At 38.0% G+C, this 60677-nt stretch overlaps 1 protein-coding gene across 3 annotated transcripts; it reads left to right on the top strand.

The window, feature by feature from the left end:
* The first annotated feature begins 5596 nt into the window (after positions 1-5596).
* RPGR (retinitis pigmentosa GTPase regulator) lies at positions 5597-52479 on the top strand. Of its 3 annotated transcripts, XM_054081613.1 has the most exons (14): positions 5597-5747; positions 8397-8522; positions 14985-15077; positions 17617-17679; positions 19271-19429; positions 20927-21076; positions 29512-29670; positions 40382-40537; positions 41073-41197; positions 42335-42517; positions 43407-43572; positions 44730-44833; positions 46653-46718; positions 47734-52472. In XM_054081613.1, exons 1-14 carry the CDS (start codon positions 5690-5692, stop codon positions 50332-50334), a joined length of 4209 nt encoding a protein of 1402 aa, XP_053937588.1. In that variant the 5' UTR covers positions 5597-5689; the 3' UTR covers positions 50335-52472. The 3 variants fall into 3 exon arrangements, with proteins under 3 accessions (XP_053937588.1, XP_053937597.1, XP_053937608.1); XM_054081622.1 differs by lacking the exon at positions 17617-17679; XM_054081633.1 differs by lacking the exons at positions 17617-17679; positions 19271-19429 and having other exon boundaries at positions 47734-52479.
* Positions 52480-60677: the final 8198 nt, after the last annotated feature.

Genomic DNA, 60677 nt, shown 5'->3' with positions numbered 1-60677 from the left:
GCAATTTTGTGTTTGTTAAATATTTGTACTGGAGCACGTGTCAGTAGAAAAAAAGGCCAAAGCAGATTTGTCAGGAAGCAGCACAAGCCGGATGGCTCCCATGGGGAAAGGACCAGGGCCATGGTGGCTCCCCAGTCCTAGCACAGCTTGCGCAGGGACCCATGGTGCCGTGCTATGCCAAACTGAGAGTCCTGAGACTGTGGGTGCAGGGCTGGCAGGGCCATCAAGGCTTATTCGTGCCCTCAGGGCCCTGACAAGAATGAAGAAGGGCTACATTAAAAAATGTGTATTTTCCTCAGGGTTTTCTTGGACCAAATTTTCAGTTGTGCTATGGTAGCATTAAACCACCTTCGGTGAGGCCCAGAAACTTAAATATTGCAGCCTGCACACCTCCTTACATTAAATTGCTTGCTGTATAATCTGATGTCCGTCAATCGCTAAATACTAAAATGATTTCATTTAAATTTCTTCCTTCAAATACAACTGTCAGATAAAATTTTATGCCACTTGCACTGTAGGTGGTTTTGAAATATGAACATTACTTTCCCATTTCCTCCTCTGTGTCTATAGAAGCATACTCGTGTAAATCAAGGTGATGGCATATCTGTCAGGGAAGGAGATATGGTGAAATTGCAATATGAGGATGATCTAATTAAAATACACAGGAAAAAAAAGTTTTACTTCCCCAGAAAGAGAGACTGCTGTGAAAAAGTCAGGCAGGTTGATAACTCTTGGTGGGATTTGTTCAGGATTCCTCACACCAAAGTAATCCTGGGAAAATGCAGCAGTTGCCAGGGGAAATGTCAGGCAGAAAAAGCTGACATAAATTAATTATAGAATTGTCCAACCCTTAAGATCATCAAGTCCAACTCTTAACTTAGCACTGCCAACTCCACCACTAAACCATGTTCCTAAGCAATGAACAAGAAGGGAAATGAATATATAATAAAATAAATAATAAAAATGAATAAAAATTAATAAATAAATAGGAAGGGAATGAAAGAGCCAGAAGAGCTGCCCTTCTTTGGCAAATGACTCCTATAGCCTTCAAGACCAGCTCCTGTGGACTGTGGGTTTGTCACTACTGACACCCAGGAGAAAAGACAGCGCGGAAAGGAAAGGTGGTCAAGATGCCAAGTCCCTCAGCCTCATCCTGCCAGTGTCCCTTTGTCAGATTGCCCCTGCACAGAGACTGTCTGATCAGTTTCCATGCAGACCAATTATGTTGTTAGCTCCTGTGAAGGAGCAGCAGCACCAGGCGTGGGAGGAGAGTTGGACCACTGTCAGGACTGCTGTGGGTGCAATGCATTTCTCTTACATTTGAGGTAACAGCAAGCATCTCTTAGCATGGAGCCTCGGAGCCACCCCCTTTCCCTGCTAGCTGCCCCGGGGCTGCCAGGGCTCAATATGTTACCATGTGAAAAGCTGACTCACACAACTAAACACCATAAAATGCTACAATGCTGAAATTGGGATTTAATTGGTTTGGCATATTTCTGTGCTGCAGGGCTTGGTATTGGAAATGGAGTAATAGCAGTACATGGGGTGAGAAGAGAAAATAATATATTGTAAGAAAAAAGTGGATTAAGATAAAGGAATGATATTGACATAGTCATCTAATGTGAACACAAGGGCTCTCTCTTCTCTAAGCTATTAGGAGATAGACCCTTGACACCTCCTTTCTTGAGGGGAAGCAGTAGCCAGGGTAGGGAAAGGCAAGAAAAGCATTTATACAGCAATGGCTGTGAGGTGGTACACCAAGAGTGCTCATGCTTTTTCATTTCAACCTGAAAGAAACAAGTTGGGAGACCAATGTCCTTTCACAGCTCTTCCACCCCTTTCAGCCTCCTGATCTGATGAAGAGCCAGGTCTTGGTGCCTCTCTTTTGAAGAGTGGGGTTTCAGCAGCTGGGGTACCTCAAAGAGGGAGCAGCTCCCAACCTGCTGCACCCAGCCATGCCCACAGCTGCGTCTTCCAGTATTACGTGTCTGCTTGGACAACTGAGAAAACGATGCATAACTGGCCCCCTGCCAGCATGACTTCTGCTTCATTTGCATGCTGTGGTCATCTAAACCCAGAATGAAACACCCACTCTATAAACAGTCTTTCCTATCCATCCTGCACTCAGTGATGGCCAGTGAAGACTGTCAGATCAGTGTCCAGCCACTCAAAGATCCTGCTGGCAACTCTGTCCTTTGTCCATCATCACTTGTTCAAAGACCTTCTTACCAGTCAGCCATCCTACCAGCAGAGATACATTTGTTCCTCTTCATGAGGTGGCTCCCATCTCTTCCAATAAGATGCTGATGCTCAAATAGCCACAGCCATAGAAATCAAAACCCTGCTGCAGACACCTTCTTCCCATGAATCTTTCTAATAATTTCCTAATTTATATTCTTGACAAACACAGTATCTGGTAAGTACAATTTCAAGCATCAGTTCATGGAACAATATCCAGCTTTATTTTGAACAGCTTTTTCTGTATATCCACTCTCTCCAGACTTAGGAAAAGCAGCTAGGGCAGAAAGCATTAGAGGGATATTGGGTGGTGTACTTATACAGATACCTCATCTTATGCATCAAGAATGGTATTGATTAAACTGCATAAAACGAGGCTTAAATTGGTTGTCCAGGCTGCCAGCTGTAGCCTCTGTCACAGTACATCATCCTGAAAGCAAGACCTTTTTCTTTCAGCAAGGCATGACCTTGTGTATCTGAAACACACAAGAACAGTGAGAAAATGGAAATCCATAAATGGCCATAGATTTTTCTAGGAGGAGGGAAAAGCTCCATTGGGAGTTTGGAACTGCACATTAAACCTAGTTAAAAGCTACAAGCCCCTGGACTTACTCTACTGGGGTCTGCACAACTGCCATTACTCAAGCATCCCTGGCTGGGTGGATGATTCAGTATCATTGTTGACCTTATAGCAGCTTTCCAGTACATAAAACGGGGCCTACAAGATAGCTGGGAAGGGGTTCTTTCTCGGGGAGTGCAGTGATAGGATGAGGGGTAACAGTTTTCAGCAGAAAGAGGGCAGATTTAGATTAGCTATTAGGAAGAAATTTTTTACTGAGACAGGGTGCCCAGAGAAGTCACGGATGCCCCATTCCTGGGGGTGTTCGAGACCAGGCTGGATGAGACTTTGAGCAACCTGATCTAGTGGAAGGTTTTCTTGCCTGTAGCAGGGGGTTGGAACTGAATGATCTTTAAGGTCCCATCCAGTCCAATCATTCTTTGATTCTATGATTGTGTGCACCCAATCAGAGGATGTTACAGGAACATCGTGGTGAACCACAGAGACCATCAGACAGTGGAAGTTTGTATTTTAGGACAGCAGAATCAGTGGTGGCAAAGTTTCAAAGTTAGTACTTTTTACCTGGCAGAGGCTGAGCAGCCCCTTCACATGCTCAGCAGAGAAGGCAGATCATAATATCATAGTACCATAGTATCACAGTATTATAGTATAGTTAGAGTTGGAAGGGACCTTAAGGATCATCTAGTTCCAACCCCCCTGCCATCGTCAGGGACACCCCACTAAAGCAGGCTGCCCAAGGCCCCATCCAATCTGGCCTTGAACACCTCGAGGGATGGGGCAGCCACAACCTCCCATGGCAACCTGTGCCAGTGTCTCACCACTCTCATAGCGAAGAAATTGTTCCTAATGCCCAGTCTAAATCTGCTGCTCTCTGGTTTATACCCATTCCCCCTGGTCCTATCCCCATAAGCCTTTATGAATAGCCCCTCCTCAGCTTTCCTGTAGCCCCTTCAGGTACCGGAAGGTCGCTATAAGATCTCCTCTGAGCCTTCTCTTCTCCAGGCTGAACAGGCCCAAATCTCTCAGCCTGTCTTCGTAGGGAAGGTCCTCCAGCCATTTTGGAGTTTTAGAAAGCAAGCATCCTCTGTCAGCCCTGGGCAACTCAAGGGAGTGATCTTCATCAGCCAGGTGCAGTGAAACAAGAGCTGGGGATGGGATGTATTTCCTGCTTACAAGCATATGGATAAATTTTCCCTGAAATCTTATGCATGTTCTATTACTTTTCAAGAACTATTTTTAATGTTGTTGTGAACTTCACAACAGTCAAATTTCTTCCTAATTTGGAGCTGGCTCCGTCTCTTTGTCTGACCTTTCATCTGAGACAGGGAAAGATTGCAAACAGGGGCGATTGCAGAAGACACATCTGTTCAGCACAGCTCACACAGCTCACAAGATGTTATCATCTTCAAAGAATGAACAGTATCTGGAAAAAAAACCACTGTCTGAAAGAAAACATGCTGTCAGAGAAAGACAACATGCTATCAAGGGGACATTCTGTCTAACTTCAAAAAAATACAATTACTTAGATGAATCATAGAATCATAGAATGGTTTGAGTTGGAAGGGACCTTAAAGATCATCCAATTCCACCCCTCCTGCCATGGGCAGGGACACCTCCCACCAGATCAGGCTGCCCAAGGCCCCATCCAGCCTGGCCTTGAACACCTCCAGGGATGGGGCATCCACTGCTTCCCTGGGCAACCTGTGCCAGTGCCTCACCACTCTCACAGCAAGGAAATTCCTCCTTATGTCTAGTCTAAATGTGCCCCTCTCCAGTTTATACCCATTGCCCCTCGTCCTGTCACTAAAAGCCTTTGTGAACAGTCCCTCCCCAGCTTTCATGTAGCCCCTTCAGGTACTGGAAGGTTGCTTTAAGGCCTCCTTAGAGCCTTCTCTGAAGAACCCCAACTCTCTCAGCCTGTCCACATAGGGAAGGTGCTCCAGCCCTCCGATCATCTTTGTAGCCCTCGTCTGGACCTGTTCCAACAGCTCCATATCCTTCTTATGTTGAGGATTCCAGAACTGGACACAATACTCCAGGTGGGGTCTCACAAGAGAGGAACAGAGGGGCAGAATCACTTTGCTCGCCCTGCTGGCCATGGTGCTTTTGATGCAGCCCAGGATCCGGTTGGCCTTCTGGGCTGTGAGCGCACATTGGCGGCTCATGTCGAGTTTCCCATCAATCAGCACCCCCAAGTCCTCTCTGCAGGGCTGCTCTCAAGCATGTCATCCCCCATCCTGTATTGAAATTGGGGATTGCCCTGACCCAGGCGCAGAACCTTGCACTTGGCCTTGTTGAACCTCATGAGGTTCTCACAGCCCCACTTCTCCAGCCTGTCCAGGTCTCTCTGGATGACATCCCGTCCTTCCAGTGTGGCAACTGCACCACTCAGCTTGGTGTCATCTGCAAACTTGCTGAGGGTGCACTCAATCTTGCTGTCTATATCGTTGATGAAGATATTAAACAGCACCGCTCCCAGTACAGACCCCTGAGGGACACCACTTGAAACTTAACGGTACTTTAGCTTAAATAAAAAACATTCCACCTTTTGTCATGGTAACCTTTTCTTGCATGGCTTCACTGCGGGTGATGTTCCCCTCCTTCCAGGGCGCTTTGGTGCCTGTTCAGCGGGAGGCGCGCTCAGACCGCAGCAGCCCCCGGCGGCCGCAAGGGGGCGAAGGGAACCGCGGCCCCCACCCCCAACAGCGACTCTGCCCGCCGCCAGGGCCACCGCCGACCGCGAGGGGGCGCACCCCCACCATCCCCCGCCGCCGGCATCCTTGGGGCCGTGCGTCCCCGCGGCCTCCCGCTTTATGGCCGTTGCCCGTGGCAGGGGCTCTGTTGACTTCCGGCCACCGCGCCGCACCGCGCATGGGGCGCCCCACGGCCATGGCGCAGCCCGCCGAGGAGGACGAGCTGCCGGTGCCTGGTGAGTGGTGCTGGCGCCTTGTAGACCTGCCATGGTGGGCTGGGGAGGGGACCTTCATGGCGCTCCCTGCCCGCTTTTCCCTGTTTCAGTGGCGCCGGGCGCCATCCCCCGCCTGCCCTGCCCGCCTCGCCGGGGCACCGGCGCCTCCCGGCTCCCTCCGTGCCGGTGTCCTCCGGCGTCCGGGGAGAAGTACGTAACGCTGATGTGTCCTGGGCTGCATCGAAAGAAGCGTGGCCAGCGGGCGAGGGAGGTGATTCTGCCCCTCTCTTCCTCTCTCCTGAGACCTCATCTGGAGTATTGTGTCCAGTTCTGGAATCCTCAACATAAGAAAGATATGGAGCTGTTGGAACGGGTCCAGAGGAGGGCTACAAAGATGATGAGAGCGCTGGAGCCTGTCCCGTGCAAGGACAGGCTGAGGGAGTTGGGGCTGTTCAGCCTAGAGAAGAGAAGGCTCAGAGGAGTTCTTATAGCGACCTTCCAGTACCTGAAGGGGCTACGGGAAAGCTGGAGAGGGACTGTTCAGAATGGTTTATTAGGGACTTGGGGCAATAGGTATAAACTAGAGAGGGACAGATTTAGACTAGACATAAGGAAGAATTTCTTAACCATGAGAGTGGTGAGGCACTGGCACAGGTTGCCCAGGGAAGCTGTGGCTGCCTCATCCCTGGAGTTGTTCAAGGCCAGGTTGGATGGGGCCTTGGGCAACCTGGTCTGGTGGGAGGTGTCCCTGCCCATGGCAGGGGGTTGGAACTAGATGATCTTTAAGGTCCCTTCCAACCCTAACTATTCTATGATTCTATCATTCTTCTATGTCAAAGGGGCAGCCTTAGAATGCTTACTTAGCGAAGCACACTTTTTTCACATCCATGCATGAATGGGTGTCCCACCAAGTAGGCACACACCGATACATACTTAGCATACTTTTATTTTTAACCCCACAACTGGATTGTCCCTCCCTTATTTTGCCATTGGCTGGGTACTTTAAGGTTTACAGTCTATCTCATGCTTCTAATTAGCGTATCAAGTCTCCTGCCCTTGTTCGCATCCCCTACTATATCTCCTCAGTCACCCAGTCCCCTTGTCTAGACAACTCCTTCCATGTTTTGGTTTTTTAGAACTCTTTAGGCTTGCCTCAACTGCCATATTGGTTAGCACTGGTATTACCATGTGTTATACAAGGATAGCATCGTTCTGTGTTTTAACCTTTGACTGTAGGCGTAACTTAGGTGAGGCACAAAGTATTGTGTGTCTTTGCCTCTAGTTCTTATTGGACAAAACTCAGTACCTATGTTGCAAAACCAACATTTCTTTTCCTAGCAGTTTTCAGTTGTGAAATTATTGAGATACAAAGGGTGTTTGTGAATTAAATTGTCTAGGGTTTGTATATATTCACTTAAGATGCTGTGCGTATTTTCATCTTAATGCTTCTGAAAGAAAAAGTAACTAACCAGAGAGCTTCACTTTGGCATGAGTGCCAAAGAGATTGCTGTAAGCATGTAAGAAAGCTGGGGAGGGACTTTTACAAGGGCATGCAGTGATAGAACGAGGGGAAATGGCTTTAAATTGGAGGGGAGGTGAAGATTTAGATTAGACATTAGGAAGAAATTCTTCACGATGAGGATGATGAGGGTGGCGAGGCATTGGAATAGGTTGCCCAGGGAAGTTGTGGATGGCCCCATCCCTGGAAGTGTTCAAGGCCAGGCTGCATGGAACCTTGGTCAACCTGATCTAGTGGGAGGAGTCCCTGCCCATGGCAGGGGAGTTGGAACTGGGTGATCTTTAAGGTCCCTTCCAACCCAAACCATTTTGTGATTGTGTGTGTTCAAGTATGCACCATGGCTATCTAGCTGGTTGGATGAGTTGCACCCAGAGGGTAGCTCTTGATGGCTTGATGTCCGAATGGAGATCTGTGACAAGTGGTGTCCCTCATGGGTCCATACCGGGACCAGTGCTGTTTAGTATTTTCATTGATGAAATAGACAACGAGATCAAGTGCACCCTCAGCACATTTGCAGATGACACCAAGCTGAGTGATGCAGTTGTCAAGCCAGAAGGGCGGGATGTCATCCAGAGCAACTTGGACAAGCTCGATAAGTGGGCCTGTGTGTGAGCCTCATGAGCTTCAACAAGGCCAAGTGCAAGGTCCTGTGCTTGGATTGGGGCAATCTGTATTTTCAATACAGAATGGGGGATGATGTGATTGAGAGAGAGCAGCACTGCAGAGAAGGACTTGGGGGCACTGATGTGCGCTTGCAGCCCAGAAGGCCAACCGTATCCTGGGCTGCGTGGCCAGCAGGTTGAGAGAGGTGATTCTACCACTCTCATAGTGAAGAAATTCTTCCTAATGTCCAGTCTAAATCTGCCCCTCTCCAGGGGCAATACAGTATCCTCAGAACACAGTGTATCAGCGATAATACCTATTCTATTTGGAAATTCATGAAGGCTAAGAAGAAGAAGGACTAAAATGTGAACCTGAAAATGAAGTAGCCTTGGTGAAACAGTGTAGAAGAATGCTCTTTGGCCATTTTTTTAAAAAGAGGAAAAGATGGGAAACTAAAATGTGTGACTGAATTGATAGGAAGTTACTTTAAACATGTATGAAGCAAAATCTGTTATCACTAAAACTGATGTTATCTTTTTGTGTTTTAGAATCTGGTGCTATTTTTACATTCGGAAAAAGCAAATTTGCAGAAGATGTTCCTAGCAAATTCTGGTTCAAAAACGACAAGCCTGTACATATATCATGTGGGGATGAACATACTGCTATTGTTACAGGTCAGTATTGGAGTATATGATAAAAGGTTATATACACCTTGGAAAGTTATGATTCTTACTTGAATCCTCAGGTTATGTATCAAATGATGTGGAGAAGAGAGAGGACTGTTCTGTGGTAACTGTCACATGCCTTTGAACTTAGTGTGAGGTCACTGAGGGTTTTCACAAGACATGCCCAACAACTGAATCAATAATAACAGAATCAATAATAACAGAATATAATAACTGTGAGGGAATCAATAATAACAGAATATATCGCACTGGATTTAAAGTAACCATGACTTTGTTCAGCTTGAATGTTCCCAGTATTTAGTAGACTATTAAATATAGAGGCTTGTATCATGGAAGTAAACAGTATCTGTTGAATACAGTTAACAAGTTCACTAGGAATCTGCCTGAAACAGTAGATAAAATCGGATTTCTGAAATGAAGGTTTGAATGGCTGTTAACTGTCAACTGTAAATAATCCTTGAAAGAGCAACTCAAAAAATTTCAGAAAATCGTGCTAAAATAAAAAAGTAATTGCAAAAGCATTCAAAGAAGTTCAGATGCAATACAGTGAGTGGTATTTATATTCATTTTAATATATTATTAATTTGAAATGATGGAAGCAATACTTGTTGAAGAATTTGTTCAACTTATTTTATGTGGAAGGGACTGCTCTTTTGTTGATGAGCATGTGTGTTCATCATAGGTAATAAGACTTCATTGTTATCAAATGTATATGCATATTATCAGGGCTTCTTTTATTGGAACGCTTTCACTCCTTATCAATGCCCAAATGGTCATTGCTCATTAAATAATTTCTTGAGAGTTTCTTGCTACGTCCACAGCAAAGTTGAAGATGCTGTAATGAAGAATTCCAGGCATGATGAAAGACAAGTATAGATTTTATGGACTGCAGAACATCTTGAAGTGAAATTATACAATGAATTTTTTCAAGCCTAACTTCATAGAAGATGAATTATCTGTAGTATAGTTTATGTTTTGAACAAAACTCAACACTTTTTCTTGGATTGAAACATTTTTTTTTAAATTGCCTGTTGCATAAAATTAATTGGAATATGACCTGGGGCATTGTGAAATCTTTGAAATTTTTATTTTTTTTATATATCTTTTCATATGCCCACACACAGTTTGAAATAACACCAGTATAATTCTTAGTCTAGACTAGTCAGTCTCGATTGACTCCTTGAGTCCCCTTGGCATGTACCTGTGCCAGTACTATTACCCTAATCAGCAACAACCTCCGAATTCTCATGTTACTGTAACAGTAGCCACTCAGATAAAGCTTTTGAAGAAGTCAACTTGCATAGATTTGCGTGCAGCACCATTTCTGTGCTATCTCCCAATCTCCCTGTCCTTTTAATATATGCAGGATGTTTCAAAAATGTTTCAAAGTATCTCAGTAGCTGGCTGTTGCTGTTTTAGTGTGCTGATGTGTCAGCAGGGGAACTTACATATAATCACATCTTTATTTCCTCGAAGCTTTTGAGGAGAAGGAACTGCAGAAACACGATTACAAAATTTCTTTGGTATCAAAAGGTCTTTTGGGGTATTGTAAAGTAGAGGCAAAAGCGATCCACAATGAGCAAAGGTAGAGATACTTCATGTGTTGTACAAAAACTTGAACAAAGGAAACAGAAAATCTGTGTGCCTTATTTGTTCTTCATACCTGTGGATGCCTGCATGCACCTCACATTTCTGCTGTTAGATGGAGTTGGATGATACAGTGGACAACTCTTGGTGAATGTCACTGAACTGCAGCAACATCTGGAATAAAAGCTCCATAAGTGCATGCTGAAAATGAGTTTACCGAGAAAGATACAGACCTCGTTGGAAACCGGGAGCTTCTTGAACCTGGACCTGGAAGAGCTAGAAGACAAATGTTACTGAGGAAGGAAAACTATCTCAAGGAGGTGTGTGTTAATGCATGCTTCATTTTATTTTCGGTCTTTATTTACAGGTGACAAAATTTCTCCCTTCTATTTTTTTCCATGTCCTGGAAGAGGTAGTGGGACCTATGTACGTAAGGGACAGTGGAAACATAAGGTAGATTCAAATCTAATAGAAACATATCAGGTACACTAACACGTTTCGACAATCGTAAGTAAAACAATTGCCCAAACTGATAAAATATATGCCTTGAAATTGGGTTTGGCCAGGAGAAACAGCTACTTCTAACACTGAATCTTGACTGAATGCAAGAAGAGAAAATGTACGGGAACTAATATTTAGCATTCAAACAAAATAGTCAGAAATTTTCAATTACTTCTTTCATCTATTCCAACATCAATATTCCCATATTAACTTTTAGGAAGAAAAGTATAGAATAAATATAAAATGCGCTTCTTTAGCTTTCTAGGTCAGGAGATAGTGTCCAAATTTTTATTTACATATTGTGGCTGTATGTTGGAATAGAAAGGACCAGTCATGGTTGCTTGCTGATTTTGGGTTGGCTTGCTGAGCTGTTTAGAGAAACATTTCCTCCTCTAGTTTTGGAGGTTGGGATTGAATATGTCTTTCTTTATTCATTTGTTTTCTACATCTAGCACAGCCTTCATTAAAATGCTCAAGCAGGAATTTTTTTAAGAGCTTGTCTTTTTTATTTCTTTCATGCAGTCATGAGCAGTATATCTTCCAACATCACTTCTAGTGTGTTTAATAATGTTTCTTGCCCCATTTCTGTGGGTTTTGGCCCAAGAATACTGACAGTCCACTGTCTGCATCTTTTATCGCTGCAGACTTTGGAGAGCAATTTATTCATCCTGTTGGGAGCTGGTGTGACGTGACATTACACATGTTTTTAAGAATCTCCTCCTAATACCTTTCTTATTTTTTCTACAGAACTGTTGAACTTAAGAGCTGTCTTATTGTTCATTTGCCTTGATTGGAGTATCGTAGGCAGCTTGCCCACACTTGATCAAAGACACTGATCCTGTTCACAAGGGGGGAAAATGGTGATGGTGGAAGACACATATTCTGAACTCGGAGCTCTGGAGAGAATTGGAGGTCCCAGTGCAATTCAGTAGAAGGAGAGAAAGAAGTATCAAGTGTAAAAATAGGAGTGAAAAGAGGTGCATATGGAATGACAAGATAGTATGCTCATAATTTTGAGTTTTGTAAGGCATTAAACATTCAGCGATTTAGACCAAAGAGGCCTTGGAATCTCTCCGGGTCTTTAGACACCAGATTCCTTCTATTCTTTATGCCAGCCAGCAGGCCATCAGAATTTGGCACAGTATCTTTTGCATCAGATGCATGGGGAAAATGAGAAAGATAGTACACATTTGTATTTATCTTTGTTATGTGTAGGAGCAAGCAACATACTGTGCTGTTTTTGTTTGTGTGATGCTAAATGTCCTAAGCATGACTGTTCTTATTGCTCAATAAAGCTTTTATTTTGAGAATATTGTGACTTGCCTAACAAAACTGATGTCATCCCTGTTTTCGAAATGTATTTGAATTGTATATGACTTTTCAATGAACTGTTAACATAGTTTATTCACCAAATAGCACAAATAAATGCAAAAAATCATGGTGCCTGGCATATGATGCTTTGTCCAAAATATTACCTTTTATGGTTTCTTCAGATATAGCTTTTCACTAGCATCTTCTAATAAATGTGCAAAGTCTGTACATTGTCTCCTCTTTTTGTTTCCCTTCTGCATAAATGTAATTTAGGAAGCAAGGGGAGGGGGAATATGTGAAACATACCTTTAAACATAGGTGACTGGAATACTTGGCTGCCTGCTGTTATCATTAATCATGTTAAGAATTTCAGCTGGTATATCCCAGCTGCTGAATGGATGTCTTAAGTAGCGCTTCATGAACCAGGGAAGCACATGATGAATGTGTTTCCCAGGAATGACAATGATAGCAGCTACTTATATGAGAGAAGTGGTGGTTAGAGACACTTTCTTCCTGAAGTCTCTCAGAATCCCCTGTTGCTAAAGATGTAAGCATCTTGTGGCTTCCCTAAGAACCCTGAATTAATCCTGTTGATAAGCCAATGCGTACATACTTGGAGAAATACTCCTGTCTTGTATCAGGATGAATGTGGAGGCTGGTGTGGAAGTATGTTTTCATCACCAACAAAGTCCTGGTAGTTCCTATCTTGTTGCTTCCTTTCTGCTGCCCAAAGTCATAATTGTACTCTGCTGGACCTGTTTTCTGCCAGCCATTCCAGATGGCAGAATGCCACATTCTATGTATGTCTGCACTGAAGTGGAAGCAAAAATACAACAGCAATCTGATTTTGCAAAGTTTTGAAATATGATCCTTGCCTAGTTGTCTGCTGTTGAATTAGTTCTCCCTTCCATGCATCTGCGGTGATGACTCAAGATATTTCAGTATGCAATTATAAAAATGGGGCCTTTTGCATACAAAATTCTGTCATGTTTCCTGCCCAGCTTAGATTGCATCATGTCTGTTCCAAAGCCTGATTTGCTATTACCAACCCAGAAATATTGCGTTACAAACATTTGTTTAGGTTCCTCTGTAGCGCCTATTAGTTTCCATTCACTTTCTGAATTACCTGCTTCCCAGTTTTCTTATTTTGTCTTACACTGCTAAGTGTTGGGCGCCTGAAATTACAGAAAACTGTCACTCAGTTGTAACAAAATGTGAAACATTCTTCTTCTGTATTAAGCTCTTTGACTTACAAAGCAGTGCCTGAGAATTTAAAGACTGGTATAAGAAACAGCAGATTATAGGATGAAAAGCATGACCTGTTGGAATTTTGAATGTGTAAAAAAGAATGTACTTAAATGGAATTATGGCAGCTTGGCATCATACTTCCACAGGATTAAGACTGGCTTATAAAGGAAGTTAAAAAGTATAAACCAAGGATGCACGTACCAATACAGGATGCCATTTACTAATAAGAATTCTTTCTGTTAAAGAATATTTTGCTCTCAGTGACAGACGGCTCTGCACATGTTTTGTCATGATTGCATTATCAAAATCAGGATGGTGATGTAAATACTATTGGTAAAACTCCATGAGTGTAGAGTTGACCTTAGACTTCCAACTTTCTTAGAAAGACATAATATTGGCACATAGGCCCATGTTGCAAAAACTGTCAATTCTAACAATTTGATTGGGACTTTAGATACTAGTTATTGTTAATTAGTGATGGTTTGGTTTTTTTAACTATGTGGTTATATTTAAGAAATTAAACGTTTGGTTTCTTTTAACAGAGTAAGTATTTTTGTTATATTTTAAACAATTCAATATCGTAAGTCAGAGTGTCTGTAAATCACATTCAGAACCTTCACTGGGAACCTACACTACTGAAGTACAAGCAGCCATAATATTTTGGCATTATTATGTGAAATTGTTGTTATGCATTGTGATCATGTGATAACTGTTGATGATAGGTTGACAAAAGTTATTTATGTGACAGCCTTGTGATGGAGTCTAACTCACACAACACCACAGACCTTCATCAAAAGTAAACAAACTCCTTTTAAGAGTTGTAAAAAGGTGGGGTTTTTTTGACAAATCAGTTTCTGTGGTTTTACAAAGATTTCTGTTGGAGTAAGGTCTTATCTTTGGGTATGAAATTCATGGCTTTACAAAAGGTAATAGTTTAAAAAAATGAAATTAAGTGAAATTAATTCATTGTAAAGTATAGCCAGTAGTCAGTTTTGGCTGTCTAATTTGCATGCCTGGTGACAAAAGTTTCAACTGTTCATATACCATAGTCTTAAAAAAGCTTATTGGTTTTATTTGGAATTACAATTCATTGTTAGTAACAGTCAAATCTGCAAGTTCATTGATGTGTCATGCCGCTTTTTGAAATATGAATCTAGCATTGCTCCTGTTTGGAATCTGATGTTTGCATTTACGTTTACAAAAATCCCTGACTGCAGGGTGGTTTTATGCATTCCTTCTTTATATGCAGAGTACCAAATTAATACAGATTGTGAACATATTTGAAAATTTATCAGAAACTATGTTCTGTAGAAGTGCAAATTTGTAAATAATTCTAAGAGAAGACCTTTAGCAGTAAAAGAAATAGCTCCCCTAGACAGTAAGCTAAGCTGAATATTAAAAATTCTTGTTTGTATTAATTACATAGCGGCATTATTCATTCCCATCTTTGGGTTAATAGGATGCTCAGTTAAATTTACTGTTGTTTTATAAGTAGGCCTATAGATACTGTGGTTTCTGAGCTGCAGGGTCTGTCAAAGTGTACATTTTATTTGCTGAAGAGCACTTTATCTGTGCTGTAGCTAAAGGAGAAGATGTTTGTTCTGCTTTTTGTCCCTTCTGGCTGGGGATTTCTTACTTAAACAATGCAATTACTAATTAGTGTTTACACTTAAGTATTGAATTGCCTAATCTTAAACCTTGCATTAAAAATGAAGTAATAAATAGCATAGTGTGTGACTGACGATGTTGTTTGGAATGAGGTATTCAAACACTTGTATGGATTCTGTCTGATTTTTTTTTCAGGAAATGGTAAACTGTACGTGTTTGGCAGTAACAACTGGGGCCAGTTAGGACTAGGATCAAAGAACACGGTCAGCAAACCAACATGTGTTAAAGGTTTGTTTGATTTTTCTTTTGCCTTTTTTAAAAGTGACCCTTGTGGAAAGGTACTTTAAAAGATGCAGTTCCAAAATAAGTGATTTCGCTTTCATTACTCATCATATGTAGCATATTACTGCACAAGCTCATAAAGATAGCTTAAAAGGATCCCCAACTGATTCTCCGTCAGTGCCAGATTCTGTGTGCTTTTGCATATGAAGATTACTTCAAATATATAGAATCCTGTTCTTTTGAAGGCTCTCATTTTCTGTAGTATTTGCCTTTTCTGACAAACCACATCTTCATTGTGACCACAAAGACATTGATCAGATGCTTGGTCTCTGCAGTGTTGTCTGTGCCTTAGAAATCAGTTCCAACAGCACTGTGTAATCTTAGTATCGCTTTTTTCTTAGCACCTTTATAAATGAAAAAAATCTATCATGGACTTTCTACAAGGACTGCTGCATTTTTTATCAAGTACAGGAAGTGCCTGAGGAGGCATAAATGTTAATATATTTGTATGAAGCAGTAAAATAAATGCCTGTATTCTTTTGTGTGTTGTAGAATGTTTTCATTGCACTGTTACCTTCTTGATCTTTCCTAGAGTTTAATCTTGTCGAACAAAACTAAGTCAATACTTTTTCACTGTCCCCTTACTTATGTCAAGTCAGATCTATCCCATTAACACATATATTTTTGCCATTAAATGTTTATCCTTGTCTTTTCTGCCACAGATCAATCTGTTAGCTTACTGTTAAAAACAAATTACCCTGCGTGTTCAAACTCCTATCTTCCTAATGTAGTTTATTCTACTGTCCTTTATCTGCTCCTCTCTCTGTTTCACTTCAGAGAGAGAATGCAGCTACTCTCAGGTTCCCATCTTCTGTCAGCCATGTGAGAGAATGAATCTTACCTTGGCTTAAATGGATTGCTTGTCAAGTTTTGTTTTTACTGTCAAATTGCAGTGGAGAATAAAAGATGAAGAGCAATTCAGACCAGACCTGGCATCTATTGAAAAGAGTCACAAGGGGGATATCTTTCTTTGAGCAGTTGGCAGTAGGAGAAAGTCCTGGAGCTTTTCTCATTACCTTTCAGTCCTCCCCATGCTTTGGGAATGGGGTTGCAGGAACACATCTCAGTTTCTCCGTGGGGACAAATGGTTGTGGCTGCATGTTTTCTGAGAAAATATCTCCTAATACTTGACTAGAGACTAATGAAATCACATATGAAAAATTGCCAGCAACATTCTAAATATTTCATGACTCATCAAATATAATTGATTAGCTGAACTGTGGGGAAGGTTAGGGAGCACAGGCTTCTGAAGAGCTGATTAAGATAATCTCTGAAGTTGGAGGCCAAGTTATCGGATATAAAGCAGCAAATAAAGGTTGTATGAAGAAGTCAACATTGGAAGTGTTATGGTTTCAGTCTGGTGGCGGAGGTACATATCAGACAGGATAAGCAGGAACCTGCATTTGGACAATTTATGTTAATGTTTGTGTGATAGATCCGAGACAGTTCATGCTTAAGTAGATAGATTTATTTGGTGACTTGGTAGAAGGTAGAAGAGACTATAATATGAATGTTACAGAGCTTGTAAAAATTGAATTTGGAAGGACTGAAGAAAAGTTTGTGAAAGAGATGATGGTTATTGGCTTTGTCATGGACTAGCACAGCGGAGAAGCAATTAAAAATAGATTATGTAAAAATAATGCTGTTTTAAGAGCAGTGTATGGGGCATATGAACATGGCTGAGAGTAGATAAATTGTTGGCAACATTCAGTAATTGGAGAGAAGATGGAAAAGTCAGAGGGATTTTTTTTTTGCTCTGTTTTTGGAGTGCACTTGCCGTGGATAAGAAGGCATCTCTGCATTCTCTCTTTCCCACCAAAATAACTCTTGACTCCTTTCACATAAATTCTTAGACTTTCAGAGTGACCAGACTGCAGAGAAGTACATACAATGGGTGGGTGATAATTGAGCTGAAATTGAGACAGGATGGTATATGCAAAATCTATTATTTTAGGCACTAGCCCAAATAGGACTGTCCTTAGCAATTGAGTTTAGAGATTAATAGGTGTGTAGAGCAAAAAATCTGGCAAAACCAGTAGCTGTGCATAACAAAGGAAGATAAGGATGATAAGACAGAAGAACAGTATGATTTTAACGATTTAAGATAGTGGGAAAAGCATTAGAGTGAGTTAAGAATAGTACTGTTAATGAAAACTGAGCACAGCACTAAGCTTGCATTTTGTCCTGCAGCTTGATGAATTATTTGAGGAATATCCCATAAATAGTAAATTCTGGGGAATGTGGCATTGGCACCTGAGTGTCAGTTAGAAGTTTTTAAGGCCTCTATCTGTTTTACTGTCTCGGGGGAATACTGATATAGTAAGTCATGTGCTAGGCTCAAATGTGCAGTGCATCTTGTAATCGTTCTGTTGGTAAAAATAAGAAAAAAAATCAGAGCTCCCTCTACAGCATAAAATATTTTGTTGTTGAAACAGCTATCAGATTGTTTATAACTTTCCCCCCTCCCTTTGGCTTTAATTCATAGCTTTAAAACCAGAAAAAACAAAACTTGCTGTTTGTGGAAGAAACCACACTTTAGTTTACACAGGTATGTAATCTATATTATATACATGTTAAAGATAGATATCTTCCTTTGCTTTCATGCAAAATTACATTAGGAACCACAGGAGTGTTAAGGAAGAAAAAATAAAGGAGAATAAGATTGTTAAAATTTGGGGTTTTTATATCCAGTTCTCTGAATACTTGATTTATTCTGAGCCAATGCATTTATAAAGTAATGTCATACAGGAGTTTGCTAGCCATAGAAAGATGAAAAAAATTACTTGTTGGAATTTGAGGTGTGCTTAACAATTATCAATAATTCATTCAAGCCCTTTAAAGGTATATAGTTATTTTTTACATATCTGTACTCAAATTAACCTTTGACAAGTAATTTATATTAGTGAGAATTATATGTTTGAGTTAATATAATAGTACTGAATGTTTTCGAGTCTTAACATTTCATTGCATTTTGGTTAGACTAGGTAGCCTGCTATTTCAGTGACAAGTTGCATTATTAAGTTATAAATAAATATAAATGTAAACTAAAAAAAAAATTTAGCGAGACAATATACAGGGAATTGATGCAAATTCTTGTCATGCATCTAAAATTTATGTAATGGAATAGCCATCTTTGTAGTTGCAATCCTTTAGTTTGCAGAAATGTTATAAAGATGGTTGTTTGATTATTAGGAGGTTTATATGTGTGGAAACGCTGAGCACTGTAAATAAGACTGTTAGAATAATATAGTGCATTTTAATAACAGTTGAGTATGCAAGAATGCAGAGGGTAAATATTAGTCACTTTCTAGCGTACACACTGTCTTGATAATTTGTGGCCACTTATATAGCAAGGATCATTTATAAGTTAGATGTCAGATGCTTATCACATTTCTCTCTGGATTTGTGTTATTAATGGGCCTTATATTTTTCATCATAGATGAACACTTTAGATTTGAAACAAACTAAAATTAAAAACATGAATCTTAAATTTCTCTTAAGCTGAAAGTATAAATCAGCTTTAACTTAAATTTTAAGATTTAAACCAATATAAAGATCTAGTTAATTAAATACAAAGTGATTTAAATATTAAAATGAGTAAAATATTTCTAGTACAAAGCTAAGCAAGAGTGTATTTCATTCACAATACTTGAAAAACATCAAGTTATGCATTTCTTTAATTTACTTACTAATACAACTTCAGTTTTCTTGGCTCTGACATCATTCACCATTTTCTTCCTCCTTCACTTTAATTTATACATTATTTGACAAAGGAGCTTCTTCTGGCCACCAGAGCTATTTGTAGTCATTTTCTCAGAACTCTTGCAGATCTTCAAATTATATATACATTTTAAATCATTCTCTAGAATGGTGGGGAATGCAGTTGGTCTAAGTATGTGTAAGGCCTTTAGAAATTTCTCAGCCAAGTGTATGGAGGAAAGCCTCCTTGCTAGCTACAGCAGAAACTGCTTATGTCAACTCGAGGATATTTCAGGGCAGTAGACCCCAACTTTTCTGTGATGTTTTTTTGTTGAAAATTAAATTGCCTTCTGCAGTTTCTCTGACTTTTTATGACGAGAAAATGATCACTGATGAGAATGTCTTCATTCTGTGTGTTACTTGTGCTTTTCTGTATGCAGAAAAAGGAAATGTATATGCTGCTGGAGGTAACAGTGAAGGTCAGTTGGGATTAGGTGACACAGAGGAAAGGACCACATTTCATTTAATTAGTTTTTTTACCAGCCAGCACAAGATCAAACAGCTAGCAGCTGGATCATATACCTCAGCAGCTGTAACTGGTAAGAGTAACTGTTAATAAGATTTATTTATGTGTGTCTAGCCTGGTGTTCCATTTATTGCATTTATTCCATCGTTCTGTCTGCATATGTGCATGTATTTTCTATGCCTCCCTGTCTTCTTTCCCTAGTAGCGGTAGCCATTTTTTGATAGCCAATTGGCTATTTCAGCACAAGCTGGTAAGGGATGGCAGTCTCATTAACTTCCTACAATTTTGTGAAAGTAAACCTTTTCCATGAGCGATGGGAGCTCAACCTGTACTAGTTTAGTAGGAATCCTTACAGAGGAGGGATAGCATGACTATCCTTAAAATGGGAAAAATCTTCAGTTCATTTCCAGGGAAGCCAGCTACAAAACACGAACCACATGAAAACTAAGTTTCTCTAATTCCTCTTCTTACTGCAGCTATTTTGGTCTATTGGTACAGGCTACACAGCTGTGTCATTACTAATTCTGAGAGAGGTCTAACCTGTGACCTGTTTCTCCAATGGCAAAATGGAACTAGATGATCTTTGGGATCCCTTCCAACCCAAACTATTCTATGATTCTATGATTCATTACCTTATAATGTAATTTCTCAAGTTTTGCTATAAAGCAGGGGTTCCTGTGCATATTTAGGAAAAGTTATTGAGACTGTCATTTCACGGTGTGAGGGAGTGCAGAAGAGTGTTTGAGAGAGATACTGCCCCGCTCATTTGGTTTGTATTTTTTTTGTGACAACTGCTAATATTCTCGTGAGATTTGTAAGTTAACTTTGAATTATTTTAGGTCTCCTACAGCATCTCAGTAGCACTGGATTTGTTTCTAATCGCAACTTATTCCTACCAGTAAAAAACACACAGGGAGACAACCTCACCTCTTCTGAAATATCTAGATGTTTTTCATGTTGTTTGCTACCTATTTTGGGTTTTGATTTTTTGGTTTGTTTTTTTTTTTAACTGCTGCCATTGGTCTTTGAGTCAACAAAGGCTACTCTTAATAAACCTGGAACAGCTATTGTGGTAGTTTAAGGAAAACAAAATGAAGCTGGGCAATATAATCACCTGTGAAGAGAACTGAAAGATAAGGCAAGAATAAGTGGGATGTGTACCAAAGTCAGAGCAAAGAAGACGTTTGGTAGAATGAGGAAGTGGTGGCTTGCTACTAAAATGAGAAGACACATGCCTTAAATTCACCATAATATTTTTATACTTAACTCTAGCAACTGGATTGTCTTATACACTTGATCTTCCTATTTTTTAAGGACTTTTCCTGTTGCTGTTTTGAAACTAACATCAGTTGATGACTGAGTGTTGTGTGTCACTTTTGAAAAGCTTTAGGAATACCTTCTTACTTCAGACTGTTTTGTTTTATTTTATTGTGCTAGATACCATATTATGTCCATGAGATTATAACATTTAGTAGTAACACACAGAATTTATGAAGTACTTTTAAATGGGTAGATTAACTTTTATTAGTTTGGGGTTTAAAAATGTTAACTAACTGTGTTTTAATTTTAGAGGATGGGCAGCTTTTTGTGTGGGGTGACAATTCGGAAGGTCAAATCGGCCTGGCCGATGAAGCCTGTGTCAGTGTCCCTTGTCAAGTGGATGTTGGAAAACCTGTTTCTTATGTATCCTGTGGATATTACCACTCTGCCTTGATAACAGGTAAGAGAATGGGAATAGCAGTTAGTGGAGACAGGTCAGTGGTTCTCAAATATCTGTCTTTGTTAAGGTAGCTGATGAGGCATTCTTTACTTTTGAAACTAGATATTCCATAGTTGTTGAAAGCTGCCATATGGCAGAAAGCCATCTATGTGGTTTTGTATCACATTGGGAGATATTACCACAGACAGGTTCTCTAAAATGTCATCTTAATTGACTTCTTTGGGAAAGTTGTATATAATGTACAATAATTGTATATCATTGTTGCATTAACAGTACTGTGAGAAAAAACTGCAGTTAATTTTCTGCATTTGCACGTTGTTGTAGAATGAATGACTATCTTGCCACACTTTATTTCCACCAAAGTTATGAAAAATGTTGTGGATTAATGTTATGGTTTCAATAATCTAACTTTTCTTGAGAATCTTCATTTTTTTGTGATGATCTAATAAGCATCTTCATCTTCTTCTTCTCTGGAAATATAGATATTAAATGGACTTACTATGTTTTGAAGAAAAAATAATCTCATTTCCTAGCAGTGCAAGATTGTTGTTAAAGTTTGGTGTTATGTCTTGAATTTTAAGTTTTGAAGTCAGTTAAACAGGCAGTATGTGATATGAGGAGGAGCATATGCTACAGGGAGGTGGTGTCGGATCTCCAAACCAACCCACCTTTCCCTTGCTTTCCACCACTCTTTTTCCACCTCTCTGTTGGTTTCCAAAGTGATGATGTCATTCATTTTTTGATAACGCCAATATAGTTGAATTTATCAGTCAGCACTGATGGTTTTATATATGAGCAGCCATGAATTCTTCTCAGCCATATAGATTTACTTTATTAAGCTGTACAGTTTATTCCCCTCAGAGTAATTAAAGATTTCAAAGGATCAATAGTTTTGATTGTAAAGCTGTTAAGGAGTACCCAGGAGCTATTCCATCAGATTTTTTTTCTCAAGTTACTTGATAAATGTTATTTTTCCACATGCAATATCTATATAGCTCTCTAAGAATATGCTATCAACAGAACGAGAGTTTCCTATGATGGACAAATGCTAATTAGGTGTTATGCTGGTAGTATGCATATTTCGTTACAGATTTTTTATTACAGTAAATGAATGAAATGTCTGTGACTGAGCAGGAGCTCAGCACCCGTTAGGAGTGTACAGCTTCCTGAACTCAAAATAGATGGGAAACGAACAAGATCCTTGATGATATGGTTAGAAGGTGTGTGTTGCTGCCTTAGAGCCAAGAGCTGAAGCTCTGACAAGATTGCCATGGAATGTGACAAAAGCTCTCCTTAGAAGAAGGGTTGAGGACAAACATCTAAGAGCCAGGAGAGAACAGTGTGTGCTGGGTGCTCTAAGGAAGTGGAAACTTTTAATGGAGGGGGGGTGAGAAAAAAAGATTAGGGTAGCAGCTGGGTAAGAGAAATAGAAAGTATTAAAATATTAATAAGAAGATGAACTGAGTGTCACCCGTGAAAATGGGAAGTTGTTGAACTCGTTACTGTTTAAACAGGCCTGGGTCTGAGATGAGAAACCTTAATTTTCAGCCTGAGTGTTTGTAAACCCTGCACAAATTGGGATTTAGTCTGTCTCCTGAAACTACTGGCACTTGTATGGCTTCTTTCCAGGTGAAAGCAGTAATATTTTTTTATTATTTCCCTAAGGGCCCTTGCTGACAGTTTTATTTGAGTGACACTTCAGCTACCACAGAAATGTAATGTTGGACATACACATACTTTTACTAAATAGATTTTCAATTGCGCTAGTGTCAGTGTGTATCCAGACAGTGTTTAAAAACAAAGTCTATGCATTTAATCTAAGCATGCCATAGTCACACATTATTTTAGCTATGGAGTTAGCCATTAAATTATGAATTTGGAAGTTCTGCAAGCTGAGTCTGAGTAAAAATGTAGTTGCCTTATTTTTCTTACAGCCTAGTTAGGAAGGAAGTCCAGGCACTATGTTGTTAAAAGATTTTACTTAAAAAAAAAAGGTGATTCTTTTAGTATTATTGGGATTCTTATTTTACTTACGGAAAACACTTGCCTGTAGGATTTGCTAAACTAGCTCAGGATAGTGGTTCGCATCCTCAATATTCTGCCTCTGAGGGGTGGTAGGACATAGCAAGCTAGGTAATTGTGGAGTATTTTGAATATTCCTGTTACAGAGATAGGTATGTGTGTACCCAGATTGGCAGTTAGTGATTGAATTATGCCTTGAAGTATGTTCAAAAGTTTGCCTACCACAGGGAGTTTTCGTGTATTTTTATTGCATGTTTTTATCTTGTATATTAGAATTTAAGGTGATTAGTGTCATTTTTAATATATACTTTTGGAGGAAAAAAAAAGAAAAAAAACCCAAAAGTGGTTCTGTATTTCCAGAAATGAAATTTAAACTGTTCAAGTGAGTGTATATCAATGTTGATTCCCTCACATCAATAAATTATACTAGAGGAATATTTTTAGATTGTAGTTGCTGTTACTATAGAAGAAATGGGAGAAACATTGTTAATAAAAAGATTTCAACACCTGTATCTTATCAGTTATTAGAATGCTATAGAATTACTACATTTTGACTTTTTAAAAATTACTTGTACATATAAAAGCATCAAATGATATACTGTCTTTAATAATAAAAGATAATTGCAGGAAGTGGGACTTAATACATGTTGCTAAGCTGAACTGATGAGCCTGGTACCATGTGATTCCCTTTCTTAATATACTTGTGTTTGACATAAGTTCTATACTGGCTAAGCCAACTGTTAGGATCACAGGCATACCTGGGTTAAAACTGAAAGGTGTTTAAAGACAATACTAGAATACATAGTGTGGTCACAGAGTGCCCTCTCCAGGGCAGGATGTTCATTAATAAGAGAATATTGAGAAAAAAGGTGATGAAGTATGGCTTCAGGCTTTTTTTTTTTTTTTCTTTTAAAGCAAAGTTTTTATAAAACCAGCTGTTTCAAAGCAATAAAAGATTTTTAGTAGGCATTTGTCTTTAAATTGTTTAACTACCTTAAAGCCAAGTGCAATGTCAATGAGAAGTAGAGTGGAATCTTCATGCAAAGGTTTAGTAGATAAATGCATGTTTTATTTAAATTGTACAGCAATCAGTCTTCTGAGTTTGTAGTTCAGTTCTACAACCCTGCCCTCACTCCCAAAGTTTCTCAAATCTGGTAGTTCCAAAAAGATTTGTCACCTTTCTCACTTTTGCTTTTTAGAATGCCTTCTTAGCAGACGATAATGCAACTACTAAACATATCAGTGATTCTACCATGCGTACGTTGGCCCCACTGATTCCAAAAGTAGTTGTAGAATAGAAGAACAAAATATATGCTGAATTATTTTTAATAATAACCACTTCTGAAATTTAGACTAGGCACAAGTGCAGGCTAGCTCATTTCCATATGCAAATTAGGAAGCTGGCCTGGTTACTCACTTCATGCTTGCAACATGGTTGTTTGGTCCCTTTTCCTCTTAACTTTGCATTCTTCAAAGAGGATCACTGTATAGAAGATTTTAGTTTATAGTTTCCAGCTCTCTTTCGGAGCTTTTCCCAGTATCTGTTTCCTTTCCTTTCTTTTTGTAGACTTGGGACATTAGGTCCCACAAAGCAACAGAGGAAGAAAGAGCTGAAAGTGTAGCAATGATTTTGAGTCCATATACGAAGCTTTACTTGACTAGTAAACCATGCTCACTCAAGAGGGGACAATTTTTCAGAAAGTATTAAGCTTGGCAAGCAAATATAGCTCATTTGTCCACTGAAGGAGATGTAGAGCAGGAAAAGCCAGTGCACACTGCTCTGGTGTCTACAGCAGAATTACATTTGTGGAGCCAGAAAGGAACTGAATATATTAGACTATTCTGGTGTTTCTCCTCCCTTAGCTGTGATGACAGGCAAGTGCAAGATTGATTCTTACTGAGAAGATGTCTTTTCATAGAGAACTCTGTGGGTTCCTTGAATTCCCCTTTTTAATGTGCTTTGACATTATTTTTAAGGACCAGTTTTGAAGATCATCCATTCCACAAACACTTCCATGCTCAGAATTTCAGTCCTTAAGGTGTTTTCAACCAACTAGGTCTTGAATAAATACCTCTCTTTTTAAAATTAATTATTTATTTAAGGGGACATAAAGGGATCCAATTCTTTCATCTACTGCTTTCATTTGCCACCAGCCAGGTCTTATATCTTTTGTCATCTGCAGTATGGACATTTGCCTTTAAGGGGGAAAAATAGTTTTACATTTGCTTGCCCAATTCCTTTTCACGCTCCTGTGACCTCATGTTTAGTGATACAGAAAATGTACCACACTAGGAAAAGTTCAACATGTAAGAATGTGACTCATATGAGAGGAGAAAGTGAAATAACCAGGTTATATTTTGAACAGAATGTCCTTAAAATGTGAATGCACTGCAGACATACTTTCCTCAAAATTTATCTTAATCTGACTTGGTTCTTTTTATGCTTGATAGCTGTCCTTCATAGTCTTTGGACTACTATTTGCCTTTAAGGGATGTGTAATGTATTCAAAAATTGCTTTAAGAAATGGGTTTATCTTTGTTAGCTGGATTATTAGGTTGAAAAAATGTAATAAAGTTGATTAGTTTGGGAAGTCAGTGGAAGCTTGGTCATTTGAATCTCTAATCCTATTAATTACATTGTGATAGGATTAATGTTTGCTGTGCGGTAGTTTTTTAAAAAGAAGTGCTGGTCTCTTCAGAGAACAGCATAAGTAGTTAACTCCCAAGTGCTTTGGGGAGTTTATCAGCTCGTTTATGGAAATATATGGCAGATCCAAGAATTTAAAACAATATTTACCTTCCCGAATCCACAAGATTCTTTTTGTTGGTATTTTTTTCTTTCTTTTCACTTAGAATCCCTAATGAAATATCTTCTTGTCATTGGAATGTTTTAGTTACAGAAAGCCTCTCATTGCAGTTGATTTTTTTGTTGTTAATTAGGCTACTGTTTTAGAATAGAGAATTGCTGCTGCTGCAAATAACTGCAGAGTAGCAGCCTGTTCAGAGTATTTTGGCATGTAGGTGTAAGGCTAAAGATCAGAATTAAAACAGAAAATGACACTGAACAGAGAAGCCTAAGGACAGTCCATAGTTTAGAAGTGAAATGAAATAAACTTTTCTGCAGCTGAGAAAATTTTCTATTAAAAAACAGACAGATTGAAATGACAGGACAGCTCTTAGAAGTGTAGAAGGATGCAACAAAGGTATTTCTGCACATTCAGGGAAATGAAGTGTTAAAATATTATTGGTGTAGTTGTGCGTGCAGGAAAGAAAATATCAGAAAGACGGAAAAAATAGGGGCTGCTGGGAGGATGGGGTTACACCCTTTCATGATGATAGTTGGGAAATACAGCTGCTATCTTGTTTCATTGTCTTGCTGAAGAGAATGTAGGACTGTGAATAGATTGTGGTTGGCTGCTCTTACTATCATGAGCCCTGTGAAACCCTGTGAGAACCTTGATGTTGAGTGAGATTGTATTATTATCATTCCCTGATTGCCTCTCTGTGCAGTTAGCGTGTTCAGTAAAGATAGTAAGTCAAGTGCTAGCCGTAGTGGTGCAAGAGCATGGAATTTGGAGAATCTGTGCTGTTGTGAGAGGCAGAGGGGACATTGCAAAATATAGAAACCATATCAAATAGTCTGAGGTTTCTTTGACTAAGGCAGAGGCTTAATTTATTAGGTCTTGTAAGATTTACAAATAAATATGTACCATCAAAGTTAGGTTCTGAATCTTTGGTAGGAGTGCTGAGTTGCAGCTTTATGTTGAGGCTTAGGATCCATTTTCTTTTTAGAGCAGGAATTCAGCTTTTATGAAGAAAAGTCATTTTTACAGTTTTTGCTCTTTGAGTTTGTCATAGATTTTTTTCAGAATTGTCAACTTAATTGATAAATTTATACATTTCAGTAAGTTTGAAGCTGAGGTATCTTAAAAAATGCATAGTATCTTTTTTTTTTTTTTTTTTGTCCTTAGTAAAGTTTACCATAAAACAGGAGATATACTTCAGATTCTCTCTATAGTTGAAATTTCTTGAAAACCTTTTCTCAGGCTTCCTTTGAAGAAAATATATCTCAATTTAGATTTTTTTTTTCTTATTATGGACTGTTAATACCAAAAGTAATGTATGTCACAAATGAGCATGACTGCTCCAGAATTGATTCGTCTGAGAGGATGGGAGGAGAAGCACTGCTTTATTAAAAGACATAGTGGTTTAAGGGTTTTCAGAATGACTCAAAGCTCTTCTGATGGAGGGTTCTGGCAACAGCAGGTTGTGCTGCTTTGTTCCATGCACCCACTGCTGTAGTCATTCTTTGGCACAAAGTAATCAAGAGCCAAGGACCACAAACTAAAAAAATATCACTGGCAAAAGAATTTCCCAGGAAAAACTTTTTGAATCTAGTTTATCTATTGGATCTAGCAGATGATTTAAATGAAAATATATTACTAACTAGTTGCCATAGTCCCATAGTTACACAAAATGAAGATGCAGTTGTGCATCCTGAAGTTCTTGCTTAGTTTTTATTCATGCAAAAGGAAATTTTAAATGAGTGTATTGCCAGAGTAAATCTCAGGAGGATTCATTAAAAATGACACATTTCTTACTAACACCAGTTTTGACTTTCTCTTAATCAGAAATAAAATTTCAAAAAGATAAATTTCCTTTCATTTCCTGTCTTGGCTTGGTATGCTCAAGTTTTAATAAACTTAAGCTCATTTTGAATCATATCCTTTCATTTTTCTTAACTTAGTTTTAATAATTTGACTAATCTCATTTGCTTTTTAGAATGCATATGTAGCTTCATTTTTTCTACTTTACATTTTTATTTGTAGGTTTACTTTTAGCTCTTCCATATTTCCTAGTTCTGTAGAGTTGATTTTTTTGGTTATTACCATGGTGCTTAAATGCCCAAATTTAAAGTTGTGGCTGACAAGTGCAAGGAGATGCAACAAATGCACCAGCTATGCAAATGGGGGAATATTCACAAGTTAACATAAAAATAGTAATAAGCTTGTTTTCATGTGCTCTATGTGTGTTCAATGGAGAGAAGGATGGTCTTCTCTAATCATCAGTTCTGAACACCTAAGTAAGGCTTCAGTTTTGAAATTTTCTTTGAAGTCATCTGTTTTGATTGTGTGTGTGGAAAGACCAGCATTACTAAGATTAACCCAATTTCACGTTGGCAAGGGATTAATAGCTTTTAAATAAGAATTTCTCAGATACTTGTGCATCGTGCAATAGCAATGCCTCCAAATGCTGTGAATTTGTAAATACTAAATGTATCCCTCTGAAAGTAAAAGTACATTTTGCACTGAAGTACAAATCTACATGTTTCTGAAAATAATTGTAAATGGGTGCTTCTAATGAGCTTTAATTATGGAGTATACACTCTGGGGTTTGCTGTTGTGTTGGTTATGTAACTGTAGCTATCTCTTGGGACATCCTTTAGCAAGCAGCTCCTGTACTAATTTCAGTTTTTCTTTATCTGGGACTAGTTCCGTGTGAGAGTTTTGTTTATCCTTGTGCTTTGTTATATACAACTGGGATTAAACTGCAGATTTTTTCTTGCATAATAGTATTTAATGATTTTTTTGGTAAGTAATTTCGAATTCAGCTTGTGGGCCACAATTTGCTATGAGAACACTAATCTACAGATAATCTTTTTCAAGAGGGGAGAACACACAGCTGTTAACTTGACGTTTTCCTGGCAGGAGGAAAACGTTTTATACCCAAACCTCACTCTAAACTATTACAATAATTGAGAGCCCCTTAGCACAGAAAATCAGAAATATAGATGTAGATAAACTGTAAAGAAAAGATGTAGATAAATGTAAGATATAGATAACTGTGAAAGGTGTAGATAAACATAGATAGATTGAAAATATAGCAATGGAAAGTGCACTGTACGTGTTCTGTTTTTAACTGTGGGAGTAGGATCTACAGAACACTGTCCTGAATGGTAATTCAGAGTTAGATAGCAGTGAAAAAGCAAATGGAGTGATTTGAAATATAGAATAAACTGAACTTGAAAGTAAAATTATTTACCAAAGCCTGGGCGAGAGAGAAGGTTCTTCTTGTATGATTATGTAACAGATCAGAAAGAAGGTAGAGGAAGAGATCTGTAAAGATAACCTCTCAGTAGCAGGATGTATGTGGTTTTGGTTTTCCCTTGATTAGATTCCTTCCAGGCTCGATTTTGCAGTTCTCGTCTTGGAGAGGGGCTAAAATTTAGCCTCTTGTCCTATCAAAGCAGACTGCTTTGCACAGCCATTTGGACATTATACAAGTATGTTCAATTGTTCTGTAATGTTCATACACTTATTTATCTTGCTGATTTGTGGCTGCAGTAGTCTTGACAACCCAGCCTTGCTTCTGAGTGCGTGCTGGAAATTCTGCTCTGTTCTGTATTTTCACAGGAGATGGGGAGCTGTACACTTTTGGAGAACCTGACAATGGGAAACTGGGACTATTGCCTGAACAACTGAAGAACAATAGAGTCCCACAGCCTGTACTTGGAATTATGGAAAAGGTTAATAAGGTAGCTTGTGGTGGAGAACATACAGTGGTGCTGACAGGTATGCAGTTTAACTGGCTTTTTTTACGGCCCTATAACGTAGTCAGTGAAGTCAATTTACTTTAAAGAATTTACATCCCACTGAAATGTAAGATTCTGTAGTGATCCTAACTGGAAGACTGTTGCATGTCAAGGAGGTTGAAATCCTTGTAACATTTAACCTAAGTGCAGGCCTGTGCTGTGCTGCACAATTAGTTTGGTATTCAGGCCTCTGCTGTGCATATCCCTTTGCTGCAGGATAAGTGTTGTCAGCTAATTCTAACAGAGGGGCTTACAGCCAGTTCCAGCTTGGTACCAGTGATAACACCACCTGTGAGTCTTTGCCTTTATCTAAAACGTCAGCAGCATGTGAATGTCCTTTTTATTTGACAGTAGATGAATAGAGTTGTTTTGCTTGTAAGAAAATCAAGAGCTCAAATGACCAAAATGGGGTAACCTTCCATGGATGGGATCTACATAGCACACATGCCCGGCTGGAAGCCTCTTCAGTTCCACACAGCTCAGTATTCTCAGCATCAAAAGCAGTGTAAGATTATTGATACTGTCTTTTTTCTTTATAATAGCTCCAGTAACTAGAATCATAGAATGGTTTGGGTTGGAAGGGACCTTAAAGATATCTAGTTCCCACCCCCGGCCACAGGTGGGAACACCTCCACTAGGTCAGGTTGCCTAAAGCCCCATCCAACCTGGCCTTGAACACCTCTAGGGACGGGGCATCCACAGCTTTTCTGGGCAAACTGTGCCAGTGCCTCACCACTCTCACTGTGAAGAATTTCTTCTTTATGTCTAATCTAAATCTTCCCCATTCCAATTTAAAGCCATTCCCCCTTGTCCTATCACTGCATGCCCTTGTAAAAAGTCACTCCCTGGCTTTCTTGTAGGCCCCTTCAGGTACTGGAAGACCACTATAAGGTCTCCCCGGAGACTTCTCCGGGTTTAACAACCCCAGCTCTCTCAGCCTGTCCTCATAGCAGAGGTGCTCCAGCCCTCTGATCATCTTTGTAGGCCTCCTCTGGACCTGTTCCAACAGTTCCATATCCTTCTTATGTTGGGGATTCCAGAACTGGACACAGTGCTTCAGGTGGGTTCTCATGACAGTAGAGTGGAGGGGGAGAATCACCTCCCTCGCCCTGCTGGCCACGATTCTTTTGATGTAGCGCAGGATATGGTTGGCCTTCTGAGTTGTGAGTGCACATTGCCGGCTCATGTCGAGTTTCTAATCAGTCAGCAGCCCCAAGACCTCCTCTGGGCTGCTCTCAATCACATTGCCATGCTTTACAGAGTCTGAGTGCCTTTTTTACTGGAATTGGAACAAGCCAACACCACCTAGTGTGACACAGATGATGGATGTTTCTTTCTTCTAAGAAGCTTGAAAGTGGTATTGATGCAAGGGGGCAAATTTTAGGGGAAAGCTTCTGTTCTGTTGTAAATTTGAATAACCTTGAATATTTAGGAAGGTATTTAGGAATTCACTTTTCAAGCAGCTGTCTGTTAAGTGATGGAGGTGCACAATCTACTGGTTGCCTAAATGGTTTAAACATCTCTCGCTGTGATGCAGAATTTGCCTGTGACTTTGAGCAGAATCTTTAACTGACATATAAAACTATTACAGAGATAGATATTAAAAATATTGCATGAGTTGTAAAAATCAGCAAATACAGCTATTACATATTAGTTCACGGGGTTGTATGTATAGTACTTGTAAGACTGTGTGTATTACTGTAGTATCAAATAGTTGTGTGCAAATGATAAATTAGCTTTTCAAAGAGATACATGCAAAACATTGCTAGCTATTTACCTCTACGAGTTCTATCCTGAACTATAGTACTATAGAAGCAGGAAGCTTGACTTTGTCCACAGATGGTTTAAAAAATAGCTTTGGCTTGTAAAGAGTTTCACAGCTTTATAACATGCCTGTAATTAGTCTTCTACCAAAATGCAAAAGCTGTAAAAACAAGTAAGATGTAGAGATTTCAGTCCTTAAATCTGTATTTTGAAAATGCTACATACTCTCTTGTTAATCTGGTGGTGTTCGTTAAAGCTTATGTAACCAAAATTCCTAAATTATAAACTGAAAATCTAACCGAGGGAGATTATAAATAATATGATGTGGTATTGTACTGCGAGCCACTGGAGAGAGTAAAGGTGGAAGTGATGTGCTGGGAAAGGTTGTGTGTAATGATGAGTCAAGCTGTGAGATTCTGGGTAGGTTAAAATTCCTTTGGAAAAATGTATGAAGAGGAAATAACAGTAGCCAGTCCAGGAAATAATGCAAACGTTTGCCTACATTTCAATGCCTTTGTCTCTCTTCTTCCATCAACATATAGTCTTACACTAGCAGTATTCTGTCATAAAATAAATTTCTTTACATCAAATCAGATTATCATTATTAGGAAAAAAATTACTATAAATTTTTGGGCCAGCAAATGTGTATATCATAGCATTGTTTTATGGGTTATAAAGTGAAGTTCTGCAGAAAGAATTTGATTATCATTATTGATTATTTTTTTAGCCATAAATCTGAAGCCAGCCAGTAGGTATTTTTTTTTAATGGTATTTGAATGTGATAAAATTTCATTATAACAAATTACTGTTACAGAGATTTAGTAGGAAGATCTAGACCTGGATGACATCATCACTATAGTGAAGTCTGTACAAAGAGCTAGAACAAAGACGCAAAATATAAATGCCAAACCCCATATACAGTGAAGAAAACACCATAGTAAGTCAGTGTCTTAGTAAGTAAGTTTACTTGTTGATGGAAACAGATTTTGTAGTAGAAGGCAAACAGGAAATTGAGTGCTGGCTTATCTGGCAGTTGATGATCAAGATGTTGAGTGCTGGAAGATCTAGTTGAGTCAAAGGAAGAGGAAAACAATATCCTCCAACAAAATAGACTTTTGTAAAGACAGTTGTGATACGAGTGAAAAGTTGGATAGTTCTTTTTTTTTTTTATTGTGATTCAGCTGTTATTAAATAGGCTACAGCTGTGAACCTCTGCCTAAGACACTTTGAACAGCAGAGGAGTCTGTCTCAAGTGGAAGATACTTCATCAGGAATATTGACATACAGAAATTTTAGTGACTCAAAGCAAAATTTGGGGAAAAAAATGGGAAGACTTAGATTTGGACACTAATAATTTAAAAAGCAAATGTAGCATACATACATTATAGGCTTTGCAACAGAAACTTAACAAGAAATCAGTACTGAAGTGTATATTGCATCTTGAGATGAAGTGGCGGGACCACAAATTGAGAGTTCTGTTGAGGGATATCTCTTTAAATAGGAGCAGAAGGATTTAGACCTCTTTTAAGCTAATTTTCCTAAATTAAGAAAGTAGTACGAATCTGAAGAAATTCTGAATTTTATGCATAATCTTCCATGAAAGAGAGTGCTGTTTGGCCTCATTAACACAATATATAATTATGCAGTTTTCATCTTTTCATTGTCTTTCTAATAAGAAATAAGAATTGAGTGTCTGACTATTGTATATTCCCCTGTTTCATCTATCTCATTTAACATAGGAATTGGATAGGAGAAAATGGCATATGGAGAAAGTGTTGCACATCTTGGCTTATTTCTTGTCATCAGTTCTACTTAAGGTTTATAAAATTAGAAGAAAGCATAATCCAGTTATCTTACTGAATACAAGGCAACTTCGTTCCTGACTCACATACATAATCAGTCGATTATAAAGCACTTCATTTGATTTCTTTTTTATGACTGTACTATCTACTCTGTTTGCATTGTTGTATGGTAAGAACCACTGTTATCCAAGTTACTAAATCAAGCCGCTGGAACCTCTCCAGCAAGTATTAGAGCAAATGGTAAAAGTATATTTTAAAATAATTCCTTTTTTTTTTTTTCTGAAACTCCAAAATAGGAAACTCAAAAAATTAAACTGTTGAGAGCAGTGATTCAGAATAAAAAACCTTTTAATGATAAAATGTTGAAAATGGTATTGAAGGCCATCTTCTTTGCAAGTCTTATTGTTACTTCTGCTTTTAATATTTGCAGTTGTTCTAGAGAATAAACAGAATCACAGTTAAAAATTCTATTGTGCAAAAGCCTTCTCTCATTCTAGCAGCACAAACCTATTCATTTCGTGACTGTGTGTCAACCAGTTCAAAAAGATCATATCCCAGATGATTTCTCTCAGAGACTAAAAGAAATGCATCCACTACCCACAATGCTTGCAAATGCTTCCTACTGAAAATGAAAGCTCTTGGTATCATCACTTTCAAAAGAAATATGGGAGAACAGCAATCTCAATTTGTGTACTTTTTCAATAAAGTCTTTTAAAAGGTAGAATGGTAATAACTTGTGAATCTAGAAATTGGAGAAGAAACAGATGATTGGGAATGGCTTTAATATTTTCCAGTTTTTTCCAGATGATGACAGATCCTCTGGGAATAATCTAGTCTATAAAAGGATGTGTTACCTCCTTTTATTCTCATAAAGGAGGGGAAAGCAAAGATATCTCTTCAAAGGAAAAAGTGAAGCAGTCCTTCAAGAATAGATCGTTTGACGTAACAATACAGCATATTCGTGCATTAGGATGTAAAATATTGGATTTTTCATCTTCTGTCTCAAGGTCTTTTAAAAAGAAAAGAAAGTTAAGATTTCCTTTTGAAAGAGGATGAAAGGGATGAAAAAGCTCTACCTTTTCATGGCAGAACTGACTGTTGAAACCATATAGGATTATCTAGATTTTTCAAACCATTCTTAAGTCTATATACTATTTATACTGAAATCCCTAAATCCAATTACTAGCTCTGGTAAAACTGAATATTGTGTTGACAGCTGATTTTTACAGTAATTTTTCTCAGCATAAGCTGTTTGAAAATAAAGCTATAGTAAGAATGAATAGCCCATTGACATAATAATGGTAGTAAGATTATAATAATGACAATGATGTTCAAGTACAATTAATCTGTGTGGAGAGTTATAACCATATCTGTCTGTTTCTGGTTTTCTTTTGTGGATTTTTAGCTGTATATATAGCCTTAAATATGTAGCAAGGAAGGCATCAATCTTGAAAACACTCTTCGAGCTCCCTCAGTTCGTTCAGCAGATAGCATGTTTTTAAAAAAATCTGAAAGCTATGTAGATTTTTGCTTAAAACTATTTTTTTTACAGTGACAACAGTCACTGATGTTACAGAGCTGTTTTTCCCCCAGAAGATGCCTGCGAAGGTGGAAGATAAACACTTACAGGGAAATAAGCCTATTCTTCCAGAAAAGAAAATGTAGGAAGTAAAGAGGAAGCAGTCCCATCGCTCAAGTTTTAAAGCATACTTGGAACGGTGAAGCCGTTGGCTTCTGTGCAAGCTTTGATACCATTTGTCTTCATCCTTCCTGGGCCCTTCTCCTGGGCTGCTGCTGTGGAGGCTGTCACGGTCCACTCATAAGCAGACGTGTGATGGTTCTTTTCAACTATGATCTTGGAGTGCAAAAAGAAAGCAAAGCAATAATTCAACAAGTCAAAGAAGTTAAATTTCAGTCCAAACAGGAACTTTATTAATTGTGCCCATAAAGCGGCTTGTGATAGAAAAAGAGAGAGAATAAGGAAAAGGATGGGGAGAAAAGGGGTTTATAGCTACCACGAGTCCACAGACTTCCGGTGTCTCTGGGGGTCCGGGTCCAGAAGGCGTTCCTCTGCCTCTGTCTTCGATTGATGTGATCTCACGGTGGGGAAGATCTTCCAAATTCAGCTGTTTCAGAGCTGTCTTTTATGCTAGTTTCCTCCTTGCGACCCACCTTTGCCTCACCTCGATCCTGTGGAGATATGCCAAACTTCACCTGGCAGGCCACACACATGCCAAGAGAGGAGTGTCTGAGGCGTGATCATCTTTGGAGGCAGGTCTCCTCTCCTTGCGCATGCACTCCTCCTGGCAGCGGTGGTCGACTTGGGGTCCCCAATGAAGGCTAGTAGTCATCATCACCTTGAACTTTGGATGAACTTGTCCCTGTACATGCTCTGTTGGGGTATGGGTCTGTGGTAAGTCCCATCATTAATTTTCCTGTCTTGAATAGTAGGTAGGTATGGGTAGCAGGGAGACTTGGAGACAGGCACAAATCATTCGTTGTGTACCAGCTTTGGCAGGTACAAAGCATACCAGCTTTGGCCGTTATCGTAACGCCTGCGACTGTGGTTTCTGAGGCTTAGCACCTGATGGGAAATGTTGAGACAGAAATTGATCCTTTGAACGACCCTTACAGAAGCAGCAGTTACTTCCTTGAGGCCAATATGGGACTTGTGTTTGGTTTCCTCTGGGTGCTGTTAGTATTGCTGAGCCTTCATTGTTATTCACTGATGCATTCAAGTGCTGCTTCCTTAATGCTGCAGTGGCCATATGTCTTCCCTCTTCCCTTCTACCACTCTTGTGCTGTCTTGACCATTCCACAGGAAACTACCAGTATAAACCCCCAAAACCTGGCTTACTGAGCTGAGCTGACTCACCTACATGAGTAGCAGAGACAGTGCAAGTGCGGACTGAAGGGAGAGAGAGGGGGAGTGAGGTCTGCCCTTTTGATGGCAGTACGTTTTATTTGTCTCATCCAACCATATCCTTACTGGGACAGAGGACAGTAAGAAGAAGGTGACTGTGGAGCTATGTCCGCTTTTGGATTCTTGCTATGGCAAATTCATTTATAAATTAAATTCAGAATGATGAAATTCTCCTCTTTCACTTTATTGCTAAGTGTATGAGATTGCTTTGCCATAGAGTGGAGGAAGTACCTCATTTTGCTAAATGAGGTTTGGCCTCACTTCTGCATCAGGGTGGTGAATCGTTTAAGAAAGCTGCAAGGTTTTTGTCTTCCTATGCCTTGATAATTCACTACTAAGCAAGTTTAGGAGCCCCTGGTCTTTAGGGGCAGTAGAAGAAATCATTCTTCTTTTAAAGGCCTCTAACCTGGTTTTTGATTGGGCTGTTCTTCTCATTGTCAGTAGAAACAGAAGAAAGAAAATATTTTCCTGTGCTTTTAAAGTTAGCATTTTGGAACATTGCACTCTAAACACAAGTGCGAAAAAACATTGGCTGTTTCAAGCTAGGATTAAAGATAATGTGAAAAATATCAAACTTCACCAAAAAGAATTATGTTAATCAGATCAAATCATAGAATCTTGGAATCACTAGGTTGGAAAAGACCTCTTGGATCACCGAGGCCAACCATTCCTATCAACCACTAAACCACGTCCCTGAGCACCTCATCTGCCCGTCTTTTAAATATCTCCAGGGATGGTGACTCAAGCACCGCCCTGGGCAGCCTCTGCCAGTGCCCAATGACCCTTTCTGTGAAAATTTTTTCCTGATCTTCAGCCTGAACCTCTCCTGGCAGAGCTTGAGGCCATTCCCTCTTGGCACTTGAGAGAAGAGGCCAGCACCCTCCTCTTTACAACCTCCATTCAGGTAGCTGTAGAGAGCAATGAGGTCTCCCCTCAGCCTTCTCTTCTCCAGGCTAAACAACCCCAGTTCCCTCAGCTGCCCCTCTTAAGACTTGTTCTCCAGCCCCTTCACCAGCTTTATTGCTCTTCTCTGGGCACACTTCAGAGCCTCAACGTCCTTATTGTAGCAAGGGGCCCAGAACTGAACACAAGATTCGAAGTCTCACCAGTGCCGAGTGCAGGGGGAGAATAACCTCCCTGGACCTGCTGGTCGCGCTGTTTCTGATACAAGCCAAGATGCCATTGGCCGCCTTGGCCACCTGGGCACACTGACGGCTCATGTTCAGCCGCTGTCAACCAACACCCCCAGGTCCTTCTCCTCCATGCAGCTTTCTAGCCACTCTTCCCCCAGTCTGTAGCACTGCACGGGGTTGTTGTGCCCCAAGTGCAGGACCCGGCATTTGGCCTTGTTAAACCTCATGCCATTGGCCTCAGCTCAGCGGTCCAGCCTGTTCAGATCTTTTTGAAGATCCTCCCTACCCTACAGCAGATCGACACTTCCACCCAGCTTAGTGTCATCCAGAGACTTACTTAGGGGGCGTTTGATCCCCTTATGCAGGTCATTGATAAAGACATTGAACAGGGCTGGACCCAGCACTGAGCCCTGAAGAACCCCACTTGTAACTGACCTCCAGCTGGAGTTAACTCCATTGACCACCACTCTCTGGGCCCGGCCATCCAACCAGTTTTCAACCCAGGAGAGTGTGCGCCTGTCCAGGCCAAAGGCAGTCAGTTTCTGAAGCAGAATGCTGTGAGAAATTGTGTCAAAGGCTTTACTGAAGTCCAAGAAGACTACATCCACAGCCTTTCCCTCGTCCAGTAGGTGGGTCACTTTGTCATAGAAGGCGATCAGGTTAGTTTGGCAGGACTTTCATGAACTCGTGTTTACTGGGCCTGATCACCCGGTTCTCTTGCATGTGCTTCATGATAGCACTCAAGATCAGCTGTTCCATGACTTTCCCCGGCACTGAGGTCAGACTGACAGGCCTGTAGTTTCCTGGGTCCTCCCTCTGACCCTTCTTGTAGACAGGTATAACATCAGCCAGCCTCCAGTCCAGTGGAACTTTCCCAGTCAGCCAGGACTGCTGGAAGATGGTGCAAAGGGGTTTGGAAAGGACATCCGCCAGCTCCCTCAATACTCTTGAGTGAATCCCATCCGGCCCCATAGACTTGTGAGTGTCTAATTGGCCAAGCAAGTCTCTAACCACCTCCTCTTGGATCATGGGAGCTTTGTTCTGCTCCTCTAGCTCCTGGTTATGTACACACAGGGAACAACTTCCCTTACTATTATAGACTGAGGCAAAGAAGGCATTAATTACGTCAGCCTTGTCCTCACCCTTTGTCACAGTTGTTCCTTTTGCATCCAATAAGGACTGAATATTCTCCCATAAAATATAAATAATAGATAAATAAATAGATAAAGCCATATAATTTGAAAATTACAAGATCTGCCAGTTTCCAAAGAAACATTAAGACAAATATAGTACTTCTAAACCAAATTTATGCAATTAGCTATCTAAGAAATGAAGATAAGACTTCAGTTCACTTAGAGAAAGCTTCTGTCCTTCAGGTGTAGTTTCTTGATTCTTATGCAGAAAGTCTAAATAATACACAAAAATTCATACTTGTTTTATTTTTTTTAAATCCTGAGATTTGCATTCTTGCACTGAAATTTCCAGCAGAGGGAGCATTGCTATTACATTTAGTAAAGACAACAGCTTCACTCAATATTTTTCATCTACAGTCTGAAAAAAGTGTAAGACCATCGGGGTTTCTTTATGGTGTGAATTCATGGCATTTTAATATAGAACAGTTTAAAAGAGGCAGAAAGGGCAAACCCTTTTCCAGAAAGAACATTTCCATACATAGCATTACAATATTTCACCATGGTTCCTTTGAAATCTGAAAGCCCAATATAAATTAGTAAGTGTACTCTGGTAGTAATACAAAATTCAGTCCGTTCTGTGCTTTTTCTTCTCCTGACAGGAGTGCAGGATTAGTTTGAGGCAACAGTAACATAATTTCCTTTTACTATTTATCCATCTTGTGGCTGCTTTGAGAATTTGGTTACAGTGAAAAAAACTACTTTTGTGATACTGAAACTTACTTTGATATTTCAGTGGCCTTGTTTCCATTACACAAAATAGTGCTGAAGAAGCAAAGATTCTCTATTGACTGTTCCACACAATCTGTTGTGGAAGCCCATTCCTCTCTTGCTTTTGAAGGTAGTGAAATTTTTGACCTGATGGCATCTGTGCAGCAGGAGCAGGCATGCTCTGCACCGTGTTCGTAACAATGATATAATGATATATTGCTCCCAAGTCCCAGTTATTTCTGCTTGATGTGAATATTTTTTACCTTTGCAATTCTTCCCAGGTTTTCATAACAATTTTTCAAATACTTTAAGTAGTACTTCTCTTGCTTTTATTTGGCCTACGTGCAGAAGAAAAAGGGGCAGGGAATAAAATTCTAGGACAACTTCTACTTTTCAAAAAAAAAAAAAAAGTAGTCTTTGAATTTCTTTTTCAAGCATGGCCTCATGAAGATTTCCAAGCTTCACAGTCTTCCCTTGTGATGGAGTGCTGGGGATGGACACACTAAGAATCTTTATTGCTTTGGAGAAGCTCTTACGGTTTTTCCAGACACAGGCAATCCATTACACTTACAAATTATAAGTGTGGAAAGATGATTATTCTGTCACAAGATAACACAATTACAGTGTTCTCTGTCTTTAATTCAGGGCTGATTCGTCAGCTGAACAGAATACTGAAACCTATTCTGTTATTGTTCTAACCTCTTATGCATAAATTAGTATTGGTTCAAAGAGGTCTAGTCTATTAAATTTAGAGTCAGTGTACATGCAGGTAACCAGAAACTAAGGTGAGACTATTGTACTTGAAAATGCACATATATGTAAACACTGTGGTCTTGAACTAATTGCAGTCTGTAAACTTCATAAATTTTTTGTTAGCTGATATTTGTGTACATGTGATCAGTGGATTATTTTGCAGTTATGTTAGAAAATGTATTGCATATTGAACTATTAAAAATTCTTTTCTGTATAAATTTTAAGGCTTGATTTCCTAATTTTTTTTTGTACTTGATTATTAATTGATAAGTGTAATATATTAGTTGGTATGTTTTATAATTGAAAAAAACATTGCTTTTTTGATATTGATGTCATTTGACTTCCATTTAATAGAAAGCTGGTTATAATATATATGTCAGCATATTTGTTATTAACTTTGCATGTGTATTTTCAGAAACAGATGTATATACTTTTGGACTTGGACAATATGGACAGCTGGGACATGGTACTTTCATTTTTGAAACTTCAGTCCCGAAATCTGTGAAACACTTGAGGAGGCATAAAATATGTAACATTACATGTGGAGAAAATCATACTGCTGTAATAGCAGGTATGTAAGTGAAAAATTCTGAAATGTGCTTCCAGTGACTTTCTATTGTACCATAAATGCTTTCTTAGTAAAATTCACATTAGAAGAAGACATATGTAAAGTTACTAGTTCTAAAGGTTAAGTGAGCTAGCGAGGAGGAATCTTGGATTCACAGCCATTCCATTCATAGCTCTGTACATGCTGTCTCCTGGGAATTTATAACCTCAGAATCATGCTTTGCTAGCAAGTATTCTTGTTTAGAAGTTTCTGTTTTTCTCTGCAATTTCAATCTTATTATTTTGTTTGTTTTGTTGTATTTTGGGTTTTTTTACAACTTATATAGACTAACTCTCAGACAGTACTTGAAAAGTTGCCTGAGAAGTTAAGTATTTTTTTATCATATTCATGTGTTGAAAATCTAAAAATAATTGTTTGGGTTTTACTTTCGGAAGAGAAATATTCCTTACTTGCCTGTTAATTTTTGTGTGTAATGGTTTTGTCCTGGTTTGTATTGAATCTTTGTTATTAATAACATCCTTTTTTTTATCACATACAGAGAATGGCCTCATGTTTACTTTTGGAGATGGGCGACATGGCAAGTTAGGCCTTGGAGAAGAGAGTTTTACGAATCAGTTTGATCCCACTTTGTGTTATAATTTCTTGAGCTTCACGGTCCTTTTGGTAAAACTTTTGTTCATGCTTCTCAGACATCAAGCTATTTATCTTCTTATGAAACACAGTATTAATGAAAGTTGAGATATTTTTTCTTTCTTTAATATTTAATTAGTAGACAGCAAAAATTGAAAGAAAAAGGAAATTGTTTTTACTTATCACACTGTTCATTTAATTTAGAATGTATTTGGCTTGGACTACACATATACACTGCTTTTTAGGGTTTTATTCAATAGTGCTGTGCTATAGTGTTTTGGTCTCTAGAGCTCTGGTAGCCTACAAAATTAAATACTTCTTGCTTTTAGGTTGTTGGCAGGACAGGGAAACTAATTTCAGTTCTGAAAACATGACTATCATTTTTAAAAATTTTAATAATTATTTGCACAGTGGGATATTTTTAAACCTTAAGAAGATTTGAGGAGTTGCTTTTTTGAATCAAAGTGGGATGAATAAGCAGAAACACTCTTTTCTCTTAAGGGCATTGTTTTCATCTGTTCCTTGAGCTGTTTAGCAAATAAATGTCACAGAATTGCCAGCATCAAAAATGCAAACATGACTCGGGATTGAGAAAAATTTGGGGCAAAAGTCTGTTGATCATTTCTGTTTGTTTACTGGACTTAGAGTAGAAGGACTTTCTATCAGAAGTGGTAAAGGTTTTAAACTTTTTAAAATAATGAAGCCTCTGTTCTTTGTATAGTAATACTTTATCTGTTGGAGTGTGTAAGACTTGCTTTACATTTTGTGTATGATGTGATAAAATATCTAGCTTTGCATCACTGAAGCTATCAATATTGCTCACATATGAGGTGCATCAAAATAATTAGCTCAAATCCCTTGAAAATTAGTGGAAATATCTTTGCTTTCTTCTGTATCAATAATTTGATAGACATATCTTGTGTTCTGTTCAACACAAATATACTGTACTTAAGTAAGAAGAAATGAACATAGATCACTAGTCATTACTAAATGTAATTAAGTACTTTTACCTTGCTAACATCATTAGGAGTTAAATTTGAAGCAGTTTAATATCACCTGCTTTTATTATGGTTTTTCTTATAATCTAAGCCCGAGCGATGCTTGTAAGGAAATGAGGACCTTATATTGATACTTGCAAATGAAATGATCACACTTCTTTTGATGCTATAGGTTGCTTGTGGTGGTTGTCACATGCTAGTTTTTGCTGCTCCAAGACCTAAAGGATCTGAAGAAGTACTCTTAGAAGATTTATCTGAGAACGATTTCAATGCTACTATCTCTAAAATAAGTGGAGAATCACTACTAACAAACACATTACAACTAACATCAGCACGAATGCGACGTCGAGAGAGGGTAAATTCAGGGCTGTTTATAGTTGCCATATTTATTTAGGAAACAAAATCACTTTTAAAGCTAAAATCAGAGCATATACCCAGCAGATAAATATATATCCTTAAAATGCATGTATAATTTTAATGTATAAAAACCAGAATTAATATCTATCCTGGTCCCAAAATTGAGGCAGTTATTGGCAAGGTTTTACTTGTTTATTTCTATGAAAAAGACTCAAATTGATTTTGATTTTGTTTAGTTGTTTGTTGTTCTTTTAATTCTATAAAGTAGAGACTATTAATTTTTTAAAATAATCTTAGAAATACGTTATAAAAAGAAAATGAACCTGACTCTTTGTTGTTCCCTCTGAGTCCTTGAATACACAAAACAAGTTCATAATTTATAAAATACCAAGGAGAAATTTTCAAAGTCAGCTTAATATGATCCAAAGATTCTGTAGCTACTTTGAATAATAGTTTCTTCTCCTTTATGTCCACTACATGTTCCATGTGATTTCCTCGAACAGTACAATGAGTTGGATCATTTCATTTACCTGTCTAAAAATTAACTTCACCACAAAAACACATTTACTTTGTGAAAATATATTTATGTTGTGGAATAAATACCTCAGTATTTTTTCAGACACTAGTAATTTCATTTTAAATACAAATCAAAGTTCTTTTTCTCCTTTATATGTATTTTAAGACTGCTTGACATTATTGTGTAGAAATGACCTCAAATATCCCACTACATATCTCTCCACTTTTTAGGACTATAAGTAATTAAAAAAAATAAAAAGTTGCAGCACTGTATCATTAACTAAAAGAAAATGCCATTGTTTCATATAAGAGGTTGCTCACGATTTATTCGTCTACTCTTTTTCTCAAAATATTTTTTTAATTTTCTAAAGGAAAATTCACCAGAACAGTTTGTTCGAATGGCACGAAGTCTGCCTCCACTGGGAGAAAGCTTCTTAAAATCATCACTGCCTGTGACTAGCAACACTAGCCCACTCTGGTTTTCTACGACAAGTCTTCCTAAAGCTGAATCTAGGAAGGATAGAGACCATGGAAAAGGTGAAGCGTCCTCACATCTTGCTGCTGTTTTCTGAGAATTATGTAATTGAACTCTAATCATTCATGAACAATTTGAACACAAAAGAAAGTTGAAATCAGTTTTTCCTAAAGAGGGTTGGCAGCATAAAGACATGAAAACTGAGGAATGCATACAAGAAATTGCCTCGTGCTGTTCATGTTTGGAAAACATGCCTATAGATTTAGAGGAGTGTTGAGCGAAAGAAACTTGTGGTTCCTCAAACCTGTACAAACAGGGCTTCACAAAAATACTATAAGATTAGTAACTGATTTCTCCATTTTCACACAAAAAAAGAAAAATAATTAAAGAAAAGAATTGATTAGGGACAATCTTCATGATATAGAAAGGCCTACAAGAAATGTTATAGTCTTGTAAAGACTTGGATAACAGTGATACCAATACATTGCTAGACTTCTGCTCAGGTTCGCTAGAGCAGTTCTGGACTCCATCTGGGTTCCTCTGTATGTGTGATTTTCCTCTGTATGTAGTGCTGGAAGTACAGAATGCAGTGCTTCTGTGTAAAAATTAGCTCAGATTTATTGGACAGTCAAATCCAATTTGAAAGTAATTAACTCAGTTGTAATTAAGACAATTATTTGTAAAGCCGCCGGCATGTCCATTAGCATTTCTGGTTCCAGGAAAGCAGTGCAGTGAAATTTGTTTTGCCTTTAGAGTCTTTTTTGGCCTAAACCCTTAGGTTTTATCCCGTATGAAACTGGTCATATACCTGATGAACTTGAGGTGAACCTGAAAATTATATAGGTACATCTTTATGATGCTGCATTTGAGTTAAACTCACATTCTTGACTGCAGCTAATTTAGTCTAATTGGTGCACTATTATCAAAGAAATTATCTAAAAGAATCTTAGTCCCATGTAATATTTATGCCTTGAAAGACTGCAAAAATGGTCAGAGATCTGTTATGAACTGAGGCCAGATTGCTGAGCTACTTCTAATGTTATTATGCTGATGAAAAGGAGGTGGAAGTGTCTCTGCTGTGTATTAGGCTAGGGGAATAAGGAATCTTAGGACTTCAGTCCTGTGTCGGTAAAATAGAGATAATCTCTGTTTTACAAAAGCTGGGTGTTCTGTTTGCTTCATATTGCTATTTTTTTACTTCCTCTATTTGACCATGAAGGAAAGAATCATCAAAAAGATGAACTCAGTGAAGACTCTGCAGAAGATTCAGATAGTGAAAATAATGACAGAAACCTTGGAGATACAACTGACATCCTGAATATGGTAATATATCCCACTAATAATTCTGTGATTCGATCGTTTTTATTCAGGGGAAGAATGAAGCAGCTAAGTCATGTTTCAAGTTCTAGTACTCCTGCCTAGCCCAGAATGTCATAGGTGGCACCAAGAAGTGCTGAACATACTGTTAAATGAGCATGCACGTCATGTTGTCATTACCCAATGATAAAGTTTGTTTTCATTTTCCAAGTAATGTTTTAATATGAGATTGAAATAGTCCAAGTAGTACAGCCCCTCCCTGTGCTTTAGCTTTGGATATCATAAAAGAAAGAAAAAGGATGCTGGATACCACATGGTGATCTCTATTTTTAAATTTCCTCTTGATGATTTCCAAGGAGAGAATAGCAAGAAATGAAGCAGAGAGCTGTCTTTTCCTGTTGCAAGAAGAGCTTTTTTTTTAGTACAGGTGGATCATATTAAAAGGAAGACCAAAAACATGGACATTTTGATTATTTGGTGATCCCCAAGTATGTTCCTATTTATTTCTTTTATCTGAAAAATATGTTCACCTTAACACTTCTACACCTTTCCAAAAGATCTTGTTCTCTGGGCAAATTGTACATGCCTTAATGCAGTGCAGTGAAAAATGTGTTGTATTTTTTCCTTTTTTTAACTTCAGTGGAATGGAAACAAATGAGCAACACTGTGGACTCAGCTCAGAATATGTCATCAGTCATGCTGGAGAGATTGCACGTTTTACAGGAATTATTACTAGTTTGTACTTAACAGTTCTTAGTTATTTAACAATATGTTTGTGCATACCATTTATTTAACAGCTATGAAACTTCATTTTCATTTAGAAGAAAAAAAATGTTTTCAGACACAATAACTTTATGTTCATTAGTTTATTGGGGTGTTATTTAATTGCACACTGTGCTTGATGTTCCTTCTTTTCATTTTTGTAAACAACGTGAGTCAGTTTTAAAATTTTTGTCAGAATGAAACAGTAAATTTGAAAGAAGTCTGTCAAACTTGTCAAAATACAAAGAAAAATTATTGCTGTTCTTGAATCTTAATGAAAATAATCTGTTGCAGAATTGCTGTTTCTGTTTTTCTACACTGAGGCAACATATATTTTATTGACAAGTGTGACAAGAGGGGGTAAAGCCCCATCATATTGATAATACAAATTTTTGAGAGTCAGAAATCAGAACTGTCAATGCTGACTGTATTGAGATAGAATATAATGGTTAAACCATAAGCAGTCAACAACAGCAGAGAACATTATCTTGTCATTTGGAGTGTATGGGAGGGGATGACCGAAACCTCCCTACACTTGTCTACCTCACAGTATTCTGCATTGCCTTGCCTTTTCTTTTTTTTGCTTTATGCAGAAGAGGTGAAGGAATTAGAATCCGCTGAAAATTTCTACTGTATATATGTAATGTTTCTTTGAACATGTTCTTTCAAGGCTGTTGTATCAAACTATATGTTAAGCTGAAGATTGTGATGATAAGGGAGTAAGGTGTTATATTTTTAGCCACAACTTGACAGTGAGTGGAAGGTGGATCTAAAATGTGCTTGCGGGCTCTAAGAGAGGACGTGTAGCTTTCAGTCTCTATAGACAGTTTAGATATTAATAGCTAAGCTAGTTACCATTCTCTGTCTTTATAAGGAGTAAATGAGGGAGTGGAACTGAAATAGGTGAGTTAAGTAATTGTATGGATTTGTCTCAACCTAACTGTGTGGTAGTACTAAAATGTTCATGTAACTTATAATAGCTCTGTTTAGTAGAACTGGGCTTTGATGCTGCTTTCCCTATTAGCTGTGTGTATTTTTTTAATTGAGATCTTATTCTTTGCAGACACATGCAATGAAATTGAATCCCAGTGACCAGTCCTTAAAATTATCACCACTCCAAAAACAAAAGGTACTATAACTAATTTTATATATAGATATATACACTTATACTGACGTTTAAAAGATCTATAAATCTTGTACTATATTGGTTTAAGTTTTAAAAGAAGCAAGTCAAATATTATAGGCCTCCTCTTGCTAATTTTCTGAATACCTACAAGCTATAATTGTAAGAGGCTGACAGAAGTCATAGGGAGCACATAGAACTCCTCATATCCAGCATATTTTGAGATGAGAGTGTATAATACTTTACCAGTTTAAGGAACAAGAGCCTATCATACGTGGTTTGTAACTTATGCTGATAACATACATTTCTAATGGTTGTTGATATTAAAATATTTTAACTGACTTTTGGAACACAATGCAGGGAAAGACTTCATTACCAGAAATTCACCGTGGGGTATATTTGAAGGAGCAATAAGACTAGCTTTAATTGTGAATTTAAAATATATTTGTATTATTAGATCATTCTATTTCATTCCTAAAGTGATACCAGCATTTCAGCATTTTGATATATGTCATTATAATTTTATTTTATATTTTTAAAAAATGATTCTGCAGAATTTGCTATATAACTGTAAAATTTAAAGCAGAAAGAGATTTTCAGACTTATTAGAAAAAACATAACAATCAGTGTATCAGAAGATTTCCCAAGGAGAAAGGTGGAGGAAAGTATAAGAGAACTGTAGTGCTTTCCTTCTGTTCGCATAGCCTCACACATTGCATGGCTCTAGCTTATGGTGCATGATACTGGCTGCATGGTTCTTGTTGCATTCACTGTGAGTGCTTGGATGGTGAAAAAGACATAATAGCACATTTACCATCAATGGCATGTTGCATTCTTCTAATATGTGTGCTTGTAAAATCATTTCATGTGAAACACTCTACTTTTTGTGCTATGTTTCAGTCCTCTCACACAAATTGTTTCTTTTCTTGTTCAGATGATTTTATAACCTTTCTCTTTTGCTGTCATTTGTCTTAATGCTTTCCTTCTTTCTTTTTAATTTTCTGCTTCTCATGTGGAATAGAAGAACAATAAAAATGTGAAACTGAAAAGAGATGGTAAGGGTGGGATGAAAAACAAGGATTCTGATTTCATGAAGGAGGGCTCAAAATTAGACTCTAGCTCTTTACAGAAGCAGTGTTCACTTTCAGAATCATCAAGACAAGATTTAGAAAAAAGCAGTGCCTTTGTAGAGAAACCTATGGCCAAAAAAAATACAATGAAAGGTCAATTGGAGCATGCCCAAAGTGTAAGAACTTTGAAAAGTAGTGTTCAACAAATTACTAGGGACAAATGCAGATCAGTGAAAAGGGAAAAAGAATATAAGGAAAATCCTGAATTTGTCAGAGAGGAAGTAACTTGTAATATTCCCATTGAAAAACAAATTCTGACTGAAAAAACAAATTCTTCCAATAAAAAGTCAAAACCTGTTGCATCTAAACAATCCCTTAAAATAGAGGTACTTCCTTCTGCATCCAGGGATCTGCCTCAGACCAATTCATTAACTGTACAAAAATACAATCCTGTTAAAAAGCAAGTAAGTCTAGAAGCAGAAAGTAAAGAAAAAATAAAGGAAGTTGAAAAATCTGATAAATGTGAAAGAATATGCACCAAAGAAGAAGAAAACAATAATGAGCAGAGAAAGTTTAAAAAAAAGGATCAAATTTTGAAACAAATAGCTGTAACTATGTCATCATCTTCAACTGAGGAAAGTAGTAATGAGCCTGCAAAATACATACTTAAGAGTAGGGAGAAAGAAGAGGATGACTCTGAAGACAGAGCGATCCAGAAGGCAATGAAAACAGTAGAAACTGTGAAAGATTTAGACTTGGAAAAAGAAGACAGTGAGATTGAGGAGATGCAAGCTACAAACAATGAGAAAGAATGTGTGGAAGAGACTGATATAAGAAGCCTGAATGAGGAAGAAACAAACTCTGATGCTAAATCTGATGAAGAAAGGCAGTTAGAAATTAGGAATGAGGAGGAATCTAATCAAGAGCAGGAGAGTGAAGGCAGTGAAAAGAGCGAAAGTGAAAAAGAAAAAACAGATGAAAGAGTTGACAGCGCAGGTGAACAAGGGGACGAAGAAGAGAGTGAAATTCAAAAAGATAGAGATGGAGTTTCAGTAGAAAGAGATGAAGACGAAGAGGAAAAAGATAATAAGGAAGAAAATGAAGGTGAGGAATCGGAAGCTGAAAGAGACAGTGAGAATGAGGATGCAGAGAAGATTGAAGAGCTTAATCAGGAAGATGGCAAAGAACAAGGAGATGAGGAAGGCAGGTTGATGGAAGAAGAAATGCTGAGTGAGGGAGATGAGAGTGTGGAGGAGGGGGAGTATGCAAAAGAGGAATACATTGAAGAAGAAAACAAGGAACAGGTTAAAAGTGAGGGAAGAGGTGAGAGTGAGGAAGAAGGTGAAGATAGAGAGGACAAAGAAAAAGAGGTAGATGCAGAAGAGGGAGAACATGAAAATGAAAACAAAGAGAGGGAGAATGAAAAAGACAAAGAGGATGAAGAGGAGGAGTTAGAACAATCATTGGCAGGGAGGGATGAAGAAGAGGAAGGAGATGAACAGGAAAATGATGAAAACAAAGAGAGGGAGAATGAAAAAGATGAGGGTGGAGAGGAGGAGTTAGAACAGTCATTGGCAGGGAGGAGTGAAGATGAGATATCTGAAGAAGAACAGGAAGAGAATGCAAATAGGAGAACTAAGAAGGTAGAAGTGGACAGAGTGGAAGAAGAAGGAGAAGGAGAAGGAGAAGGAGAAGGAGAAGGAGAAGGAGAAGAGGGGAAGGATGAAGCTGAAGAGAAAAGAGAAGATGAGGAGGAAGAGGAGGAAGGAGCAGCGGCAGAAGCAGAAGGGGAGGAGGGGGAAGAAGACGAAAATGTGGAAGAAGGAGAAAATGAAGAAGAGGAAGGGGAAGAAGAAGGAGAAGATGAAGAGATAGAGGGGGTGGGAGAAGAGGAGGAACAAGAAGAGGGAGAACAGAGAGTTGAAGAAGAAGGAGAAGGAGCAGAGGAAGGAGAGGGAGAAGAGGGAGTGGAAGCAGAAGAGGAGGAGGAAAAAGAAGAGGGAGAGGAAGAAGAGGAAGAAGAAGAAGAAGAAGAAGAGGAAGAAGAAGAAGAAGAAGAAGAAGAAGAAGAAGAAGAAGAAGAGGAGGAGAAGGAGGAGGAGGTGGAGGAGGAAGAAGAAGAAGAAGAAGAAGAAGAAGAAGAAGAAGAAGAAGAAGAAGAAGAAGAAGAAGAAGAAGGAGGGGAGGAAGAAAAGGGAGAGGGAGAGGGGGAGGAGGAGGGGGAAGGAGAGGGAGAGAAGGAAGAAGGGGAAGAAGGACCACAGGGTGAAGGAGAAGAGGAGAAAATGGATGTGGGAGAGGAGGACAAAGAGGATAAGAGAGAGGAAGAAGAAGTAGAGGAAGAGGAAAAAGCAAAAGGTAAAAGAAAAGATGATAGTAATAAGCTTCCACAAACGAAAAGCAAAACCAGGAAGCCAGAGAAGACAGAAAGTACTGCTTTACCAAACAGCTCTAAACAGAAAATTAAGTCCAAGCAGCATGTAGCAAGTCGTTCACATAATTCAGAACAATTTTGGAACAATGTGCTACCTCATTATTTAACACTAAAGTAGCATAGACTACTGGAGATGCATTTTATACCTATTCAGGAAACTTTGGGATTATGGCAGGTTGATTTTTATTACTTAAAATATGTTTTAAATGTAGTCAAAATATATTATTATGGAATACTTTTAAAGTGCCAATTTCTTGAAAAGCACTGAAGAAAGTGTTTAGATTTGGGAAGCTTTTATGAGAGAAACCACGTATATTGTTGATAGAATTATTTACACAATCATCTTTATCATACGTGACACAAAAACATATCTGCTGAGGAGGGAAAATGTGTTTGCCTCAATTAAATTCTAATGTCATACTGACAATATGAATTATACATTGTAACAGTGTAATTTTCTTTGCCTTTTAATCAGATTTTTTAAGGTAATGCATCAGGTTTAGTTGCAGGAGAGCTTGCTCATTTATGTGCCTTGTATGAAAGGAGTGTCAGTAAATTATCAAAGATACATATTTTTAAATTTTGGTATGATTCCCTCTAATTTCCTTCCGTTCATATAATGGTAAAATTTTGAGTACACAGCATAAATTAAGGAAAGGACAAGTTGCCAAATTTACATCATGTGGTAAGTGGCAGACAAATGGAAATACAGGCCTGGGTAAATGGTGGCCTGGGCTTTTTTGAAGGCCTTAATGTTGACTTCTTATTTTTGGTGTCAGCACACAATCATATGTAAAAAGGCAAATACAAGTCTCAGAATCTGATGTAGTTTACATTAGAGTCAGAATGCATCTGTTTAGCAAGGTTTTTTATTATCCCATTTGGTGATTAGACATAATCAAGAATTTGAAAATACACACCTGTAAAACATTATTTACTTGTGTATACTGTGCAACAAACAGAAGATTCAATATCTGCCTACAAAAGACTAAATTACAGTAGTCATCTAACTCTAAGGCTCTCAAACATGGGAGTACACTTTGTTGCAATGTGAATTGTATATATGTTTTCAAGATCAGAGCCTAAGCTTCTCCTCATTGGAGAGATGTGTATTTTTCCCTCCTAAAAATCACATCTATTGTCTCCAGAAGTTGATGATGTAATAAACAAAGAAGACAGATGGAATAGTAGAGAAAATGGTATCAAAGTCTGAATTCTTTTTTGGAAAAGCAAAGTATATTAATACTTCTAGAGCTTCCTTAAAATTCACATACAAATCATGCAAATTATTTTTGTGACTTTGTAAGATACTGCATTACTGTTTCAACTATTAGTGGTCAGACTGTCAAAAGAATGGATAGGAACTCATCATATTGCTTTATTACTTAAAACACTGTGGGTGGTCTGTGAAGTTTCTTTAAACAGATCTCAGTATTGATATTCTCTAGCTAAAAAGTTATTTACACCCTGTTTGAAAATGAGGACAGCAGAAGAAGGGATAAAAAATAATAGATGTCATTCAATAAACACGCTAATGGAATAAATACTTATGTTGAGATTATGAAACATTTTTAACGTTGTTTTGTAAGATACTAGCATTAAACTATCTTTACCACAATGTCTCCAGAATTTATTTTCTTAAAAAGCTGTGGTAGATTAGTAGTTTCCCAGTAGATTCTAGTCCAGTTTGATCCTTCTTACCTCAGTTACCCCTTCGTATGCCACATTTGAAGGTAAGGTCACTTTCAGTCACAGACCGTATGCCCTAACTATAGCAAAAAGTTAATTCAGTGACTGTATTTAGTCCCTGTGAAATTTGTTTCAAGTTTTGGGATTTTCTGGAATATGTTGTCTTGACATCAGCATGCATAATCCTTCAGAAGAGGGTAAGTATCTTCATATTCTGATAGAGCAGAATATTTTAACAGTTAAATGCACTTCCAAGAAAACAGCTCTCTCTGGCAATTGAGTTCTCAGTTATTTAGCAGAAGTGCTACATTATCACTGAACTGCTGTGAAAATATTTACTTTTGAAACTAAGTGGAGTTAAGCTGTGTTACTTTATCATAGGAAAGATTAGGATGTTACTGTGATTAAACTTGGAGTAATATTGAGAAGTGTTTTTCTAGGGCTAAAACTGTGTTTCTTGGATATGATTTATACTTATTTGTGATTCTAAAATTCCACCTTAGAAGAGAACTGTGCTGTGAAAAAAATCTGCTCTTTCTTATGAAAAATATTTGGGGGGGGGAGCAGTGGGAATTAAGAGCAATTTGAAGTAAATTATTTCCAATTCCACATAGGAATGGATCTTCATATACTATTTGGCTGCAGCTTTTAATCTAAATCTTTAGGCAAACGGGGACCATTTGTTGTTCCTCTCTTAACGTGCGCTGACAGCATAAGGCTTCCCAGGAGAGTAAAGGAAGCCAAGTTGTGGGCATCTCCTCCTCTTTATTTTGTCTGGATAAAAAAATCATTGAATTGAGAACTGATTTTATATTGTGTTGTGGATCATTCCTGTGGTAGGGGAAAAACAGAGCATTACTGCAGCGCTTCTAAGGGTTTTCTGCAGAATCATTACATGAATCGTACATAGTGCCAATGTTTCTGGGCTTTGGGGGGGACTTTGGAAATCCATTAGCATAATGAGTGGAATATTATTTAGTTTGACTCATACTGGTTTATGAAGTTTGGTGCTTGTGGTTTTGTGGAAATTCAGTATGTTCTTGGTATTTATTATGGGATACAAAAGGATTGATGTGCATTGCTTAAGCAACATGGCAGAAGTGCCCTTGAACTAGTTTTCAGTAGAGAAAAAAACATCTGTCGTAGAGACACAAAACAACAGACAACTTCTCAGAACAAAGGTCTGTCTAGTTCAATATCTTTTTTCTGCCAGTGGCAAGTGATGAATGCCTGGCAAAAAAACCCCCAACATTATACAAAAACAGAGGAAACGTGTAGTGTTACTTCTTCTGTGTAATCATCCAGTAGGTCAAATATATTCCGTATATTCAATAATCTGTGGTTCTGAAGATGTTTATTGTATTTAATAGCCATTTTTCTTCCGTGAATTTCTTTTAATCAGTTTTTAACCCATTTAGCATCCAGTAGATGTTTTGTCAAACAATTCCTAGATTACTTTACAGATTGTTTGAAGAAGTAGCACTTTTTTTTGTCTTGAATCTGTGGTACCTTCATTTGATGTCTCTATATTCTTGTATTAGAAGAAAGAGCATTTATTCCTTCTTCATCACTTAGTCCCTCATGATTGTCATATGGAAAAACTATTAAGCTATGTGGTTTAATTCAAATGAAGATTGAAGTGGTTTACTGATTTATTAATAAAAGTTAACCAGCAATCAACCAACTACACATCCAAGAGCAAGTGTGGCAATACAGCAGGTAACAGCAACATTAGACATCCTTTAAATGTTAATAAGCACTTGCAAATTTCTAAGCACCCTTCTGCAGCTAATCTCAGAAGTTTTAATGCACACTCTCACATACAATGTGACAGAAAACACATTGAATATGCTGCCTTTTATAGCAGGCATGATTTACAAGCACGTATCCAGTTTGGGGGGGACAGGCTGCAAGTCTTTCCTTGCTTCACAGCTCCTGTCAGAGATGACTGTGCTTTAGATTACTTCTGAACATGCTGTAGCACAACTCTTCTTTTATGCCTGCAGAATTTCGGCAGGTAATTTTTTCTATTATAGCTGAAAATATCAAACTTATTTATTAAGATACTTCTCTTTGCATACTTGATGCTGAATAACAAAACTGCAAACTACAGAAAACATCTGGGTTTCCTTCACTATTTTTTATCCCAGTGTCTTGTCTGGATAGATACATGCTTATTCTTTAGGATGGGGCCTTTAGGAATCATGCAGAAAAGGGCATTTAGTTTTTGTTTCCATTGATTTTAGGTGTTTTTCCCTAGTTTTTCTTAACTGTAGCCATCTTTTAAGATTGATTCTAGCTTTCTTTCTTCAAAGATGACACTACCTTCTAGAACTTACTGATCAGAATAGCAGTCTTTCATTTTTATTAATTTAACTTCTGGTGTAAATCTAGTCATTTAACAAAGTGCCATTAAATACTCTAGAACAAACGAGAGTGATTGAAGGCAGAGCATCTATTTTAATGCAAACTGACTTTTTTCTTAGTCCATATAGGCTAGATAGATGAACTGTGAACTCACCTGAACTTGTGTGTATTGTCTTTAATTTCATAATGAGTATTATGGGATCTTCAGACAAAAGAATGTTGTCAGATCTGTAGAAAGGGAAAAGAAGTGAAATGTAAGTGTAAAGGGAAAACTCTCAGCTAATTTCTAAATGTGCAATTCAAATAAATGACAATGTTTAATACTGTAGTATATTGTGACCAACTGAGCAAATATTTGCTTGCACAAATGGCAAGCCTATAATTTTGTGCTCAGTTAAAATCTAAGCGTGTTTGTGATCTGAAGTCTGAGTTGTAATATTTTTATGCACTTTTTCATATACTTTAATGGAGAGAGAAGATACTTGCTTTTGCATATTGAAAGGATTTTGAAGAGATAGCTTTGGCGTCAGAAAATTGTACTGCTGAGAGCTACAGAGGCTTTATTTTTCTGTTGCAAAGAGAAAAAGCAAGTACACTTAAGCTCTGTCTTTTTTAAGGATTTGTGATAGTGCCTATTGCTTCTTTGGCAACCTTATGCCATAATAATTTAAACAAATATTAATACCATTATATCAAAAATCCACCTAGTTATGAAAATATTTATTATCAGAGCCCTGAAATGTCAAGTGTAAAGATATTTACCATTTAGGCTTTCATAAATATCCCGGCATTGAAAAATCAGACATGACTCTGCTCTTTCTGAGGTGGGCTGCAGGGTAATCTGCTAGGATGTCCCAGAATCAACATCATGGGTTTAGTGCTTTGCATTTGTGGTGTGTGTGAAAGGTAAAGTATTTGTGGTTTCATATTAAGAACATGAAAGCATGCTAAACAAAAGTAGCTCTAAGCAGAATTTTATAGTACACAAAGCCTTCATCTGCAACTATACCTGTGAGGATATAGATAATGGTACTTTTGAAGAGTAATGTTTCCAAGTCCCTGCGTACCAGTGATAATACCAGAGACTGTACTGCACTGTTCAACTGCAAACTCAACAACAGTCACCAATCTAATATGAGTTTGGCATTGTAAGCCACCCTCGCAGAGACTGGTTTTCTCACAGCAAGGTTAAAATACTTTCATTCTATCCAGCATCTAGCCAGGCACAAAACAACTCTCAGAAGCACAGCAGCAAAACTGCTGCAAAATTTAATCAACTTTGCCAAGAACTTCATTGTCATCTCTGACGAGAAACAGAACAAAGCAAACCTGAAGAAGACCTGTATCAAAAGTGCAGAAAGAAGTTAAGCTGTGGTTTGAAGCCTGCCTTCCAGGAGCTGTGATGGAACTTTCACAAATGGAGAACAATTGCATGGGAAAGCTGATGGGACTTGTATTACTAAGTTGGGTGTGCCTTGAAAAATCTACCAGTACAAAATGAGAATGGGTTTAAAGATTATTGATGGTTGTACAAAAAAAATCCCACTTTTACGTTTCAGTATTTTGAAACTGGGGATCTCCCCTTGCAGGCTGTGGAGACTTTGGCAGTGACTCATGGTGCCTCCTTTTAAGGAATATGCGGAGAACAGAGAATCTTGAAGAATCATCCTGCCTTCTGTGCTGTTATTGGTGAAAATTTGCCTTTGTGCTTATTACTATCTATGCACTGAATAATAATCAAGATAATTGAGGTAGGATTTCAATGAAAAGCACAGGATTTTGGAGACACGCCGTACTCTAAGCTATGTAGCACAATAAAAGCAGAAAGTAGGGACTGCCCTCATTCACTTGTGAATACGTGAGAGCTGTGTGACAAACTCCAGACGCTAAAACTTTTTCTATAGGAATTGGGAAAAAATGCACAAATAGCATCCAAGTGTGGGCTAATATTCCCAAGCTAGTTTTTCTCTGCATCTGCCAGCACCAAGAATTTATTTAGTATACGGCATAATATTTTCCAGAGATGCACTGAATTTTTAAGATAACATCAACATATTCTGATTTGGAGTTGCTCATTATATTTCATGTGTTTTGCTTAATTACCCAGGAGTTATTTTGGTATGCTATTTCTAAATGAATGAATATTAAAAAGTATTTATGTTACTATGTAAAATAGCTTATAAGACATTATACTTTATGCAGATAGCCTTCTTCACAAAACACCTTAAAAATCCCTTTTAGCTCTATAGAGGTTTTTTTTCCTTTTCACCTTGGAAACTGATGTTATTTATTTGTTCTCCAAGAGAGAAGTTAGCAGTTTTGTCTATGGAAGCTGTAGTACATGAAGCTATTCAGATGTTGATTTATCTTGGGGAATAAATAAATGAATAAGTAAGTTCTGAATTGCTGGAGAAAGAGAATCCTTTAGATAACTCTATTTAGATTGTTTTTGTAGTGAATAGTCAAAATCTCTTTTTTTTTAATGTAGTTTTTATAGTTCTCTGTATTTCTCCAAGTACACCTACAGCAGCAAACTGGCAAGCCACAGAATAGTTACACCAAAGCCAACTGAATTAATCTTCAAAAGTCAAAAATCAAAATAAAATATCCTTAAGCAAGAAAGGACTGTTTATTACTGTGTAATAAAAGCCAGTATACTGTCTCCGAATGACACCTAAAGTTTTGATTAACACATGTGATCAGATTGATTGTCTTAATGCACATGCACTGCCAGCTTGTGACAAAAGTGTACACAGCTAAACTTGCAGATCTTTGGATTTAGCTCTTAGTAAATACAATATATTGTGTAGTAAATTCCTGGCAGAAAAATGCCAGGAGCATTGGGAGCATAACAATGAAAAAGGCATCTGCTCAGTAAGTTTTATTATTTTTATTATTTACAGCTGTGTATTCCCTATTGTATTCCATTTTTCTCAGAGTGACACCATGCTGTTGGAGGATGCAACTGTAGTATCACAAGTAATACTGTGGTAATTAATCATCACATATTCAGGGTAAACAGTGTATCACCATGTGGCCATCTACTACTTTGAAACATTTTCTTCCATCATATTTACAAGAAGATATAAGTTATCTTTAGAGTTTGATTTTTGCTTGACATGTAGCAATGGAAACTCATGTATGATGTGTTTGGCACAACAAGTACAAACAGGAACACCAGAAGTTCTGCTTTTAAATCTTTTGTTCAAGTACTGTCATTTAAGTACTTATGTCTTTGCATTTTCTCAAGTATCAAACTGGACAGCTCTTTCTTTAGTAATCATTGAAGTGAAAGATACTTCTCTAAGTTTTAGAGTAGCTGAGGTAATAACTTTTCTATATTAATTGCTACAAAATGAAAGCCCAGTTCAAATTCCTGATGACAAATGGCTAACATTATGTGGGTTTTAAGATGTTAAGCTTTAACTGTCACTGTTATGTAAGAAACTACATGGTATGTATCTTAGATTTACTGAGTTTTGTCAAGCAGTATTTCTAGTCACTTCACATCAGATAACATGACATCATGGCAAGATCAGTATCAACAAACTGATACATGCCTACCGATCCATATATTTCCAGCGCACAAAGGGTAAATAGAGCTGTTTCCATTTTTCCCCCACCTCTCATCTATATGTAAAATCATGGTTAATTTTGTTACTTTAAATGCTATTGTAGTAAAATGTTAACACAGTGCATTTTCCCAGCATGGAAAATTCAGGAGTGACATTGATGTGCAGTAGTAATTTGGAAAGCAGAATGATAGCTAGTGGACGATACAATTCCTCTACATGTAAGTTGTCTTTACTGGTGCTGTACAAAGGGAGCATTGATTCAACCCCATATGGTCGCATTATGTACCATGACCCATTGACCAACCTCCTTAGACCTGATACCCATCTATTAGGAGTCTTCTACCACAGTGAAAATCCTACTGGGTATGTATTCCATTCGGTTGTATTATAGGCACGTTAGAGAGCCATGGAATGCTTTTGGGCATCTAAAGGTGATGTGCTGGACAGGTAATGGGAGAAATATGTTCCTTAAATGATTAAAAATACTGCTAAGCACTCACTATTTTATGGCTGCGTAGCAGAACAATGCCAAGGAAGAAGGCTGTATCTAACTCCGTCATTCTCAGCTCTCTTTAATAAATCTTCTCTGTGAATTTCTAACAGTTTCCAGTGCAACTAGAAACAGAAATACCTTTTCTGTAAAGCAAAGCTTCCCAGAACTCTCCATTTCCATATGGTACATATAGTATTAATAGTTACTGATTTCTCTTCAACACAGAGTTTTCACCAGATTTTTAAAAGATCTATAACTATATTTGTTTCATCAGTGGTTTTGAGATTTTCTTCTCTAGAAGTGTGAGATGATGGTGGCAAACCTAAAATATTTGGACTTCTTGAGGAGGCTTGGAAAGGTAACATAAGCTTTCCCTTCTGAAATGCTAATTATGAACAGCCTGGGTGCCAGAGATGAGTTTCCATAAAGTATGCAGGAGGCATATGCAATGAAACAGTTGTGGCAATACAGAGAAACACAGTTCCCAGTTGTCATTTAAGCAAGGTCTGCTATGAGACATGTCTGCAATCTTCAATGAGACTGTCTTTCAGACAGAGCATGACACCAGGTGAGACAAAAGTATGAAAGAGAGTGAATTTTTTCCCCTCTCTTCTCTAGATGCAAGACCACATTTTTATAGAGCATTCAAGGAAGAAATGTCTTTATTCTGTATTAATTTCCCTGAAGAAAAGCCAGCTGCAGCCATTTTAGCAGAATATAGTTATACCCTCTGAGGCAATTTTTTTTCCAAAACAATGAGTAAGGTCATTTTTCCCCCGAAGCTTGATACAGCAGATTTATCTTTAAGAATGTTCCTGTTATGAAGGTCTAGGTTCAATGTAAATGCATGCAAAAATTAAAGCAAGCAGAACAGTTATACCAAATCTGTTAAGTCTGCAAGGTCATGTTTCCTAGACTTCTGTTTTACAATACAGATTTATTGTACTAGCGGTACAAAATATTTAAGGTTGTTTCATCGTACCAACTACATTTTTGTCCTTGAAGAAACTGAAACTCCAGGCTTAAATGAAAAACATTTCAAATATTTTACTTGTATGTTCTTTACTACCATTGACTTTCTCTGTGTGACCTTGGCCAAGTGAGTATCTCTGCTTCTTAACTTTAGAAGTGAAACTAATGAAGTTGTTCCTGAAGTATTATCTTTTTATGAACTGGGAATTTAAAGTGGAATAAGAAGAAAACTCCGAAAGCATAATGAAAGAGAATAATGCAGACTTTATATATATATATGTATGTATATATATAAAATACATGTTTATATATATATTTGATTTAACTAGTAGCCTCAAATTCTTCAGAGATTATTTTTAACAGCCAGATGATTCATCTTTTAAAGTGAAAAGCCTATCTGTAATAGGATATTTTCATCTCTTCTTCACTACTATTAGTAAAAACTCTCCAAAACGTCTCTAAATTTGCAAGTGAAAGTGACAGTAAAAAAAATATGCTATCAGGGTTATCGTTCAAAATGATAAATCAAGTTGAATAGATAAGGTGACAGCCAGAGACACCCGTGCCAAGCTGCAAGTGTAGTTGGTCTAAGTGTGGTCAGTCTAGGAAGCTGTTCAGTTTAATAACAGTAGGTGTCGTCTTTGGGGTGAAGTAAGCGTTTCTCTCAGCTCCATCAATTGCTTTCATGAGGAGCATGGCTCCGTTGCATAAACAAATTCATCTAGTGTCATTTAGGTGTTGTGGGGTATCCTCCAGTGCTGTATGTTGGGGTCCAGAATGACAGAGATTTCCTTAAGCACTGTGTAAGGATGTCTAAGATTCCTAGGATGTCTGAGCAGGGCTTATCAAAGGAATTCCACCAAAGATCTCTATTAACTACAATGACAGCTTAATTTCTGTTTCCCTTGTGGACTCCTGCACTTAGATACCTCTGTTTGGTCTAATAGAAAATGTGGTCTTTATGATAGAGTCCAAACTTCATAGAATCATGGAATGCCAGTTTAGAAGGGACCTCAAGGGTCCAACTGTTTTAGGTGATATATAGTTTAAATGAGATGGCCCAGCACCCTGTCGAGCTGAGCCTTAGAAGTGTCCAGCATAGAGGAATCTGCCGCATCCCAGGGGAGTAAATTCACTGTGAGCAGAACCTGCGGAGTAGTCCAGGAGAAGTCCAGCCATTATGCATCGGAAAAAGAGCACTCATTTTTGTAGCCATAGGCAGTGTATGTAAGACTTACAAATTGTATAAGGCTGCTGTAGGATCTTCGTATACACTTTACAAAATATTCTAACTATGTTGATATGGATGGTATCACATTGATTGTGCTCTGCTTTTTTATTCAAGCATGCTAAATATGTGCCCAC

The sequence above is a fragment of the Cuculus canorus genome, chromosome 1, assembly GCF_017976375.1.
Source record: "Cuculus canorus isolate bCucCan1 chromosome 1, bCucCan1.pri, whole genome shotgun sequence".
NCBI lineage: Eukaryota > Metazoa > Chordata > Aves > Cuculiformes > Cuculidae > Cuculus > Cuculus canorus.
The sequence above is the reverse complement of the archived record's forward strand: the minus strand, read 5'-3'. Positions and strand labels throughout refer to the sequence as shown.

Excerpts from the sequence above, each read along its gene's own strand:
- RPGR (XM_054081613.1), top strand. The coding sequence starts at position 5,690 with ATGGGGCGCCCCACGGCCATGGCGCAGCCCGCCGAGGAGGACGAGCTG. Across the intron at positions 8,523-14,984 it reads ACATACTGCTATTGTTACAG|GAAATGGTAAACTGTACGTG; the intron begins GTCAGTATTGGA and ends TTTTTTTTTCAG. Across the intron at positions 42,518-43,406 it reads GAATGCGACGTCGAGAGAGG|GAAAATTCACCAGAACAGTT; the intron begins GTAAATTCAGGG and ends AATTTTCTAAAG.